A 72,089-nucleotide genomic window follows, 5' to 3' on the forward strand; every position below is an offset into this window, starting at 1 on the left:
TGCACAATCACATTTTTGTGTGAACATGTATTTTTCAATTCTCTCGGATATATACCCAGGAGTGGAAATCCTGGGTCATGTTAACTCCATCTTTAACATTATATGAACCGCTAGACTGTTTTCCAAAGTGTCTCCTCCATTTTACATTCCCACAAGCAATGTGAGTGTTTACAACTTCTCCACATTCTTGCTGACACTTGCTGTCACCATCTTTGATTATGTCCATCCTAGTGGGTGTGAAGTACTATCTTATTGTAGTTTTGATTCACATTTCCCTTATCACTAATGACATTGAGCATCTTTTTATGTGCTTATTGGCCACCTGTATTCTTCTTCAGAGAATGTTTTCAAATCTTTTGTCCCTTTTTAATGGGGTTGTCTTTATATTATTGAAACGTAGATGTTTGCATATATAGAAACAAGTCCCTTATCAGGTATGTGATGTCTACATATTTTATATCACTGTGTGTGTTGTTTTTTTCATTTTCTTGATAATGTTCTTTGAAGCACAGTTTAAAGAACTTTTTTATCAAGCTCCATTTATCTATTTTTTTCTTTTGCCACTTGTGTTTTGATATCATACCTGAGAAACGATTGCCTAATCCAAGGTCACAAAGATTGTGGCTATGTTTTCTTCTAGATCTTTGTTCCATTTTGAGTTACTTTTTATATGGTGTGATGTAGGAATCCAGATTATTCATGTGGATATCCAGTCAACACATCCATTTGTTGAAAAGACTGTCCTCTCAATAATGAATTATCTTAGTACTTGTGTCAAAAATCAATTTTGGGGGCGATACACAATCCAATCCACGACACTATCATGTTTGAATTATTTATTAATAGTGCATAGATATAAAATGGATTTTTGTACCTTGATCTTGAATCCTGAAACCTTGTTGAACTCATTAGTTCTGATCTTTGTGGCTTCCTTAGGATTTTCTATATAGAAATCATTTCATTTATAAACAGATCTAGTTTTACTTCTTCCTTTCTGATCTGGCTACCTTTTATTTTATTTTCTTGCCTAATTGGTCTGCATAAAACCTCCAGTATAATGTTGAATAAAAGTGGCAAGAGTAGGGCGCCTGGGTGGCTCAGTTGGTTAAGCGACTGCCTTCGGCTCAGGTCATGATCCTGGAGTCCCGGGATCGAGTCCCGCATCGGGCTCCCTGCTCAGCAGGGAGCCTGCTTCTGCCTCTGACCCTCCCCCCTCTCATGTGCTCTCTCTCTCTCATTCTCTCTGTCTCAAATAAATAAATAAAATCTTTAAAAAAAAAAAAAAAAAGTGGCAAGAGTATATATCCTTGTTTTGTTCCTGATCTTGAGGAGGAAGGCTTTCAGTCTTTCACCTTTAAGTATGATGCTAGCCGCAAGTATTTTGTAAATGCTCAGTACGGGCTTAAGTTTCCTTCTATTCTTAGTTTGTTGAGTGTTTTTCATCAAGAAGGTGTGTTGAATATTGTCAAATGCTTTCTTCTGTTCATAGAGCATTATGGACCGAATTGTGTCCTCCAGAAATTCCTATGTTGAAGCCCTAAACCCTCGGTGTGACTGCACTGGGAGATATGGCCTTTAAAGGGATAGTTAACAGAGCACCTCGGTGGCTCAGTTGGTTAAGCGGCTGACTCCTAATTTCAGCTCGGGTCATGATCTCAGGGCTGTGAGTTCAAGCCCTGCATCAGGCTCTGTGCGAGGCATGGAGCCTGCTTAAGATTCTCTCTCTCCCTCTCCCTCTGGCCCTCCCCCACTGCTCTCTTAAAAAAAAAAAAAGTCCTTAAAGGGATAAAGTTAAATATGGTCATAATCGTGGTACCCTAACTTGATAACTGGTGTCCTCATAAGAAGAGGCAGAGATCTCTTTCCATCTACTCACAGAAGAAAGGCCACGTGAGGACACATCAAGAAGGAGGCCATCTACAAGCCAGTAAGAGAACTCTTATCAAAACCCAAATTTGCTGGCTTCTTGATCATAAACCTCTAGCCTGTGAGAAAGTAAATCTGTTGTTTAAACCACAAATCTGTATTTTGTTACAGCAGCCCAAGCAGCCTACTATATATAGTGTATTGTATTAATTCAGATTTGTTCGTTTTTTAAAGATTTTATTGATTTATTTGACAGAGAAAGAGAGCACAGCAGGGGGAGTGGCCGGCAGAGAGAATGGGAGAAGCAGGCTCCCCATGGAGCAAGGAGCCCGACGGGGGGCTCGATCCCAGGACCCCGGGATCATGACCTGAGCCGAAGGCAGACGCTTAACGACTGAGCCACCCAGGCCCCCCTCTTTGTTTTTTTAAAAGATTTTATTTATTTGAGAGAGAGAGAGAACGTACGAGCACGAGCAGGGGAGGGGCAGAGAGAGAGGGAGAAGCAGACTCCTCACTGGGCAGGGAGCCCGACGCGGGGCTCGATCCCAGGACCCTGGGATCATGACCTGAGCCAAAGGCAGATGCTTAACGACTGAGCCACCCAGGCACCCAGCACTTTGTGTTTTATTTAAGAAATAGTTCTCTACCTTAGGTCATGATAATACTCTTCTTTTTTTTTTTTTTTTAAAGATTTTATTTATTTGACAGAAAGAGACACAGTGAGAGAGGGAACACAAGCAGGGGGAGTGGGAGAGGGAGAAGCAGGCTCTCCGCGGAGCAGGGAGCCTGATGCGGGGCTCGATCCCAGGACCCTGGGATCATGACCTGAGCCGAAGGCAGACGCTTAACGACTGAGCCACCCAGGTACCCCTACATTGATTCAGATTTTAAACCAACCTTGCATTCCTGTGATAAAGATCACTTGGTCTATGGTCCATAATCCTTTCATATTTTGCTAGATTCAGTTTGCTAGGATTTTGTTGAGGGTTTCTGCACCTACATTCATAAGGAGATGCTTTTTCCATAAAGGGTATCGGGATAACTGGCAAAATATGAATGGGATCTGAGAATTAGGTAATCTACTTTGTTGATTTCTTGTTTTTAATGGTTGCATTATGAGTATGTATGCAGGAGAACATGTTTAGCAAAAACACATTAAAATATTCAGAAATGATGGGGCATTAGCTCGGGAATTTGCTTTCAAATGGTAGAGAATAAAGAAAGGGCGAATGCAGAATTGAGAGACTAATATCTCCAGAGGAAGAAAAGGTTCAAACAGGAAGGGGGAATTCAACAGGATGCCATAGGGCTCTTTAATTTTGAGGATAGTAAATTAAAAAAGGGGGGGGAGGCTATTTTCTGTGCCACATTATAATCTAGGTGTGTACTTTTCTCACATGCCAAGATCATTCCTCCACTGCATTTTCCCAAAGCTCAGTAGGAGATAAGAACACACTTTGCTAAAATGACCTTCTTATGAACTATTCCTCAGGCAGATTTGCCCTCAGCCTTTTTTCTCTTCCAGTTCTACTCATAATAAATAAGAATTAAAGGGCAGTGAGTTACTCAATATATTTTCTTACATTTTAGAGGCTCTAAGCCACAATTATTCTAATAAGGGAAACAAATTATACTCTTAGAATGCAAATGGTTTGTATTTTAGATTAGCTCCCCCTTAGAAAATGGAAGACAAGTAATTAAGGTATGCAAAATACATATACCAAATATGAGGTCAAACTGAGAAAAACTGGTCTTCACAGGACAATTCTATTAGGACCTATAGGAAAACTGTCTAGAACGTACAGTTCTTCAAGAGTATATGAAAATGTTTAATTCACCCTTCAAGAAAAGCTTCTATTTTTTTTAATGGAAAAAAAAGTATAAAACATGATTAGCCACCGACCCCAACTACCTGGTATTCTAGTAAACGAAGTATGTCATGTAAACTAATGTTTCTGTGTTTCAATCATAAAAACATCACTTAACTCGGCTGTGACCTTTATAATCATCTTAACTTCAATCCCTAGGCTAACTTTGCACTGCACACTGCAGCCTTTCCAAGCTTTTGAGAGGACACAGGGATACAGAGACTACTAAAAGTTCTAGCGTCTTCTGCTCTTGCAGATAATGTCTCTGGAGTGCAAAGGTATCTACATATATTTTCCATCAATATTATCATACATTGGAGTACTTGTTATATCCAAGGGATATTTTTCATTCATCTGATATTTACTGAGTTCCAGCTATGTGTCCAAGGCAATGAGGAGAGATGAGAACTGTGCCCATATTCACAAAGTTTAGTCTACTGGATGACACTGTATACTTGATGTTTGTGTGTCTGTAATTCACAATGTTGATGATGAAAATGCTAGATGCCCAAATAACAGATAATGGTGAAATATAGTAAAAGACTGGAAGGGATTTTAGCAATACTCTATCAATTGTCATTCAACTTGAGGTCTGCTTTTGAGTGAGAACTACAATTGTTTACCAACTGTCTCCAGAGATTTTGAACTTGCCCCTGTGCTTTCCCCTAACCCAGTCTGTCCTGTGTTTAGAGGCCTGCATCATCACTATAGAGGAGCCTTGAACTCATTAAACATCAAGGAATATGTCCTGGGAATAAAGGCCACAAAAAAACCCCACAAAAAACGAAAAATGAAAAACCAAAAACCCAAACAATATGCCACATTAAGTGCATATCTTATTGGTTTAAAAAAAATAACAGGAATCATGATAACTTTTTAAAAAGGGAATTACAGGTACATGATTAAAAATATAACGGAAGATAATAGAACTCGGACATAAACCATCACCCAGAGGAGAAATCCCATGACAAGGGATCCTGTGGCCTTCCACTAGTGTGCCTGCTAACTCTGTGGTCCTTCTTTCTTACCCTATACCAGATCCACTAGTTCCTGCCAGGCTTAGTGATCACATATGATCTCTGTTCCATACCCTCCCTCTGTGTTGTCTCTTTTTAAGTGTGTTTTCACCTTTGTCTCTTTCCTGTGCTCAGCTTAAGTTAGATCCTGCATGGGGCATATGTCCTGTGTAATTATTGCTCCCCCCTGCCCACCTCTGAAGGGTGATTTAATCACACAGGCAACTTCTGATGTTTCTACTTTAATCGCTGGCTAAAGTGTGTGTGTGTGTGTGTTTACCTTTGCTTACAGGTTCTGTTGCTATTCTAGATCTAAGTCTTTAAGAAATATAAAATATTATATTAATCGCCTTTGTGCATCTTCGTTCTTAGAGAAGGAAAAGTGTGGACTAACTTCAGTGAGCACATGCCACACAGAAAACACACTTAGCACTACAAGGTGCTTTAGCACTGTGCTAGGTGCTATGTCAGACACAAAGAAATCACATGGCAACCTGCCACATCTTGGTTTATTTCACAAAGCCAAGACATACAAAAGGGAAATTAAGACAGTGTGTAACAAAGAACTGAATTGAATATAATCGAGTACCAAACTACAAAAGTTAGTGAGTGCCACAGATCTTCAGGAAGGGGAGAAACTATTCCTAGAGCCACTCTGAGTTTGGGTTATGGGTGTGGGAGCCTAGCGAGGTGAAAGGGCATTCGATCTAGAGGTTAAAGCACGGTGCGTAAGTAAATGCACAGAAGAGAAATGAGTTTGATTCAGGAAAGAGAAGGAGTAGCCACCTTTTAGAAGCATATGGTTAAGTTTACCTTGTGAAGGACCCTATAGACCCAGAAGTCTGACTTTTTTCTGACTTTGATCTAATGAGAAATGCAGTCATAACTGCCCTTTGGTGGAGGAAGGTGTGGCGTTGTTTTGGCAAGTTAGAACAGGACAAAGATCAAGGAGTGAAGCTCAGTGAAGTTAGAAACCAGTTCACTGACTTGTTAATTTTAGCCATTCTGACTGGTGTGAGGTGGTATCTCATTGACGTTTTGATTTGGATTTCCCTGATGCTGAGCAAAAAAAAAGAAAGAAAGAAAGAAACCAGTTCACTGACTATTTAGTGATCAAGAATAAATGTCAAAAAGGAGTCAGAACAATACTTGGTATGTCATAATCATTCAGTAAAAGTGCTAGCTATTATAAAATAATGTCAGGGACTAGTATGGTAAGGCTGGGGAAATAAACAGTAAGATCTATTTCAAAAGTATCTGTTGCACAACAGGAGGAAGATGGATGCCCATATTTTTTGAGCTTTGCTTATCTATCAAGGGCTGAACAAAGAGAATAAATCTTATCAGGTTAACTTCTAGATCTTCCACAGAAACACATTTAAATGCTTTGGGGAAATGTGGTTTGTTGTGTAATATTCTTAATTTTTGATCTATAGCCAATTTTTTGGAAGTGTTCCTAACGAGTAAATTACTCTTGAGCAGATTACTCAAAGGTCTGTTGTGGGGGTTCAATGATCATTAACACGCTCTACACTTGGGTATTACACTTGCAGGTATTCAGAAAAGGTCTTTCCCTCCCTTTTCTTTGATAAGGTAACTGTTATATTCTCTAACCAGACCCACCTGTTCATGACTTTTAGCATATAACAGAATGTAAAGCAAGAGTTGGAGAGTGAAACAGGAATGTGAAAAAATCTCTTTGAAAACAAGAACTAATAGTCTAAAAAACTACTTTCTCTTGGGATTCAGGTTGGCGGTCTTTGAGGAAAGTACATGGGAGATCTCACCTCCCACATCCACCAGTGGAAGGGTGGTCTCCAATAAGTGAACTCTTCATCTCCACTTGCAGGGAGCCATTTAAAACGGTTTGTCATACATTTCCTATCATCCAACTGGTTCTGACACTATTGAAGCATGTGAGTTTCTTGTCAGGGAAAGCAAGCTACAGACTCTTAAAGACTGAATGAGTCTTTCTAATCATTTCTAATCATTCTAAACTATCAACTCCATAGTAATGGGAGGGAAAAAAGACCAGAATTTTGTGAGAAGGCACTTCATGAAATCTGAAGGCAACAGGCCTATGAACAGTTAAAATGTACTCATTCCTAGATTCATTTAACTAATCAAATGCTTTGGGGCCTTATTCATTCATGTGAATGAAAAGGTTCATATATAGAAAATATTTACAGGGCGCCTGGGTGGCTCAGCTGGTTAAGCATCTGCCTTCGGCTCAGGTCACGATCTGAGGGTCCTGGGATCGAGCCCCACGTTGGGCTCCCTGCTCAGTGGGGAGCCCGCTTCTCCCTCTGCCTGCTGCTCCCCCTTGCTTGGGCTCGCTCTCTCTGACTCTCTGTCAAATAAATAAATAAAATCTTTCAAAAAAATGTACCTTTAAAAAAAAGAAAATATTTACTATTAGCCTAAATTAAATGTCTGTGGGAGGATATGAAGGAAGAGAATATAAATCTAACTTGTACTTATCATCCATACCATTACAACAAGAAAAATTCACTAATTTCCATATGAATTCAGAAATTTTATTTAACCCTTAAGGAAACCTTAATGTCCTACCATATAATTCAGGTTAATAGAAAACTGGGGAAAAAAAGACTGAATACAAACTATCTTAAGACATTAATCAAACTTTTAATGTATCAATTTATTGCATATGTCAGTACAGAAAAATAGAAAGTATATTCTAAAAGAAATTTATTGTAAAAAAAAAAAAACAAATGTAAATGTTTGCTTGCCATGGCTAGCACATTGTGTACGCTAACATTCAAATCTGAGTTATAAAATTGTATTACTGCTTCAAATAAAAAATGGCAAATAACAAAAATATGATTTACATGAAACTGGGTTAACTTATTTTATCCTGGATATACTTGAGTATGTTGAAAACAACTTGACTTTTCAGTATTCACTGTACTGACAGAAACTGCTAAAAATTATGTTGAACAACACACACTCATCCCTGTTACATTATGTGTATATGGCACTTTTTGTAAAAAGTGTCTCTTATACGTAGTCCTATTTTTAAACTACACTTTTAGATACAAAATATAAATGGAGGTATATTTGTGCCATTTGGCAAAAACGTGTTTACTATAACTAGGATGAATGCATTTATTTTGCTATACAAATGAATATATTATTTCTGATTAGCTAAGATGATGTGCATATATGGTAATATAAATAAACAGAAGTGCTTTTCATTTTCTACCCTACTCATTTAAAAAATAGATGTCTGTGCTCTGTCATTTCCAACTTTACCTGAGTGATATGAAAATACATAAATTTAAGTGGATTAATCCGAAAGCATTTTAACGAATATTTCTCACAGTTTTGTTTTTTTTTTTTCCTCTTCATTATTGTTGTCAAACATAATAGGAAAAAACGGAGAGGGGGGAGGTCAGTGCAAGAGTTCAGGGTATCTCAATCATGACTGATTTCAGAAGCGACTTCTGTGACATCCTATGTAAAAGTTAACCTTATTTTTATCCAACCTTAAGGAAGAAAGGGACTCAGTAATAAAAACTGCCCTTAAACTGAGATTGCAAGAAAATTTATATAAAATTCAACATGGCCTTCATTCTGTCATTTGACCAAACAAACCTATTCCTACCTCAAACTAAATCTTACAAAAATAAGAAATGAATATAAAAGCATCAGGTGGTACGAATTCTCAACAAGAGAATGTAACTGACATATTACCAAAGCTGGGACTTGAGTAATTACCAAGTGTCTACAGCTCATCATGAAAAAATAAGCTTAAGCTGCCCAGTAACAAATTTGAAAATACCACTTCAATAAAAATATCAATTCTACAGTCAATGTATTTGCCATGTCAGGTGCTCTAGTCACTTTCTTGGTTAGAGACACCTTGCATACAAATGTATTGTTTTGCACTATTAGGTATCCTTTTTGCCAATCTCTTCAGTTAATCATTTCCTGGATCTACATTCAAGAACCAGGTCACATTCCCTTTCCAGCTATTTCTATTCATTTAGTATCTTTTATCTTTCATCTGTCAAAAATTGTTTCTCCTATTTTGCAATATCCCTTTTAGTATTCTTTTTGCCACCTCCCCCAATAATCCCTTTTAAAATAATGGATTTTGATCTAAATAAACTGTATCTTGCCATACTTAAAATCATTCTAGGATTTCCAAATTTACAGTAACTTAAAAACTTAAAAATCATTCATAATCTCTTAACAGCTGCTCTTGCAAAATGCATCAGAAATTAATACACAAGACAGAAACACTTCTATTCCCACTAAGACGTGTGTCCAAATGAAGGAGTGACCCATGAAGAATTCACGTTTTATTAAGACCAATTGTTTGGGCCACAAAGTTAGACATTGTTTGAAAAAATGATGCCATGGGCTTCATGGACCACAGTTAACAAGAATTTGTTTTCTATCCTCTTCCCATCTAAGGAAGTCTCAAATATAGAAGCCAGGAAAGAAAGATGAGCTACAACCCTAAACACAGCCTCCTCCCTCTGATGCAGGAAGAAATGCCTCTTAATCCGAAGGGAATGAAGGTGGGGATGGACACAAGTACTTTACAACTTCTGAAATCCTGGCTTTAGGGAAAACAAAAACAAAAACAAAACTTTATAAACCCTAAAAAAAAAAAAAAAAAGCAGCATAAGAACAAAACACCGATGAAGAAAAAGCTTTTATACTTCATCAGCATACTATTTACAACTAAAGTTGATAAACCCCTCCACAAGCAGTAGACTAAATAATCACATGAAAACACATGAAGGTACTCTGTAAACTTTAAAGAATGATAAAAGTCTACGCTGTGCCAAGTGAGCTCATGTCTAAGGACACTACATTTGTTGTATTAACTCTTTTCTTTTTAATACATTACTATTTAGGATAGTCATTCTACATAGCAATGATTGACAAGATGGAAAGTATCTTTTAATAGTGGTGAATTTATACATAAAAATACTCCTTCCACGATATGCATTACCAACTTTTTTTAAAAAAGCATGACTTTCTAACAATAATTTATAGAAAAACAGTGTCCTTTAGAAATCATACTTGCTAGAATGTATTTTCTTCTAAATACTGACATAAAGTGAATAAGAATGTTATTTGGCAAAAGTATTTCTAGCCCTATCTCCATGGAAAGATTTTCAAAATTAAGGTCAAGAACATTGACCCATTATTTCTCTGCTCTAGCTGCTTGCAAAAAGCCAATAGATATAGCTAAAATATTCAAAATATGGTACGTTAAAGCTCACATAATGTAGAGAGCTCAATTACACCTAATTTTTGAGGATAACCTGAAACAACTTAGCACAATTATACCTCATAGCTTATATTTTTTTAAGGTAAATCCTGCAAGTTTTAAGGGGCTCTTTTTTTTTTAAGTAAGATTTTTCTTACTCTTCTGTATGTCTAAATGCTACTTCTTACTTATAGCCACTTAATTGTTAAATGTGGTAATAGGTTCTGTAAGAAAAAGCTCTAGAGTTCCTTCCCACATTCCTATATGTAGGAGAAAAATAAATAAGACTTCCTGAAACTGTCTTTCGATACTATCATTAACAACTGAAACATTAAACCAAAGAACAGCTTTTTTGCTTTTGTTTTTGTAACTTTTATTTTCAGAAAGTCCAATAAATGAGATCTTGACTTTAGTGGGCTAGATATACCTAGATATTGGACTTAAAAATCAAATGTGGGACTTTCTCTAAAATCGTATGTACAATCATGTAATGATAAGACTTGCTAATTTAATTCTTAAACAAGTTCTAATTGTCATTATGACTGCTATTAGTGGTTCAGCTGTAGACGTACAAAACTGACAGAAGCTAAAATTCTCTTTGCCACCAAAATTACAAATGTTAAAAAGTTCAAATATGCACATCAAAGCTGCAGTAAAATTCTAAATTTCTATTTTTACATGCCATGATCCAGACTGTACCTAACAAAACACGGTACATTTATATTGGAAAAGTGGGGTCCCATTTATTTGTAAGAAAAAGCTGGATCTCAGCATTCACCAGAGCAGAAGTCAGTGGCAACCTGCACACAGGCCTCAATTTCACTTCTTGCCAAGAACAAAATAGAGTTTACATAAAAATAGATATGACCCGGGTTACCATATACATCGGTATATGACCAGTAGTATTTACATTAAAAACATTGCATTGCATAATTCAAGGAATAAAATACCATCATGCATTTCATTTTAACTGTTAAGGGGAAGAATGCAGTTACAGACTACGTTTGCTTACCATGATTGTCCCGGTATTTACTAAAGGCAGAATACTCAAAGGTTTCTCGTTTACAAATCTCCTTCCACACCCCGCCATTAACCCAAGTGTCACACAGGGCACACCACTTAGGCCACAAGAAACTTTTGAATACAATATGCTATTACACTGGCATATTGAACTGAAGGTATGGATACATAACCACATTGAAAGGCTGGATGAAAATGTATGAAAGAATCCCAAGAATTCTAGTTCTTCAAATGTAAAAAACTATTTGGATCATCTCAAAGGAGCACTGAAGTCCTTTCAAAGTTTAATGTCACTCTTCAGACAGGTACAGACATAACACATTTCTAGAAAGGAACATTCTTTATCATTCTGCACAAATTAAAATACAGTGCATGAGTCAAAAGGAGCAACGTTAGATGATTGTTACGTTAGAGGAAGTTTTGGCCATTTCTCCCGGAGAACGACTTTTGAGGACCTCTCTGATGAACTGCTCGAGGGCGGGGAAGTAGTCCTGGCACTGCCATGTGTCATTGTGAGTCCCGTCAGGGAAGACGGCCAATCTCTTAGTCCGGGACGGGGAGAGCTCGTAGAGCTGCTTCATCATCACTGGCGGAATTAACTGGTCAGAGAGTCCGGAGATGAAAAGAGAAGGCATTCTGCACTGAGAGATTTTTCTGTAGGACAAGAATTTATTTTTGTAGCACCATAAAGGAAGGTAACGCATCGGAAAGAAGGAAAATAAAGTGCTGGCCATATGCGGTATGCTTAGAAATGTATTCTCCACCATAATGGCTGAAATCCTGTGTGAATTTTCAGAGGCCAAGTGAATAGCCACTGCTCCTCCCAAGGAACGGCCAAAAAGGAAAATTTTTGTCTTGTCAAGGTCAGGTCTAGTCATCACATAGTCTAGCACAGCTTCAGAGTCTAAGTAGAGTCCTTCTTCACTGGCTTCTCCTTCGCTTTTCCCATATCCTCGATAATCAACAAGCAAAAGATTAACTTTGAGGTTAACCAACATAAGCAATGCATTCGGTAACCTGTGACCTATGTTGCCTGCATTCCCATGAAAATAAATTATAGTTGGGGAATAGGGCGAATTGTCTCCAGTGTATCTTATCAAAATAAGATTTAGACGCACTCCATCTTTGGTTCTGATGAAAATGTTTTCGTGTGGAATACCAGTGGGCATGGGAACATAAAGACGTGAAGAAGATGGCTGTTCTGGAAAATAAAGCAATACATCCTGGAATTTATATAGAATACCTGCTATTGATACGAATATTAACAAAAGTAAGATAATGCCTCCATACAGATGAAAAGTCACTATTAAAGGTAAAAGAGAAATACGGCAAAGAGCCCAAGACCATGAAGCCAAGGCTATTAGCCATCTTTCAACAAAGTTCCACAGCATCCAGGACTTTTCCATGGTCGCTCTCCGTAAGTATCCTAAAGAGAGAGAGAGAGAGAGAATCAGTAATTTAACATACATTACTTTAAAAGTTAGATCCATGATATAATAAATTATGGTACTAGGAGAATCCTCGGAAGGCTACATCAATCCATCCACCGTTGCTCTAATTCCCCTTGTTCGTTCTGTTCTCAACAATCTCCTTTCTCCTTCCACTGCTGTATTTAGGAAACACAAATATTCATCAAATTATACTCATTTTTTTAAAAAGTGCTTAATTACTGCCAGGTACTTTCATTAATGCATTCTCCTTGATTTGACAGAAAAATCAGTTGATGCCATGTTCCCAAATTTTCATATAAGGGAATGGACGCTCAGGGGTATAAGTAAACTGCCGTGCTCCCAGCTCCTCAGGTAGAAGAGGCCAGAGGCCAACGAGCACGATCCCAAAGCTGCTCGTGTGCCCACAAGTGGGCTAGGCAGGCTGAGAAAAAAATTTTTTTTTTGTATTGAGGTTTGACATGTAACATTGTATTATTTTCAGGTGTACAACATAAGGATATTTATATATATTGGGAAATGATCACCACAGTAAGTCTAGTTAACATCCGTCACCATACACAGTTGCAAAAAATTTTTTTTCCTGTGATCAGAACTTCTAAGATCCACTCTCTTAAAACTTCCAAATACACAACACAGTATTAATGATAGTTGCCAAACAGTACATCATATCCCCATGGCTATTTATTTTACAACTGGAAGTTTGGACATACACCCGTTTCACCCATCCCTGACTCTGGCAACCAACAATCTGTTTTCTGTATCTATAAACTTGGGGTTTGGGGTTTTTTGGGTTTTTTTTGGGGGGGGGTTAGTTTTTGGGTTTTTTTTTTTTTGGTCTTTCTCTGACTTATCTCAGTAAGCATAATGCTCTCAGGTCCATCCATTTTGTTACAACAGCAAGATTTCATTCTTTTTTATGGCTTGGCAATATTTCATTGTCTGTATGTATCACGTTTTCTTTATCCATTCATCCATCAATGGACACTTAGGTTGTTTCCATATCTTGGCTGTTGTAAATAATGTTGCAATGAACATGGGGGTCCACATATCTTTTTGAGTCAGTGGTTTTGTTTTCTTTGGATAAACAGCCAGAAGCAGAATTGCTTGATCATATGGTAGTTATATTTTAAATTTTTTGAAGAACCTCCATACTATTTTTCATAGTGGCTGCACCATTTATATTCCCACCAACAGTGCACAAAGGTTTCCTTTTCTCCACATCATTGCCAACATTTATTTCTTGTCTTTTTGATAATAGCCATTCTGACAGGTATGAGGGGATATCTCACTACGGTTTTTTGATTTGCATTTCCCTGACAATTAGTGATGCTGAACATCTTTTCATATACCTACTGGCCATCTGTATGTCTTCTTTGGAAAAATGTCTATTCAGATCTTCTGTCCATTTCATAATCATATTGTTTGTTTTGTTGCTATTAAGTTGAGTTCTTTATATACTTTGGAGACTAACCCCTTATCAGATACATAATTTGCAAATACATTCTCCCACTCAGTAGGCTGTCTTTTCATTTTGTTGATGGTTTCCTTTGCTGTGCAGAAGCTTTTTAGTTTGATGTAGTCCCACTTAATTATTCTGTGCTTTTGTTGCCCCCTGCTTTTGGTGTCATAGATCCAAAAATCATTGCCAAGACAGATGTCAGGGGCTTACTGCCAAGTTTTCCCCTGGGAGTTTTGTGGTTTCAGGTCTTAAAGTCTTTATTCCATTTTGAGTTAATTTTTGTTTATGGTGTAAAATAGTGGTCCAGTTTCATTCTTCTACATGTGGATATCCAGTTTTCCCAGCACCATTTGTTGAAGAAACTGCATATTCTTGGCTCCTCTGCTATAAATAAACTGACCATTTGTGTGTAGGTTTATTTCTGGGCCATCTATTCTGTTCCACTGACCTACGTGTCTGTCTTTATGCCAAAATCACATTGTTTTGATAGAGCTTTGTAATATAGTTTGAATCAGGGAGTGTGATGCCTCCAGCTTTTTCTTTCTCAAAATTGTTTTGGCTATTTGGGGTCTTTTGTGGTTCCATACAAATTGCAGGATTATTGTTCTATTTCTGTAAAAAAATGCCACTGGAATTTTGATAGTGATTGCATTGTATCTGTAGACTATTCTGGGTAATATGGACATTATAACAATTCTTCTAACCCATGAACAAGGAATATCTTTCCACTTATTTCTGTCTTCTTCAATTTCTTTCATTAATGTCTTACAGTTTTCAGTGTACAGATCCTTCCACCACCTCGATTAAACTTATTCCAAGGTATTTATTTTTTTATGGAGATGTAAATAAAACTGTTTTCTTAATTTATCTTTCTGATAATTATTAGTATATAGAAAAACAACAGATTTTTGTATATTGATTTTGTATCCTACAACTTTACTGAGCTAAGGTAGGTTGAAGGCAAATTTTATGAGATGGTTAACATGTTCTAACCAATCAAGGCCAGTATGATATAATTTATTGTCAATTTTCTTTTTTTTTAAAGATTACTTATTTTATTTATTTGACAGAGAGACACAGCGAGAGAGGGAACACAAGCAGGGGGAGTGGGAGAGGGAGAAGCAGGCTTCTCGCTGAACAGGAAGCCTGATGCGGGGGGCTCGATCCCAGGACCCTGTGATCATGACCTGAGCCGAAGGCAGACGCTTAACGACTGAGCCACCCAGGCGCCCCTATCTTTTTCACATTATAAATTATAACTAAACAAACTAAAGGATAAAATATTTTCTTCTCTACCTGGAGGTTTTCACAGTTAAACAATTTACTTAAATTAACCACTCATTTCTAATACTGTATTATTTTTGAGGAAAAGTTGAATAATTTGTTGTTCACATCCGATTAAAAAGAAATTTCTGATAGCCAGTGTCATGAAATAATGCACAGTCTTTCATGGAGCCCTTAGTGCAGTGTCCTATCCGTGAGTCAGAACATGCTGCTATGATGTGTTGTACTGACAAGACCATAAACACCTGAGGAGTAAGTGTGAAATAACAGACAGCATTTCCATTTGAGAACCAGAGATAAATGAAGAAAAGGACTTATTGGAGAAAATTTTTTTTAAAGATTTCTAAAATTATAACTGATAAAATAAAAGACAGAAGAAAAGTGATTCAAGTCAAATTTTTTTGGTTACCAAATAAAAAAGTTAATGCATGCTGTCTTAAAAAGGCAAAAAAGGTGAGACGTGTTGTAAGTTTTCTTACATAGCTGTCATCTATTTACATATTTGCTAAAAAAATATTCAATTCTATTTTACTACTAACACAACTACCATAAGTTATTCTTTTTTTTTTTTTTTTTTTTTTTTAAAGATTTTATTTATTTATCTGAGAGAGAGAATGGGAGACAGAGAGCATGAGAGGGAGGAGGGTCAGAGGGAGAAGCAGACTCCCCGCCGAGCAGGGAGCCCGATGCGGGACTCGATCCCGGGACTCCAGGATCATGACCTGAGCCGAAGGCAGTCGCTTAACCAACTGAGCCACCCAGGCGCCCCTACCATAAGTTATTCTTAAATTTAATAAATGTTAGGGACTGATTTTTTAAATTTTACTGTATTCCTTAAGCTAATAAATGTGACATTTTCATTCACTGAATTAAACACTGAAAAAAATCATAAAACCACGTTAAATTAGATTGGCTACAAAGATGAGTTAGATGACTTAATAGATTTGATTTTTCATTATTATCTCACCAAACATGTCTTACTATTTCGCTAAACACAGACTTCCAAATTTGAGTTCTTGTCCAAATGACTCTCTTTGAACATAAACCAACATAGCATTTTTCTGAAGTTTCTCTGAAATCAACACTGCCACCCAGTTGTAGCAAGTTTTATTACAATGAGCACTATGGAAAGCCAGAGAAAAGCAGGTATGTGAGGTAAAACAAAAATTCAAGTCTAACAGTCACAGAAGCAATACCTGAGCAGCAGGTATCAAGAACTGGTTAAAAACCAGATTGAAAGAGGTTGCAGTACAGCAGCCAAATAAGCCAATTCATTCAATACTGAAAACTGTTCCAGATCAATAATCAATCAGTGCCTTTACAACCTATGACAGCTATTTATCAACAGAGCTTAGATAAGACAGGGCTATTCTATATTCCTTCAACACAGTATTTAAGTCTCAACAACACATCTGGCCCCCTTAAACTTTTCATCTAATGTTTACTTAATTTTATTTTTTTTTTAATTATAAGTGATATCAATGATTTTCATTTGTACCCAAAAGATATACTGGAGAAATGTGAAAACACACCAGCATTAACTTTTTACATCAAAATAAAAAAATTTTTTGTGTAATGATTAGGATTAGCGGGGTTTGGAATAAAATACAAATATACTAGAGCATTGCACTATTTGGAAAATAAGGTATCACTTAAGGTATTTCTTTAGTGAACAATTTTACTGTATTTTTCATGGTTAAAGCCAATCATTTATGACAGTTATCAGAGAGATGAGTAACTCAAACACCACTTATTTGGTGACTTAGTAGAAAAAAAACACACAGTAAAATTTCATCAACCTAAATTCTGCTCTACATTTCCTAAATAATCTTGTGTTTATCACTTATTTCCAGTCTGAATTTCCTTTTCAGTAGAATGAGAATTTTTAAAATGCCTACATATAAGGCCAGTCAGCGTTACCAAATGAAACTAATTTAAAAAGCACTTACTACATCAAAAACTAATGATGTATTGTAGGGTGACTAACATAACATAATAAAATAAAATTAAAAAAAAAAGCATTTACAAATGCTATAGAGATATGTTAACTGTATTTGCTTTTGTGACTAGTATTTCTAGCTGTACTACTATGTTCCTAACCATGTTCTGCTCAAATTAACATCAACATCAGAATGTACCAAGCAAATGTAGAAATTTGATAAGGCTCCCTATATCCTGGATAATCAAGAGTTGACCAATTTTCAAATCAAACAAAAACTACTAAAATATTTCATATGTGCATATATATCAAATATATAGAAAAAATGGTCACAATTATCAATTATTCGAACTTTGAAAAATTATCTTTTTAAAGTAGCCCCTTTGATATCTAATTTCAACATAAAATACTGAATTTAAATCTATAAGGCCAAGAACTGTCTTTCTCTTTTTCACTACTGGATCCCTACTGAGTAGTATACCACTTTACATATATTCAAGACTAAAATGTTTTTTAAATGGATAATCCAGTAATATATCTAAATTATTAGACTTCTGAGAAAACACAACTGTATTCTGAGCACTGGACATATATATATTTAGGACCAGACATCAGAAAAAAATGCATATTTTAGTCCACTTTTGCTCAGAAATAAGAGGAATTAAATTTGCAGTTTTCCACAAAGCATTCCTGAAAAGTCACCTTAACTAAATGACTTTGTGATAAACAAACATAATCTTATAATTTTAAACTGTGGAAGACAGTATCAAAGTCAATCCATTTGGAGGAATAGCAAATGGAAATCAACTTTAAGGACAGGTGAATAAAAACGGCTCTGAAGTAGGTACGCTGTCTTCTCTTTAATATGCTTTGGCATATTGGTGGTTTAGAAAGAGACCTCTACTCACAGACTGCCTTATTTTTACCTAACCCAGTTTGCTAATAATTTCTGCTCCCTAGTCTGTGTCACACTTCTATGCTCTTAAAGAACTGGAGCAAGCGAACCTAACATAGGGAAGATTTTTTTACTTACTAAACGTGCTGAAACTGTCAGGGGTGCCTGGGTGGCTCAGTCAGTTAAACCTCTGCCTTTAGGGGCGCCTGGGTGGCTCAGTCGTTAAGTGTCTGCCTTCGGCTCAGGTCATGATCCCAGGGTCCTGGGATCGAGCCCCACATCAGGCTCCCTGCTCAGTGGGGAGCCTGCTTCTCCCTCTCCCACTCCCCCCGCTTGTGTTCCCTCTCTCGCTGTCTCTCTCTGTCAAATAAATAAAATCTTAAAAAAAAGAAAAGAAAAAAAAAAAAAAAGAACCTATCAGCACAATACAATTACTGGAGCCATCTGCTGGCATGTAAAAACAATTTCGTATAGACCCAGATGTCATGAAAGGTAATGAAAATGAACAGTGCCTCTAATACAGTCCACTGCCTAGATCCTACAGCTAGTGATATGCAAGTTTTCCACAGATTTTGTCAATAACTTAGTGTGAGTAAAGGGTTAACAAAACCTTTTCTCAGGCAGGAAAAGCATGGCCTCTGGTGAACCTTCTGGTACTGTTTCCCTGGAAACCTGGTAAAGGTGGGACACCAGCTGTTTCTAAGCAACATTTTGTGGGGTAAACTTGACCCCCAGCGGTGAGCTACATCTGGACTGAGCAGACACTGAGTAGGGCTACACATGTCCGGTAGGAAGTGTAGATAAGGCCGCCTCCCAGTGGGGACAGGACTTGTAAGTGGCGTGTTCTCTGCCGAGTCCTGGATGCAATGCCCGCGTGCTATTACAGAAGATGCAGCTCAGTCAGGGCACCCGCTCCCACCACATGTCATCTTTCCACCAGCCTGCGATATTATTTGGGAACAACACACCTGATGCTGACGTGCTGGGTCTTCTATTCCCTATCTTTCAACAAAGGGGACAGAGAGAGTGCCAGGTATGGCCTATCAGGTGTTGAGAGTGCAAATATCCAGCTGAATCCAAGACCACTGCTGCTGGTCATGGACAATGAGCAAGGCAACTGATTATACCTCAGAGTGCATTTTATGGGGCAAAACACGAAATGTGTTGCCAAAAGAGATGGATTATCTGCCAGGTTCTTTTGCATGCTCAAATGCATTTCCTGACATTATCTTAGTATCCTAAACCACCAACAGAAATGATGAGTTTAATATACTCAAAGTTAAACCAAAGTTTACACTAACTGGAAGGGTTGCTTAGAGGGAAAGAGCATTAGACCTGTAGACAACAGAAACTCAGTCAACCAGTATCTTCTCATCTTCCATGCTTCTATGTTATTGTTTTAACCTTATGCCTACATCTTAAACATCTGACTTATTCCCATTTCTCAGTTCTGCTCTTACCATGCTATCACACCCGGTCTCACATGTCAAATGTCTCTAAAATCCATCTACCTGTGGCTTTAACCACTCCAGGAACTCTCTACTTAATACGTGAAAATCTGGTGCATGAGCCCTCATCACGATCTCTCATAAAAATTAAACCTCAGCTGCCAATAAATCCAGTGGATTTTTCTCCATCCACACTGTACCACCACAATCCTCAGCAACACCAAACACTGACTCCTCCTCAGCTTCCAGTATACGCAAATCCTGGTGTTCCTCCCTGAGACACCCCCAAATGTAGGTATTTTCCAAGGTCCTGTCCATTTACCTCCTCTCCCTCAATCTCATTCTTTCTCATGGCTCCAACTATCACACTTGTGTGTAACGTATTCTAACTCCCTATGTCTACTCCATTACAATCTCAATTTATCTGTTCCTTGAGTACCTGATGTTCACTGACACCTCAAACTTACCTACAAGTAACCACATCCTTCTCCTCACCTCCCATCTTGCATGCTTTATGTTAATTACAAAAAACAAAAAGCATGTGTAAACAAATTTTTTTTCAAAAACAGATGAAATTCTGGAGTTCAATATATAGTAACATGTAAACTAAAATTTAATTAATGTGTTACAGTTTCAAAAATAAACACATTATTATAACATGCACAGGTCTTGACTTTGAACGAAAAGTCAACATTAAAAATAATTTTGTGCTTTTTATTTAGATGAAGTGATCAGAGGCATCAAATTGATTCTACTAAGCACTTCTCAAGAAATAATCTATTGAGGGGCGCCTTGGTGGCTCAGTCAGTAGAGTGGCCAACTCTTGATTTTGACTCAGGTCATGATCACAGGGTCAGGAGACTGAGCCCCAAGTCAGGCTCCCAGCTCAGCAGGGAGTCTGCTTCTCTACCTCTGCCCTTGCCCCTGCTCATGCGCGCTCTCTGTCTCTGTCTCTGTCTCTCTCTCTAATCAATAAAAATCTTAAAAAAAACGATCTGTTGAAAGCATTACTAATTTCTATTATAATGTATAGACAAAGTAGATATGATAGTTTTCCTTTTAAGAGAATGGTTTTGAAGTATTAGCAACACCTTGATGTACTATAGAAGCACTTTAATCATATGACCAGAACTTACAGATCTGGTGATGATCATCTTGAGAATTTTATGGTCCTGATTAACTTGTTTTGTTCACCTTTAGTGCTCCATGTGCTTCAGGTATTTGAATATTAGACCGTTATGAGTATACAGTCACCAATTTAAGACTAAAAGTAAAAACAATTTGAAGTCATGAAGCTGTCAGAACCATCATATTGAATACAGTGTGCGCCGAGTGGTAAGTCAACCAAGTGAGTCACAGGCATGCTCACCTATCTCCATTAATCATCTCATGTGCTCCCTCATATATACGTACTTGGAGAATCGCAAATGGTTCCATTTCTAAGGAAAAGTATTTAAATAAATATTGTCTAAGCTGATATTCTAAAAAAAGAGAGACCACTAAGTCATGCCCCTCCTCAATGACACGAGTCCTCAGAACACAACCGCAAATCCCCATGGGCATTCTCAAACCCAGCCCGGGCCACTGAAGCAGTTCCACACTTGGTTTCCCAGCCTCGTCAGATTCCAGTGCATCCTACCATACTACTTAAAGATTGAAGACAATGCCACAAATATGTGCAGATCCTATTATCTGCATGATAGTGCTTGGGCACTAAGACTATTTAAATTTCTTAAATGGATAGTGCTTGTTCTCAAGTAGCTCATGATCTACTCGGTGGTAACTCTCAAGTAACTCATGATCTACTCAGGAAACAGGGGCATATATAACAGGGCATGTCTAACATAAATTGATTTAATTATAGAGGAGATGAAAAAAATCAAAGATCACAACGGCCCCTAAAACAGCAAGAGAAAAATAAAACCACAACTATGTGTCCTTTACAACATAACTTGAGTAATCTCTACATTTCATCATGCTTGGTTACTTAAAGAAACCAAGTGGAAATTTATGCAAACTTTTAAAAACAGGACAAAGCACAACTCCATGATTAAGGATTTTTCTTACTTGCTATCAAATAGCTGCCTATGCCACTTATTTTTATTCATTTAGCACAATTATTCACAGGAACTGGAAGTATTCAAGCATAATCTAAGTAAATACTTGGCAATCACAGTGTCGAGGAAATCAGAGCGGTGGAAATGGATGATCTTTAAGGTCCCTATTAAGCCTCAGATCTTTCTATGCCAGTGGTTTTCAAAAGGTGGTTGCACTGCAGACTCCTAGGGGCCACCAAGACCCTTTCGAGGTTATCTTCAAGATCCATATTATAATTATACTAAGACACTATTTGCATTAATGGTACAAAACCAATGCTGGGCAGGACTGCAGCTGCCTAGGCAACAATCAAGGCAGTGGCACCAAGAGCAGGAGTCCTATTCTTTATCCCCATGAACGCCAGGAAAGGGGGGAAAAGTCAGTTTTACTTAAGAATGTCACTGAAAAAGCTGTAAAAATTGTTAATTTAATTATATCCCAACCAATGAGTACACATCTTTAAAATTTTGTGTGACGAATGTGTGACAAAATGGGGAGGACACAAAGAGCACTAGAGCTAGGTACTGAAATTCTGAGCTGTGAGCTGAACTAGCTGCTTTTTTCAGGCGACAACATTTTTTTAAAAAGACAATTGACAAACTGTGGTTATTCAGACTTAGGTGTCTGGCAGACATTTTACGGAAAATGAATGTGAAGTTGCCAATAGCTTCCCATGACTTCAGAGACTTTTCTGATGGCATCGTAGTAGTGATGATATTAGCAAATGTGATTTTTGATAACCTTTTAAATTATCAACATTTTAAAGAATCTGCCCAACACAGCAAACAAATATTTTCCAAACGACCAATGAATGATGTCACATAATCAGGCATGAGTAAAAATTCATTATAAGATAAACCAATGGATTTTAATGTAACAAAGACAAAAGTTCTTTGATCCAAATTTCAGATTCCACAATGTAACTAACCCTTAAGAAACCACCATATTTGAGTATTGGAGTAATATCAAAGAATATCCATAATACTCCTCTCTTTACAACCACAGGTTTGTGTGAGCCTGATTTGCTTCACACCGTTCACCTAAAACAACCTACCTTCTGAGAATGAATACAGAAACATGATAATCTGCCTTCTATTAAGCACACATTAATGATATTTACAGAAATGTAAAACAATGCCATACTCCTCAAAACAGCTATTTTGGATAAAAAATATATTAACATGTAATGAATTTTTTACTGCCACTTGAAAATGTTATATATTTTATAAACTCCCAGCTTTAATTTCTAACACAGTAAATCTCTCTCTCTATAGTACACATATACAAAAACACTTTGGCATCCTTGATAGTTCTTTAAAATGTAAAGAGGTTCTGAGACCAGAAAGCGTGAAAACCACTCTTCTATACTGCCTAACTATATAACCTTCCTATCTGTTTCCTCCAGAAACTTGTCACCTTCAAATTTAAGAAAAATGTACTACGGGGGAGAACTAGATAACTATCAAATCATCCTAAATACCCCAGAAGTCGACCTGAAGACTTACAGAACAAACTCCACAACTAAAGGGAAAGCAGAGGCCACATGGAAGAAGATTCCTACAGCTGGGACTTCCAGTATTATGGCGAATAAAGTGGGGCAAGTGGACTTCCTTGTCTCGTTCCTGATCTTAGGTGAAAAGCATTCAGTCTTTCACCACTGACTAGGACGCTACTTGAGGGTTTTTTCTATATACGTATGGCCTTCACTATGTTGAAGTATATCCCCTCATACCCACTTTGTTGAAAGTTTTTATCATTAAATCAGATGTTCAAATTTTTCAAATGGTTCTTCTGAATACTGAAATGATCTTATGATTTTTATCCTTCAATTTGGTAACGTGTTGCATCATGTTGACTGAGAATATTGAACCATTTCTGCATCCCCAGAAAAAAATCCTTGAAACTAATATAACACTGTATGTTAACTATAGTGGAATTAAAATAAAAAATAAAATAAAACCAGAAAAATCTCCCCCCCCAAAGAACGATGTACTACATTAATTTAAATATTTTGTGCATTATCATATATACAGGTTGCTAAAGCTTGCTAGATTCTGGAAGAGAAATATCTTTAATAAAAACACCTAGCATTCTTCAGGCTCCCAAGGATCATAAACAGAAGACAGATGACAAACTCTGGAGAGAGAACTTTCTGCCTAGGCAAGGCTGTGTCACTCTGGGTGAGGCTTGTACTCCGTGAACGCTGCTTCACACATTCTCAGATCACTAGTCAAGTCCACATTTAAATGTGCCAACTCACTGTGAATGGGTATTCCCACATATCACTTTTTTACCTTGGGTCTCGGTTTCCAGATTTGCAGAAGAAAGCTGTTACCTGAATAATCCCTAAGGTCTCACAAAATCTATTTTATAGGTGACAGAGAAAAATTAAAGGTAGAGTTGGAAAATAATCATTAGATTATAAATAGTCTTTGCTATCTAGTACAGTAGAAGGTTGGAGAGTCCAGTTATATGACTTTAATAAGTAACTGAAAAGTTAACGAGAGAGGTAAGTATGCACCAAGATTAAAAATGAGTCTAGAAATCTCCAATGTGCAGATACAGTGATTTTATATTTCAGTTGAGGTTTGTGAAATATTTTATTCATCATACATTTTCAGTCTCCTTCCCACACCACTACTGTCAAAGTAACATATTTTTAAAGCATACACAGTTAAAGTTGTAGAAAATAACTTTGGCTGAGCAACCTTCCCATAAAACATAGCATGTTTTAGGATTGTGTAATTACTGGGAGGGGAGAAAGGAAAGCCAGGAATACACAAGGAACTATCGAGTTTTTATGAACTCTGAAAGGTCTTGTTTTTGCTTTAGTTAATGGAACTCACTTTAGTCTCTCCAATAAAAAGTAATGTACATGATGGCAAACACTACATTAAAGATTAATTTCAAGTCTAGAGTAACAACCACCATCAACGTCCTCCTTGCCAAAAATATTATCACTTCCCTCTGAAGTTGGTAACCTATTCAGATCAATTCTTTTTCCAGCTATATTTTATCCACAAATTATAAAGAAAAACAACTTAAATATATCAAGAACTAAAACTCCAAACTATGTGAATGAATACATTTTAATTATCATTGCCTCAATAACTAGCAGAGTAAATCAGACAAATACGTTATTCTTTCAATCATACTTAAAACTATATTTTAATAAAGGTTGGAATTCTCACACAAAAAAGTAAATGCTAATTAGCCTAATTATTTTTTAATCGCAGATGTTTACATTGTATTACACTGTGTATAGTGATTTACTGATTCTGCCAAAAGTACAAGGTCTTTGAAAAGTACAGAAGATCTTTACCTGTACGTGAAAGACAAATTCCCCCAAACAATGTGAATGAAGGTTCACCAACTGTATACATGCAATGGAAAAAGTCCTCAGTCATGAATGTACTATTATTTTTAAAGGCCCTTGAGTCCATCTCAAATTGGTAATTTTGGAAACAGCTTGTTTAAAAATAAAAACTGATCATTCGTTAAAAAGCATACCTCCAAGTGACAGAACCATGTGCAGGTTCAAGTGAAGGCTGTAAAACGTAGACAGCAAATTCGTGCGTCACTGCTAACAGCCAGATCATAAGGGATCTAGGAGTATCCCACGCTGCTCATCAAGAACTCTGAGGGAATTCACTTTCCAATCACATTTCAAGTAATACAGAACTCAAGTTCAACCTTCCTGCATCAACGTATCTCCTTTTCTTCTAAGCAGCGGGAAGTTAAGAAATCATGCCAGCTGCACAGCTGACGTGGAAACACAGCAGCTATCAGTGTGCTGGAGACACCACAGAATGAATTCTCTACTTCCCTAATGGGTACCCACATGTCATCAATAATGAAAAAGGGTGTATTAACAGTCCTCTGGGACAGATGAACAACAGCGGCCTATGGAAATGTTGGACGGGAACTGAATCGTTCAGAGAGCATTCTGAACTGGGATTTAAACCTGCTTCAGCAGGTATCTCGGACCTATGTACCAGGCAGCCACACAGATAGCACTTTTGTGCTTTCCCCTTTACTGGAAGCGTGGAAGACTTGGCAAATGCAGTCAACTCTGACAGAACAAAGATGACAGATCATTGTCACTATGGAAGCCAATCACAATTTGTTCTGAGATTATAAATATCTGTAAGAAAAACTGTTTAAAAAGATCCACAAAGGCTAAAAATGCAAACAGTAATGTGAGAATTAAGACTGATAATGAACTTCAGGAAGTTTCCAACTTACGAAGGGGGCACTGTTCTAGACACTTCACTATAAACTAGATGGATGAAACTTAAAAATTATTTTCTTATTATGATTCTCAGGCTAACTCACTAATGCATAGAGTTCACGTCCTAGAAATACTACACCTTTGCAACTTTAGAATGTATCACTGTAGGAGTTAAGACCTATAAGAAATAGTAACATAAAATGTAGTAATTCATTATGAAGTGTGTCATTTGAGGGGAAAAACATCTTAATTAGAAGAATTAGAAAAACTAGAACCCTTTTTGGTCTAAATCTAAGAAGGGTATCTATGGGCCTCAGGCATTCCTGAGGTGATAAAACAAGAATTAGAAAGATTTTAGAATCTGAGTTATAATTGAGTCCTAGAGTAGTGAAAAACAGAGAAACAGAAATAGATTCCCCTGAGATGAGAAACAAGAAAGGGGAGATCATAGGAAAACATTAGGCTTGACAGCTTCCTGAACCTATCACACTAAGTGATACTGTTAACCCAGAACAACTTGGTTCGTAAACCCTCTCACTCAGAGGGCCAGGGGCCGGAGGTGGGCCTGAGAAGGCAGGCGAGGCACCGGGATGGGAAGGCAGAAAAGCCAGGAGCTGGCTTAGACTCATCCTCTCAAATCAACTACCATGGGAGGCAGTGTGGTGCAGTGGAAAGAGACATGTTTTCCGGCTTGGTCTGTTATTACCTAGGTAACTTTTGCCAGCTCACTTAGTTTCTCTAAATATAGGTTTCCTCATAAGTAAAGGGGAGATGAAACATGTAATTGAAAAACTGCTGGGATCAAATGTAATAGGTAGTGTGTTAATGCAGCTGCGTCTGTAAGACAGAATTTGAAGTATTTTATGATCCACCAGAGCAGGGTAAGTGAAGTAAGTACAACTAGAAGTTCTGTTAGACTTGGACTAAATAATGGATAAGACTCACCAGAGAATACCTGAGTATTTGCAGACAGGAAATAATTAGGGCAATGCCTCATTTTTCTGTCAAAACCCAGCTCAGGTAGCAACTCCTTCAGAAAGCCTTCCCTTACTAACCATCCCATCTGTAGTTGGCACACATTTACGTGGTGGCACTTACTACTACAGTATAGTTAATTCATCCGTCTTACACAGACTGGGAGTTCCTTGATGACGGGGACTCATCTATTCGATTCTGTATTTTCAGAAGACAGTGCCCGGCACATAGTAAGTCTATCCACGATTACTGAATTGAGCAGTCTGTGTTTTAGGTCATTATGAGATGGTATGACACGGTAACAGCAAACTGTTACTTCCTGAAATGAAACTTAACTTTTCAGTAAAAGACATGTGATTAATCCAAGCATGCACACAAAGAAGTATTAACCCGTGCCAAAAGAAACCGCGAGGGGATCCATGAAAATCGAACATCAGAACTCGAAGCCCGTATCTTCTTGCGCCTTTCTACTCCGTTACCACTACCTAGCAAACCTACGCTAAACAGCTGCTGAAAAAAGATCTGGTTTTTTTTGTTTTGTTTTTTTGGTCACGACACCTTGGGCAGTAACACTACTGATGCATTTTGCAGAAAATAAACGCTGACAGAAATCCACAGCAAGATGGGCTTCGACAGTGCGGGTGCGCTCACGCTGTTTCCTAGACGCCCCAAACTTCCTGCCGTGAAACCCGCGGGTCGAAACCTGTGAGTGGCAGGTCCCCGCGCCCTAGCAGCTGGGGATTTTTGGTTCACTTTTCCTCCGGGAGAGGGAGGGTGGGGGCGGGGAGGGGCGGTCTCCCAGTACCGGTCTGTGCGCGTTACTGGGAACACCGCGGACCATTCCGACACCGGTTCCAGGTCCGGTCCCCGCACGGCACCCCGCGGGCCGTCGGTAACCGGCGCGCCTGCGTCCACGCTGGGCGCCCCTGTGGGCGCCTCCTCCCGCCCCCGTCCGGATCCCGGAGCCCCGGGAAGGCCCCGCCGGCCGCCCCCCGCGTCCCCCACCCCGCGGGAGCGCACCCGGCAGCTGGGCGGCCGCGCACCGCACTTACTTAGACCTGCTCGCAGGCTGCAGAGTCGGCCGCGGAGTCGGAACCCGGCGCTGCGCAGCAGCGTCCCCCCTCGCCGCTTCCGTCGCTCCTCATCGTCCTCCGCCAGCCGAGGGGCCGCCGCCGTCGCCACGGTCTCGCCCGGAGCTCTTGCGGCGCCGCTCTCGGCTCCTCCACTTCCGGCCCACGCTCGGTGTCGCCGGCAAATCTCCCCGCCGGCTCCCACATCACCTGCTCTCCTCTCCGCCTTCCTCCCCGAAGTGGGAACCCGACACGCCCTCCGGGGCATGCGCACAAACCGCAGTCGGGGGAGTCCCCGCGACGGTGGCCCAAAGGGACAAGATACCTTGGAGCCTGGTCCCCGGCGTACTGGAGCTCGCTGTAGGCTACCCGGTGGTTTCTGCGCCGGGAGCCCGTGGAGGCCTTCCGCCCCTCATCCGAGGTCCCCAGGGTGAGTGTTGGTAACGCACCAGATTTCCCTTCGGGACACAGTTCTAAGCGTGCACACAAATAAGTATTAATTACATAAAAAAGCGTGTCTGCCTAACAGAATTATGAGGGTATTAGAGTGTGTTCCTCTAAGTACTTAAAAGGCGTGCATAACTCATTTTGTTTCTGTTTTCTCCCAACCCTGCCCTCTCCTACTTCTATCAGAGGCCTGAACCTGGGGAGATTTAGAGAAAAAGAATGCAAAATTATCTTATTTTTAAAATTTTACAAAAGCACAAGACCAGGGGAACATTCCTAGAGCCCAGGTCCTGGGAAGTGGCCACACAAATGGGCCCTTGAAGCTGGTGTTTTATTAGCTTTACTGTCTTTTTTCTTTTTTAAGATTTTATTTATTTATTTTGAGAGAAAGCACAAGTGGGATGAGGGGCAGAGGGAGAGAGAGAGAGAAAGAATCTCAAGCAGACTCCCTGCAGAGCATGGAGCGCAACTCAGGGCTCCATCTCACCACCCTGAGGTCATGACCTGAGCTGAAATCAAGAGTCGGAGTCTTAACCAACTGAGGCACCCAGGCACCCCTCATTATCATCACTATCAACCCCCCTGGGCACCAAGTTGTACTAAATTGTTTTTCTACAGATGTCTGTCCCCCTCCCTCATTCATTCCCTATCCTCTGTACCCTATTTTATACATATACAAGGAATATTTCATATTTAAAAACAAACAAACATGTATCCTCCATCAGATGGAGAGCTCCAGGTCATAAGCTCTTGATAATAGCTTCTTGTTGTTTGTCGCCTAATAAATGCCAGGCACTAAGTAGACTACTTAAATAAGTAAACTAATAATCACAGCAATTCTAGAAGATACTTAATGAAAAACCTCTGATTATCTTTGAACCAAGCACTAGAAAAGCTAAAATATCATGGTAAATTGGAGATGAAGATTTGAATTAATTTGGAGTTTGATTTCATAATCCATGGTTCTTCTCATATCAAAAATATAAAGTACAAACTCTGACATTGTAGGAGCTCAGTAGATGCTGAACAAGGTGCAAATGTGCACAGACAAATGCCTTTCATAAGACGGGCAACTGTGGGGGGTCCTTTACCAACACTGTTGGGTGTTACTCCAAAACAAATTGGTAATTAACTTGAATAGTAGGTAGAGAAATTACCATCACAAGAGTATCATGTGACTTTAAAACTTCATAGCTAATTTCAGAGAAATATTTGGATAACTTAGGTGAATTAGACATACAAAGAAATTCACTGAATGTTGTTGTGCTAGAAGGAGCCCTAAGTCTAGCTCTACTACAAACTAATACTGTGAATTAAATAAGTGTCAGTTTTGTAAAATGAAATTTTTGTACACTAAGTGCTCCTAAGGGCACTTAACAGCTCTAAAATGTTCTCAGAGTCTGTTGCAGCAAAATACCACTTTCTTAAAATACCACCTTTTAAAGCAACAGTATTTTATGCTAAGAGGAAATAATTATAAAAGCTGTTTCCCCCATCGTCATGGATAATTTCTCAATTCTCCATGAAAGAAAACAAACCATAACAAAATATTGGTAGAAATCAACAGCTCCTGGAACAGAAGGACTATGTTTGTTTTCATCTCAATCTTGAATGCCTAGCACAATTACTGTATTGGTGCTGAATAAAGGTTTGCCAAATAATTTTATTTTGAATCCTTGAACAGACACTTAGAAGAGTCCATAGTTGATTTCTGGGCATGCAACTCTTTATGTCTGTATTAAGAATTATATATTATGTGTTTTTATGAATTATGTATTTCTATATTAAGAGATAAGAACTGACGTCAAAGTTGTAGCATTGTGAGAAACAAATAGGAAAGGACAGCCTTAGGCAATTTTGCAAAAGCCTATTTTTCCATTTAAAGTAAACAGCAGATGTTTTGGGAGGGAAGATGCCCTTTTCAGTCCTGGGCATTTTCACAACCCACCAGTGAGATGAGTGTTGGTACCACTGTTTACAGACAGAGAACAGAACTCTATGAGGCTGTCCCTTGCTAGTGAGCAGGCCTAGCACAGAGAGGACTAGGTTCATGGTCCAAGTAAGGAGCTAGTACACAAAGTACTCTCGGTTCTTGCTCAGAGAGGAAATCTACTCTCATGGGTCAACCACTAGCAAAGAGCACCTGCTGCTTTGGGAGGCTAACGGAAGTTGTGTTTGTAGTCACACTGTTACCAAGGCTCCCTGGAGTCCTCAGCCTTGGAAAGCGCGCCCCTGCTCATCCCAAGCGTCACTGCGCCTGCGCACATCATCCATATGACGTCACGGCCTGGAGCTGCGACTGCGTCCGCGCACGTCATCTTCGTGATGTCAGGGCCTCCCTGGCCTTCAGTGGCGATTGCGTATGCGCCCGGAGCAGCTGGCGGAACATCTCGGGCGCGGCTTCCGGTTTGGTGACAGCACCTGCGGCTCCGCTTCTGGTAGGACGTTCGCGTGGCGGCGCGGCTGGGGAGGGGCCTCGGAGTCCACAGGGCGAGCCGGAGGGCAAGTCCGGGCAGGCGGAGGCCGCGCCAGGGTGAGCAGGGCGGGAGGGCGCCGTCTCTCGTCTTCTCAGCCCAGCAAATGCTTATGGTCTTAAAAGTTGGTTTTTCTTGTTTCGGGACAAAAAGTCTTTCAGCCCCTCCGCCCCTCCCGGCGTCACAGGTGCAGGGCCCGGGCCACCTTGGCGACGGCGCCGCGTTAGAAGGCGGGCCTTCGGTTTGGGGTTCTTGATCTAGACCCCCACCGTTGGACTCGGGCGAGGGGACTGGAGTTCGTCCGCGTCTGCCTCGCAGAGACTGTGTTGGCTGCTGTGATGGCGTGGTCACAGACGTTCTGATTCCGGGGACCCCTCCTCCCCAAGCCGGTGGGGACCCTCGGGCTCAAGGAGGTAACGGGATCCTCCCCCGCGGCGGGGATTCACCCGGGATCCGTGGCGGGTTTCCTTGGGGTGGGGGTGGGGGGCGGAGGAGTGGTGTGGGCCCCGCGGGTGGTGGTGCGGACCCCTCCGGTGGTGGTGCGGACCCCTCCGGTGGTGGTGCGGACCCCTCCGGTGGTGGTGCAGGCGTGTTCCGGTGGAGTCGGACAGAGATACTGGAGCCTTATTTCTCTTCTTACATTCCGTCTTTTGCCAGCCTCCCGGCTCCCACCGCCTTCTGGCCTTTTCCTTCCACAAATTCCTTTCTGCTGAGATTCTCCCCGATTGTCATAAGTGCTGTGGGTGGGAGGCTACTGTAAACCCTTCGTCTCTTCGGGAAGCGCATCGTCTCGTCAGGGGATGCAGGGAGGAAACTTAAGTTGTCCCAGTCACTTTCTCTCCAATAAAATACCTCTGAATCATCATATTCACGGAGTCATCATAATCACCTTGCTAGTACGTTTTGTTGTGTCACTTGAGGACAATATAGGCAGCTGCTGATTAGACGATGAGTCATTATTCTATGCTAATTGTATTCATTCTCTTGAGTGTTTTGCTTATGTTTACCAAAGAGTAAAGCATACCCCTGCCTTATTTCCTTAATATTTTGTAATACTTATATTTTAAATATTACTTGCATCAACAAGCATTATGGTACTAAATTAACCAAGGATTTGCTAACTGCCAAGTACTGTGTTAAGCACCTTGTGTAAATATCTGATGTCATCCTCATCTTACCCTCTACAGTTATTAACCCCATTTTAGACTTATGGAAACTGACTCTTAGAGAAATTATGTGGTTGCCCCATGTCACACAGCTATTAAGTGTTGAGTCCACAGTTGAACTCACACTTATTGGACTCTAGAGCCTGAACCCTAACCACAAACTGTTTTGTTTTTTCACAAATCAAAAACATCAGCTAAATAGCTCAGAATCCAGAAAATAAAATTAGAGAATGTTTAAAAGGAAATCCTTTTATGTTTGATGTTTAAAGGAAATCCTAATATTTGACTTTTTTTATACAATTTTAATTTATTTTTATTTTCTTGTACAGTTTGACACTTGATTTTAGCCAAAAGGCCGAGAAGCGATTTTCCTGTACAATTTTAATGAGTAAAAATTTTAAGTCTATTCATTTTATACCAATTTTGGAACCCTTGTTATATTTATACCAGTTTGGGCATACATGTGTAACCTAGATTTCAGTGTTGTTATAAAGTAATTTGAATCTTTGCCTGGAACTTGTTGAGGGAAACTGAGACCAAGTGGAACATTCAGATAGATCAGAAACTGTATACCCATCTTGAACATTCCAAGAAGTATTTCTTAACATTCTTTGTTTTATGTACATACTGTATGTTATTTGTAAACATAACATTATATACCATAATGTACTGACTTGAGAGAGAGCATGTTTGGAGAGGTAGACAGTGAACATATATAACCAGGTGGTTCAGTCAGTTATGCAAATGAGGCAGAGGAAGCAGTTACTGTATTCAAAGAGAAAAGTCTTCAGGAAAGTGGTCTCTCATGGGTTTGTCTCTTGGTCTAACTGACTCCATGGAAGTTGAGTTTCCTTTGTCAGGCATTAGACTGAGAAGTGCGGCCTTTTTCCCGAAAGGCCACCGAGTGGCTGTTGTGAAACTTTCCCAGTGCAGTCATAGCTGCTAAATGTTTCTGACCAAACTGAATCCCACGAGGCTCACTGTGGCAGGGAGTGGGGGTGGTGTATGACCAGCCCCTGGCCTTTCCTAGTGTGCTTCTCCAGGAACTCAACTCTAGGTGCTCAGTAATTCATTCCACAAACAAACCTACTACATGCCAGGCGCTCCTGGCCTCCGGAGACTGCAGTGTGGAAACCGTGGTACCATGAGCAGCCGTTGGATTTCTTGTGCCAGCTATCAGGCGGTGCAGCCTTGTGCTCTTAGTGTGTACTGTCCTGTTTGCTGCCGTGGTCAATCTCATGGTCTCGGAGACTGCAGTGGATCTCCCTGCTCTCTAGGCGACATAGGGATGTGCCAGGAGGTGTCTGAAACCGCAGGATAGGACACGGTTTATATTCCTGGAACGCACATTTTTACTTGAAGTCTTTTTTGGAAAAGTTAGTTGATTTTAATGTTACATAGTTAAATCATATAAAAGCTCTGATATCTTATAGATTCTAATAGAATTTGCTGGGGCGCCTGGGTGGCTCAGTTGGTTAAGCGTCCAACTCCTGATTTTGGCTCAGGTCATGATCTCAGGGTGTGAGATGGAGCCCCATGTTGAGCTCCGCACTGGGCATGGAGCCTGTTTAAGATTCTCTCTCTCTCCCGCTCCCTCTGCCCCTCCCCCTCTAAAAAATTTGCATGAATATTTAAGACTTCGAAGAAATTTCACACTTGTGACCACTTTAGAAAACAGTCTAGACCCTAACCCAGCAAGGTACCTGTTATTTCCTCTCTGACTTTAGAAGATGCTTCAGTGAAAAGTTCTGCCTCATGACATTTTACTTTTGTTAAAACACAGCATTTTGTAATTAGTTCCTATTATATCCCGTCTCTCTTTACAGAATGTATGCTCTCTTAAGGCAGAAACACACTGTGTTTGCCCATAGTGTGGTGCCTGGCTCATATGTAGTCAGTGAATTGTTGGGAGGCAAATGGCATGTGAATATGAACAAAAAAGTGTACTAATGAGCTTCAGTTTATGAAGTTATTAAGTAACTATGATAAAATAGAGCTAAAAGAGGTAGGTCAAGTAAGGATTTCATGGGGAGGGTATTTTGAGTGGGGTTTTGAACACGAGTGATTTGGCATAGCTAGCAGTGAAATGAAAGTAAACACAGACGTGGGCTTTGTTTACCTTTTTTTTTTTTTTTTTTTTTTTTGGGTGAACTCTGACCAATGTAAGAGTTCAAACTTCCTGCAAAGCCGAGTTTCAATTCAGTGATTTGTTAAAAACGTCTGTTTCTGATGCTGTGTGGTACTCTGATAGAAAAGGAGGAGAAATGGAAGTCAGAAGCCCAGAAATGAAATGAATTGAGCCTTGTTTTTCTGTTGTTGTTATTCCTTTGCACGACGAGCTAAATAAGGAATGGAATCACTAATTCAACTGAAGTTAGAATTTAGGGAGAAAGGCAAAGTGGTCGATTTCAGTATTGTAAATGTAGCAAGAAGGGCTGGTGATACTTTTGATAATAAATACTAAATAGGATTGAAGTTTAAATGTAGAGATTGAAAAGAGACATAATTTCTAGCATTACTTCATTTTCATTTAGCGAACATTGATCATGAATGAGGCACTCTCTGTAAAAGCTTTACGTGAACTATTTAGTTGAAATTTGTGTCTTATTGAAAGTTATTCTCTTTTTGCCTTATTAGTTAAACCAGAGGATTGACCACCACCTCCATGGCTGCGTCACAGACTTCACAAACTGTTGCATCTCACGTTCCTTTTGCAGACTTGTGTTCAACTTTAGAACGAATACAGAGAAGTAAAGGACGTGCTGAAAAAACCAGACACTTCAGGGAATTTTTAGATTCTTGGAGAAGATTTCACGATGCTCTTCATAAGAACCAAAAAGATGTCAGGGACTCCTTTTATCCAGCAATGAGACTTATTCTTCCTCAGCTAGAAAGAGAGAGAATGGCCTATGGAATCAAAGAAACTATGCTTGCTAAACTTTATATCGAATTGCTTAATTTACCTAAAGAAGGAAAAGACGCCCTTAAACTTTTAAATTATAGAACGCCCACCGGGCCTCATGGAGATGCTGGAGACTTTGCAACAATTGCATATTTTGTGTTGAAACCAAGATGCTTGCAGAAAGGAAGTCTAACCGTACAGCAGGTAAATGACATTTTAGACTCAATTGCCAGCAATAATTCTGCCAGAAGAAAGGACCTAATAAAGAAGAGTGTTCTTCAGCTAATAAGTCAGAGTTCAGCGCTGGAACAAAAGTGGCTTATACGGATGATTGTAAAGGACTTAAAACTTGGTTTCAGTGAGCAGTCTGTATTTTCTGTTTTCCATAATGATGCTGCCGAATTGCATAATGTCACCACAGATCTGGAAAAAGTCTGTAGGCAACTGCATGATCCTTCCATAGGACTCAGTGATATTTCCATCACTTTATTCTCTGCCTTTAAACCAATGCTGGCTGCTATAGCAGATATTGAGCGCATCGAGAAGGACATGAAACACCAGAGTTTCTACATTGAAACCAAGCTAGACGGTGAGCGTATGCAGATGCACAAACAGGGGGATGCGTATCAGTACTTCTCCCGAAATGGTTTTAACTATACAGATCAGTTCGGCGATTCTCCCCGGGAAGGTTCTCTCACACCGTTCATTCACAGTGCATTCAAAACAGACATACAAATCTGTATCCTGGATGGAGAGATGATGGCCTTCAACCCTAACACACAGACTTTTATGCAAAAGGGGAATAAGTTTGATATCAAAAGAATGGTGGAGGATTCTGATCTGCAGACTTGTTATTGTGTGTTTGATGTACTGATGGTTAATAATAAAAAGCTAGGGCATGAAACCCTGAAAAAGAGGTATGAAATTCTCACTAGTGTTTTTACACCAGTACCAGGTAGAATAGAAATAGTGCAAAAAACACAAGCTCATACTCAGAAAGAAGTGATCGATGCTTTGAATGAAGCCATAGATAAAAGGGAAGAGGGAATCATGATAAAACAGCCTCTGTCTATTTACAAGCCAGACAAAAGAGGCGAAGGATGGTTGAAAATTAAACCAGAGTACGTGGACGGGCTGATGGATGAGCTGGACATCTTAATTGTCGGGGGCTACTGGGGTAAAGGTTCCCGAGGTGGGATGATGTCTCATTTTTTGTGTGCTATAGCAGAGAAGCCTCCTCCTGGTGAAAAACCGTCAGTGTTTCATACACTGTGTCGTGTTGGTTCGGGTTATACCATGAAAGAGCTGTACGATCTGGGTTTGAAATTGGCCCAACATTGGAAGCCTTTTCATAAAAAAGCTCCACCAAGTAGCATTTTGTGTGGAACAGAGAAGCCTGAGGTGTACATTGAGCCTTGTCATTCTGTCATTGTTCAAGTTAAGGCCACAGAGATCGTCTCCAGCGATATGTACAAAGCTGGCTGCACATTGCGTTTTCCACGAATCGAGAAGATAAGAGAAGACAAAGAGTGGCACGAATGCACTACCCTGGATGACTTAGAACAGCTTCGTGGGAAAGCATCGGGAAAGCTTGCGTCCAAACACCTTTACATAGGTGGCGATGATGAACCACAGGAAAAGAAGAGGAAAGTTGCCCCGAAGGTGAAGAAAGTTATTGGAATTATCGAGCACTTAAAAGCACCCAACCTTTCTAATGTAAACAAAGTTTCTAATGTGTTTGAAGATGTGGAGTTTTGTGTCATGAGCGGAACAGACAGCCATCCGAAGCCTGATCTGGAGAACAGAATTGCAGAATTTGGTGGTTATATAGTACAAAATCCAGGCCCAGACACATACTGTGTGATTGCAGGGTCCGAGAACATCAGAGTGAAAAACATAATTTCTTCGAATAAACATGATGTTGTCAAGCCCGAGTGGCTGTTGGAGTGTTTTAAGACCAAAAGCTGCGTGCCGTGGCAGCCTCACTTTATGATTCATATGTGCCCATCAACAAAGGAACATTTTGCCCGTGAATATGACTGTTATGGTGACAGTTATTTTGTTGATACAGATTTGAACCAACTGAAGGAAGTGTTCTCAGGAATTAAAAATTCCAGCGCACAAACTCCTGGAGAAATGGCTTCTGTGATTGCTAATTTAGAGTATCGGTATTCCTGGGACCGTTCCCCTCTCAGTATGTTTCGACACCACATTATTTATTTGGACTTGTATGTTGTTATTAATGACTTGAGTACCAAAATCGAGGGAACGAGATTAGCTGTTACAGCTCTGGAGCTTCGATTTCATGGAGCCAAAGTAGTTTCTCGTTTAGCTCAGGGAGTGTCTCATGTAATCATTGGGGAGGATCAGAGTCGTGTTGCAGATTTAAAAGCTTTTCGAAGAACTCTGAAGAGAAAGTTTAAAATCCTGCAACAAGATTGGGTAACTGATTCAATAGACAAGTGTGAGTTGCAGGAGGAAAATCTATATTTGGTTTAAAGCTAGCTTTTCTAGTGAGGAAAGCCTCATTGTAACAGGTGGTCATAATAAAATATTAAACTACATTTTATTTTTATCCCTTAAAATTTATGCTTAAACAGTATTAGATATAGAAAAACAATAATTTTAACTTTTGAGATAGATAAAACACTGAATGGACCAAGGCCAAGAAAGAAAAAATTCTTTTAGAGGTGTAGTATTTAATGACTTTTAAAACCAAGATGAAATAAATAGTTTAAAGAAGGGACATTTATATAATATCCCTATAGAAATTGAGAATTTTGACTCAAGTATTAATAAAATACATTCAGAATCTTTTAGAGTCATTAAAAGCATTGATATAAGTGGATTTTCTGAGGTCAAAATTTTAATAGTTTTTCTCTAGTAAAAGCATTGCAAGAAAGAAGCAGAATTGTTACAATTGGACTTGTAAAAAATATGTCTTTTAAATTGAAGGCTAAAATTAAAGAGTGTTTTTATGTGAACTGTACTCCAGAATAAATCGTATTCACAAAGAGTGATTTTCCTGGATGTAATCCATTGAGTACATGTCAAGATGGCATGTGTTGTAACTTCTGTTACAGAGAGGTAAATTGCTCTATTTAAAATGATTTTTATCTTTAGATTATTTAAACTCAGTATGTATAACATGTATTATGTCTGAATTAAATATTAGAAATTTAGAAATAGTCTTTAGAAATTTTAGAATAGTCTTTCATTTTGAAAAATATGTTTTCATGACACCTTTGCAATACTTGAAATATGGTACCCAAGGAATTATTATTATTATTATTTGTAAGTGATTTGAAATTTTATCAAAACAGCGCAACAAATGTTATATTTCTTTTTTTTTTTTTAAAGACTTTAGCTCTTTTTTTTTTTTTTTAAAGATTTTATTTATTTATTTGAGAGAGAGAATGAGAGACAGAGAGCATGAGAGTCAGAGGGAGAAGCAGACTCCCTGCCGAGCAGGGAGCCCGATGCGGGACTCGATCCCGGGACTCCAGGATCATGACCTGAGCCGAAGGCAGTCGCTTAACCAACTGAGCCACCCAGGCGCCCCAAATGTTATATTTCTTAATTTAAATAAAATATTTAATATACTATTAAAATTTATGATGTATTTATTTTAAAACAATAATAGTTATTTCAGTCCGATATTATTGGTATCAATATAATTTTTGACTGATTCAAATCAGTTTCCTATTTGAGGTCCTTTGTATTTCATATTGCTGAATGAACTTTATTAAAAATTCAAACTTGTGGGGCACCTAGGTGGCTCAGTCAGTGAAGCGTCTGCCTTCGGCTCAGGGTCATAATCCCAGGGTCCTGGGATCGAGCCCCGCATTGGGCTCCCTGCTCCGCGGGGAGTCTGCTTCTCCCTCTCCCTCTGCTCCTCTCCTTGCTTGTGCTCTCTCTCACACTCTCTCAAATAAATAAATAAAATCTTTAAAAAAAATTTTTAACTTACATATTTTTATAATACCTATTGAGAAAAACTACAAAACAGATACCAGTAAGGGTAATAGGGGAGAAAAGTACATAATTTTACCACCAAAGATAGTAACATTCACTGTTTTAGGTTATTGGTAGTAAGGAAAGTGCAAAATACATTATTTACAGTGTAACAGATAAGTATAAAACTGTAATGCTTTATTTGATCAGCTTTTCTCAATGGGAGAATTACAGGTCACTAAAGTAGACCTACATCACTTTAAATTGTTGTACACTATTGAATGTAGTGTAATGTGTTCAGCTAGGCCATTATTGTTTGATTTACAGATTATTTGACCTTGCCACCGTCCCTCTGCCCCACCTTTTTGTTTTCCTAGTGAGCATTATGATAAATCTGTATCATGGTCTGTGTATTCTAGTCCTGTTTGTTCCTTATACATTCTTAGAATGGAATTGCTGATTCAAAGTTATGTATTTTTTAGTAAATTGATATGCATTTATGTAAATTTGATATGCAAAAATGCCTTTCTAGATTCTTCTCATCTCTAAATGTTGGAGAGTTCAGTTTCTTAGTACTGGACCTATTCTCTATCTTAATTCACCCCTTGGCTTTAAATATGCTGATACCTCCCACATGTTTTTAGCCCTGAGTTCTTTGCTGAACTCGGGTTCATGTATCTATCCACATAACATCTCCACATGAAGTCTAATGAGCCTCTCATACTTAATATGTCTAACTATATTTATCATAGCAAAATTTTAAAATGCAAAAGAGCATAGTATAATGAACCTGCATGTGCACAGTGTGAGCAATTGTCAATGATCCATCTTTTTCATATTTACAGACCTCTGGATTATTTTGCAGTCACTTAGATTACCTAACTTAATTTACCAAGTATTCCATAGAGAACTCTGGATTTCTCGAATACACTTACGCTCTTTCCCAATGTTCCCCTCCTCACTAAATGGTGCATCTGTCCACCCCGCTGCTCAGGCTGAAAACCATGGAGCATCCTTGGCCCCCTCTGTTCTCATATTTCCAATACACAGAGAATCTTGTTGGCTAGACTTTCCAAATAGTCCAGAATATGACCCCTCAGCAGGCTCCCCAGTAACCACAGCCTGCCCCTGTTACTCACTGGACTACGATCACCTTCCTTTCTGCACTGTCATCACTGCTCTCCAGGACGCCATTTGTACTTTTAAAGATGCATCAATTCGTTTTCCTCCACTGGCCAAAACTACTGAATCACCATCACTCACAACTTCCCAAGTCTTATAAATGGCCTGTTGGACCTGGCCATGACAAGCTATCTTCCGTTAGCTCTCTGACTTGATTTCCTACCAGGGACCCCCTTGCTCACCATACCGAAGTCTCACTGGTCTCTGTGCTTTTCCTTTCCGCTTCATCCAGGTCTCTTCACAGTTTGCCCCACTCACATCCCCAACACTCACTATCCCTTCACTCTGCTTTATTTTCTCCAAGGCACTGTATCTTTGTTTCTTACCACTAGAATACAAATTCCACGAATGAAGACTTGGTGTGTTTTGTTCACTGTCATAATTGGTCACTCAATAAATATTAATGGAATAACTCCTCTGAATCAGATGGAAAATCCTACTTTGCTCTTCACCAAGGCCATGGGTTCTTGCCAGAGAGCAGGACAAGATATTTACCGTTCAAGAACTCTGCCTTTTTCTGCACCATGATGACTTCTCACCATCCTGAACGAGTTCATATCTTTAGGCTAATGGCACCTTCTTTGAAAATCAGGCGGCTACCCTAGCTGCTTCATAGTCATGCACTTTGCCTGACACTGGAGTGGACAGGGCTAATGGGGAACCTTGGAATTCCCACTTTGGGGGAAATAGGTTGAGCATAGCTTTAAAACATCTAATATGGAATTCCCGGAGCACTAGAGCTATTTTATAAACCATCTCCATTCAGTTTCAACCAATGTATATTAAGTTCTTATTCTCTTTGACAGTCACATGAGCAAAAAAAAAAAAAGAAAAAGCCTCCGCCTTCAAGGAACTCAACAGAGTACTGAAAGATAAGGATAATTGGAATACAAAAGATAAGTGCTTTCCTAGTTAAAGGAAAGATGGATTACCTGGAAAACTGTAGTGAAAAGAATACAAGCTTTTAGAATCTAGTTATCCTGGGCTTGGTTCCAGTTCTGCCACCAATTATCTGTGTTATTTGAGCAAATCACAACCTCTTTGAACCTTAGTTTCTAAACTTTCAAATGGAAACAGTATCTATCTCACCCAGAATGTTTGAGGACAGACTTACAGCACCCAACATACAGAAAGGCCCCTCCAGCTTTTATCACCTGCTCTTACCTGGGCCTTTCCAGAGGAGGTTAATTAGACCAATGGGGGTTAATAAGTGAGGGGATTCTGGAACCGTAAGTTGAATTCCCTCAGACATAGTGGTATGGAGGGTTTTTCCTGGCAGAGGGAAGATAATAAATACAGGCATGGGGAGAACAAAAATTCAGGGGAGAATGTTTGCAAAATACTCAGATTTAGGTGGGAGGGTAAGATATAGGTACCTTAGGATAGATTTTGAAAGATTTTATTTTTAAGTTTTTTTTTACTTCATTTATTTGAGAGAGCGCGAGAGCATGTGAGCAGGGGAGAGTGGCAGAGGGAGAGGCAGAAGCACACGCCTGGCTGAGGAGGAAGCCCGATTCGAGACTATATCCCAGGACCCTGGGACCATGACCTGAGCTGAAGGCAGACGCTTCACCGACTGAGCCAGCCAGGAGCCGCTTGAAAGATTTTGAATGCCACACTGCAGAGTATGAGTTGCATCTGGTGCTCAAGAAAAATGCATTGAAGAATTTTAAGCAAGATATTTCAGGCTCCCCTCTAAGGCTTATTTTTTGATTCCCCCATCTTAGTTCAAGTTCATGTAACAAAAATACCATCAACCAAGGGGCTTAAACAACAAACATTTATTTCTCACAGTTCTGGAGGCTGGAAGTCTGAGATCAAGGTGCCAGCATGGTTGGGTGAGGGGCGTCTTCCAGATTGCAGACTTCTTGTTGCATCTTACCTGGTGTAGGGCAGTAATCTCACTCATGGAGGCTCCCCTCTCATGACTGAAGCAACTCCCAAAACTCCTACCTCTGAATACCATCACCTTTTGGGGTTAGGATTTCAACGTATGGATTTGGGGGACACACAAACATTCAGACCAGCAGTCATTTCGTAGAATAAGAAAGTTTTATTTAAATGCAAATTTGTCTTCCTATCTGAGGGCCTGCAGCTCAGTATTCTTGAGCTTCTATTGCTGACCACGCTCTCTTCATATACATTGTTGTAAAGACTAAATGTATTTTAAAAGACCTGATATAGTACCTGAGCCATGATGGTCTCTAAACAAATGCAGTTTCCCACTCCTCTTCATCTCTGCTTTTTCTCTGGCAGAAACATACCAGGGAAAATCCAAATACCCAAATCAGTGTTTGGTCAAAACTGATTTTTTCCCTTGATCTGTAGTGATGACATTAAACAGTCATTTCACTATTATTCAGGGTATATGTCAGCTGTGATCTCAAGCAAATGAGGTATGTTCCCCAAACCTATCGCTTAGCCTCCTTGGAGTTCCGTGTTGGCATTTGTTGAGTGGTGTAAAGGACAGAGTGTTCTTAGGTCTCTCACGGCCCTACAATTGTTACGTGTTTGTAACCTCTCATTTAGGGTTATCATGTACTGATTGAATTTATTAAAAGCCTTTTCATGTCTATGGGAAGTTGTAGTGACGGTAGGATTATGACCTGATTCTATGTAAAATTTAACTCAATGAATGGTCTTCAATACATACTATGTCTCAAGCAATATAACAAATTTGGGGATTGAAGAACAACATAAAAATAATAGACACCATGAAACATGAAATATGGTTTAGAATATGTTATATAACTTTAAATTCTTAAAATTTAACTTTCTAGGTTAAATTAATGATCCTAAATGTGTTGGGGACATCTCTTTATTTGGAACCTATTGTTTAGATAATTAATGAAAAATAGCCAAATATGTATTCTATTAAGGCATTATTAATTCTTAACATTACCCTCTTATACTTTTAGAACTATATTATATATATATATATATATATATATATATATATATATAGAAAGATCACATTGGCTGAAGACCTCAGTAGTGTTAAGTAAAGACTATTTTTACATATTTATAAAAGACATATGCTTGCTTGTATTTCTTTAGACTATTACCCAAATGCCAACAATATTAGAAATTTTGATTTGGGCAAAATGACATAAAAAGATGTATGAATGTCATGTAAGGACAGATGGCTCGCATCCTGGAGGCTTTCATTTCTTATGTATATTTTTTAGAATTCACTAGTAACTACAAATACTGTTAAAAATCATGCAAAGAAGATTCTTTAGAAATGTGTGAAATATCTGTCTAGACCTGTATACTTACTGATTTTCAGAGCCTGATGATGCTAACCTAAAAATTTGTGTATGTTTTTTAAATAGAATTTTAATTCCAAATACATCAAGATAGACCTGGGTCAAACCAAAGCAAGGCATCCTATTATTTCTACCATGAAATGCAGTTACCCCTATAATTTTCACTCTGCTAGTAGACCTTACTGGTTTTATATGTCATGGTAATTTTATCCCATCTCTTCCTTTCTTCTTGGAATTAAATAATAATTTTTAAATAGTAGTGATATAAATAATGTCAAAGGACAAGTCAAACTTTTATGAAACTGTGGCACAACATATTAAAAATGGGATAACATGTTAAAGTATTTTTTTAAATGGATTCTTTTTGCTAGAAAAAAATATAAACTTCATGATGATAATTACAAACTTATCAGTAGGATTTTCTTTCTTTCTTTTTTTTTTTTTTTTAAAGATTTTATTTATTTATTTGACAGAGAGAGACAGCCAGAGAGAGAACACAAGCAGGGTAAGTGGGAGAGAGAGAGAAGCAGGCTTCCCGCCGAGCAGGGAGCCCGATACGGGGCTTGATCCCAGAACCCTGGGACCATGACCTGAGCTGAAGGCAGACGCTTAACGACTGAGCCACCCAGGCACCCGGGATTTTCTTTCTTTTAAAAAAAAAGATTTTATTTTTTTATTTGAGAGAGTGAGTAAGAGAGAGAGAGCACATGAGCAGGGGCAGAGGGAGAGGGAGAAGCAGGCTCCCTACTGAGCAGAAAGCCTGACGCAGGGCTCAATCCCAGGACTCTGGGATCATGACCTGAGCCAAAGGCAGATGCTTAACTGACTGAGCTACCCAGGTGCCCCAGTAGGATTTTTGATATATCTGTAGATTAACTAGTTTTGTCATTCTTGCATCTTTTCTTTCACAGGCATGATCGCAAATGTAACATTTTGAAGTAGATTAAAAAGTAATTTAAATTCCTTCTTTAAGTGAGATTCTAGCAATTTCTTTTAGAGAGCAAGAGAGTGGTGGAGGAGGGGAGGCAGGGGAAGGAGAGAAAGAATCTCAAGCAGGCTCCATGCCTAGCATGGAGGCCAATGCCGGACTTGATCTCATGACCCTGAGATCATGACCTGAGCCAAAATCAAGAGTTGTATGCTTAACTGACTGAGCCAACTAGGCACCCTGATTCTAGCAATTTATTAGTATATTTTTAGCTACATAGATTAAAAAGCTTAGAAATAGCTACAATACTTTCATTTGGCAAATGTATTTTGCACATGGGAGAGAGACAGAATCATTGAGGGTCAGAGGATGGACTTTCGTGGTCACAGTGTAAGGTGATCCCCATGATCCCTGCATAATTGTCTTCACATCCTTGTACAATCTTCTCCCCTTGATTGTGGGCAGGCCCTGTGACTTACTTCTTCTCAGGAGAAAATGACAAAGATGATAAATGGCACACATGATTACATGATATTGTGTAAGTCTCAGTCTTACTAGCAGACTCTCCCTAGCCTCTCTGTCTCCCTTCGTCCCTGCGTCCCTCTTCCTCTTCCCCCTCTCCCTCTTTCCATCTCTTGTCCCTCTTTCTGTCTTTGCTGACTTTCACAGAAGGAAGACCTCAAGGGTCCTACAGCTGCGAGGAGCTGATGCTGCCACAGCCGTGACAGCAGGGAGGCAAATCCTTTTCCATTTGAGCCTCCGGTTGGAAATGCAGCAATAGATGACTGGTACACGTCTCATCATGCACTCCTCTTCCTGAAAACCTTCGGTAATTAAGTAAGGAATTTATGTCAAAGTGCTAGCGGTGTTTAGTGCAGAAGGAGGCATTAAAGAAATACTTCCTCGTCCTCCATTTGCTCTGTAAGGCTTACTAGAAAAAAAAATCCAAATTGATTATAACACATTTAAATCCTGACTTCAATCTTGTCTTTCTCTGCTTAGCCAATTCCAGCCACACTGACTTACTACCCTTTGCCCTTTCTCCCTCCACGAATATCCTGTTTTCTCTTCCGAAATGCTCTCTTTGAGCACCTGCCATGACAATCCCCCAATTTTAGATCCTATTCATCTTTGAAGAGCTGACATGCCATTTTTATCATGTGATCTGCCCCAGTTCCCTAGTCATATGCATCTCCTCCCTACCACCCAGGAACTTACCAATTTTGTGCTCCTTATAATTTTCTGCCTTAACATCTATTTATCTGATGTTATTTTTTGAGTTAGCTCTTTGAGGATCTGAAGAATGCTGCATGAATCTCTTATGCTCTAGTGTGTCTTGTGTTTATGGAGGGTCATAAATATATTTGGAGTACAACAACACAGTGTTGCTTCACTACTTTCTTTTTTTTTTTGAAACTTTCTTCCTTCCTTATGCGTAGTATCACTGTTGTTTTGAAGAGACCTTATACCGACACTTAGGACATCAGTGGTGTTCACTGCTTAAAGAGTCTCTGCTGGAAAAAAAAAAAAACAACAAAAAACATACAGGTATAATTTAGCGGTTGAGAGCACAGACTCTGGACACAAGGGGCCCGAGTCTGAATTCAGACTTCTGTACTTGGGAGAGCAATGCAACTTTTCTGTGCCTTCGTTTCCTCTTGTATAAAACAGGGTAAGAACAGCACCTAATTTATCGGGTTGTCTTGAGGACTAAGTGTATGTGTGTGTGTGCACGTATGTGCATGCCCGTGTGCATGGATGTGTCTTAGAACAATGCTTGGAACACTGCATCATATAGGGTATTATTTTGTCTGTAAGGTAGGAAGGGAAATAACAGGTGCAGGGGTTCTGTGATAAATGGTAATAACAGAATGTGAATTGGAGAAAAGAACTGTTCTTGGAAGCGAAAACCTTCCAACAAGCAGTCAGTCATTCTTTGCCCTTTCTTCTACATAGTGGATCACAACTGAGGATGATTTTTACACACCCTCCTGCCCCCAGCCCCGGGGTTGGGCAGCATCTGGAGACGATTTGATTGTCAAGACTGAGGAAGCGCAACTGCCATATGGTGGGGCCAAGGGTGCTGTTACATAGCCCACAGTGAACAGGAAAGTCCCCCACAGCAATTAACCAGATGAAAGGTTCCATCGTGTTGAAGTGGCGAAAGTTGTTCCAGAATCATGTGAAATGTGATGGGAGAAGACATTATATTTTTCGTGAGTAATGCCTTCAGACCAGCCATAATCACAGCTTTATTGCGAGTCAGTTTTTCATTCATAAAACGAATGCTCATTCCTGCTTATTTCTTTTAAAGGGGTTAGTATGCGGGTTAATTAGGGTTTGCAAAGCCCTTCGAAGATGTAAAGTCCTACATAAATGCTATTTATTATTAATTACCATTCCGGAAGACCTTTGCTGTGACCCTGCTCCTTCACTAGCCCAGGCAAACCTCAAAGACCTGAGCGATACTGAATGATTTTTGATAAGTTGGAACATTTATAATGAGAAAGATAGGCATCAGGGACGTAAGCCAACTTTAGATGGCTGGGATATGACTGTATATAAATTGGCTCATTAAAATCAAGAAAACTATAGGTTTTGCTTTGGGGTCTGTTTGCTAAATTGGAGTAAATTTCTTCCAACCTTGCAACACTATATATAGCAAGGGAGGGTGGTGGCCAGAATACATAATACAACTTTAATGATTATGAAGAAACAAAAATAATTCATAGGCAAAATTATATTATTATATTTATAAACATTTTCTCTGACCCATGAGTCACTGTGTAATTTAGACTGTCTGATAAAATGAAAGCAATAAAACAGTTTGCAAAAACCTCAAGAAACCAGGACATTGGGTATAATACAATATGCTTTTTTCTGTAGGTATGAAGTATAAATGTCATAAATACAGTTTTACACTTCCACTGAATAAATGTTTTTAAATTTCAAAATAGCTCTTAATCTCACCTAATGTGACATTCTCCTGTTAGAGCAGAGTCTAAACCTGCACATTTACATAACAATGTTATCTTTAACTCAGCATCAATCTGAATAAAAGTATTTGTTGGTGACCTACTGGGGTAAATCTGGGGTGGCTAGCCTTGAAAAGGCATAAACCTGAACTGTGGGTTTTAGCTTTGTCGAATTCTGATGGAGACCATTTGTGAACTTCAGTGTAAAATAAAGGGGACATTGCATGTCAATGGGGGAAAGCATGCATTTTTTTAAAAAGATTTATTTATTTATTTTAGAGAGAGAGTGTATGGGGTGGGGGGAAGGGACAGAAGGACCAAGGGAGAGACAGAATTTCCAGCAGACTCCCTGCCCAGTGTGGAGCCAGATGTGGGGCTCGATTCCAGGACCCTGAGATCATGACCTGAGCTGAAATCAAGAGTGGGAGGCTCAACCGACTAAGCCACCCAGGCACCCCAAAACATGGATTATTTAATAAATAGTTTGGAGACAACTATGTAGTCATCTAGAGAAAAATAGTCAATTTGGAAACCTCACTGCTTAAACCAAATATATTTCATACAAACCAGATATTTAAAAGTAAAAACCAGGGGCACCTGGATGACTCAGTCAGCTAAGTGCTGGTTCTTGATTTTGGCTCAGGTCATGATCTCAGGGTCCTGGGATCAAGCCCCGAGTTAGGGCTGTGCCCTCAGCGGGGAGACTGCTTGAGATTCTTTCCCTCTGCACCCTCCCTCTGTTCACGCTCACTCTTTCTCTCTCTTTCTCAAATGAATAAACATTTAAAAAAATAAAAATTTAAAAATAAAATAAAAGTAAGAAAATAAAGCCATACAAATAATACAAATTTAGGAGAAGGGTGTCTTACGTATTGAAAACAAAAACAAAATAGAAACCAGAGAAGAAAAGATTGCTGAATTTAATTTACAGAATTTATAAAAATACTCTGCAGTAAATACCATAAATAAGTCAAAGAGGGGGCCTAGTAGGGAAAATATTTGTGATGAAATAGTAGAAAAATGACTTTTTTCTTTATGATATGAAGAGCTTCTGTAAGAAAGGCTATCATCTACATAAGAAATAACAAATATGACTTTATATAAAAAGTTCAAAAACACAAAAATATAGGTGAAAGAAAACAGCTATTAAACTTATAAAAAGATAGATTGCTCATCCATAACAAAGACATACTAAAATGTATTTTTCTTTTTGCTATAAAATTTATAAACCAAAACTTTGATATCTTGTTTTGATAAGAATGTGAGAAAACATATTCTTATGCTTTTTAATGCAAATATTTATTTATATCATGTATATATTAATCCTCTATGGGGGCAAGTGACAGTACCTACCAAAATTTAAAATGCATTTATGTTCTGCCCAAGTTATTCAGTTTCCAGGGATTTACCTTACAGATGTTGTTACACATATACAAAAGACACATTTACAAGGATAGTTACTGTAAAATTACTATGATGAAGGAGAAGAAATAAATGTTAACAGAAGTTTGATTACTAAGTGATGGTATATCAGCCCATGAGAATATGAAACTCTGATATGCATAGAAATGCCTTTTCAGGGCACCTGGGTGGCTCAGTCTGTTAAGTGTCCAACCCTTGATCTCAGCTCAGGTCTTGATCTCAGGGTTGTGAGTTCAAGCCCCACACTGGGCTCCACACTCCGCATGGAACCTACTAAAAAAAAATGTGTTTTCTTTTCTAAGAGTTTCCCCCCTCCATTTTTCCCCTTCTGATTATATCTCAGAGAATTGCAGGGCACTGAGGAAATTCTTTTAACATTTGTATTTTTTTAAGGGACATAGAGACTAGTGAACTCATACAGGTTTCCCCCAATATCCAAAAGTAGAGTGTTCCTATGAAAACTTCTCTAAGCTCCACGTAAAGTGAAGAAACTGTTACCATTAATTGATACAGAAACATTTTTGAACAGTCCCAGGCCCCCAAAACTCACCTCTCTTAGGCTTTTCTGAGACCTTAGGACACCTCTTGCTAATACAAGCACAAAATAAATAAAGATAAAGCCCAGATGCTCACAGATAGATGTCAGAACTCTGGTGGTGGGATAGGGAGATGCTGAGTGTGTTTTCTGGGGAAGGACTGGGCAGGCATACAATTTTACTCATATGTGAAATTTAAGAAACAAACAAACAAAGGAAAAAGAGAGAGACAAAGCAAGAAACAGACTCTCAACTGTAGAGAACAACCTGATGGTTATCGGGGGGAGGTGGGCGGGAGATGGGGATTAAGGAGCGCAATTGTTGTGATGAGCACCACGTGATGTGTGAAAGTGATGCATCATAATATTGTGTACCTAAAATTAATATTACACTGTATATCAACAAACTGAAATTTAAGTAAAAACTTAAAAAAAGAAAGGAAAACCTTGTCTAACCACAAGAAACCTACCACTTTCTTTCCTTGTTATTATTGCCATGACAGTGACCACATTTGGATATTGGTCCATTTATTGTAAATATAGATTAAAAGATAAGATCTCGCTCATCCAAAATGGATGCTCCAGATTAAGCATGAGATGGAAACTTAAAGCGCACAGTCAGTGCTGCCTTTCTCTGCCCCACCAAACCGAGGACACACTTGGAGAAGATACCAGTTTCCTTCTCCGCAGCATGTCTCAGAATGCCTGTTCTCCAGCGCACCCTGGGCCGTAATGTACATTTATTAACTGAAGGAGCTTCCCCTTTTGTTTCAGAAATCCCAATGCAAAATCAGTTTAAACTTCTCTCAGTGGAGAAACTTGGTCCTGTACTTCTTACAACATCGTCTCCTAAGAATAAGTTCATTAGGAGATAATCAGCAAAATACTTTTTCAGACAATCTGTTAACACCCGGGTGTTAATGCTTGCCTCGGTCATAGCAGCTGCCAGACTCACGATTCACTGAATAGGACAATAAATTTCAACCTTATCTGATTCTGTTAATTAGAGTAAATGAGATCACTGTAGGAGCACTTGCTAATTATCAGTTACCATCAAATACCTGATGGGAGAGGTGGAGATGATATGCATAATTTTAATCATATTCCTTTCTTTGAACATAGTGAGAATGATCCAGTTCTCGGTTAGCGTCCCTCTTCAAAGTGAAATCCCATATATATGGCTGGATGGATGTGCAAGGATGTTCATCATATTATTATTTGCAACAGAAAAAAATTGGAAACAATCTGGGAGGTTAGGTAAATAGAGTGCTTCGTATGAGGATATGGTAGGCAACTGTTAAATTAACGAGGGAGGAAATTTCATGGCATGCAATGTATGAAATATATATACAGTATGCAATTTTTTTAAAGTATATTTTAAATGCATAGAAAAAAATATAACCTTATAGATCTTGTATCAAAATAGGACCACCAAATATATGTAAGTGCCGTCCTTATGACTCCTATTTTTTCTTTGTGTTTTTCTGAGTTCTCCAGTACTTTTGTACTGAGGGAAAAGTTCCAGTGAAATGAAATTAGTATGGACTTATAAATGAAACACTGAACACTGTGTTCAATGAAAACTGAACACTGAAATCAGAGATCTTATTTTTTTCTCCTATTGGCATTCATAAGATATGTCCATTTTTTTTCCCTCCTGGCTAATTTAAATTTTCAGACATTTATTCCTTTCTAATGATTCTTGCATTCAATTCACAAGTTTTTACTTAGTGGGAAGACAGGAGTTATGTTTGATTCGAATCCTAACTTGGTGGGTCCAATCCAGCTCTGACTGACATGGCAGTGTTGCTGACTCCACGTGGGGATGGCGGGATCGGGAGCCTAGCAGCTGGGCCCAGGCCACCCAAGGCGGACTGTGAGAATGAGCCTCACGGACACATTTTTTTCCTGCTTTCTTTAGACAAAGAATCGATTTTGTAGCACAATATATTAGAGTAAAGATAAGAAGTAGAAATTCACCAGGTGCCCTTTGTGTTGGTGACAGGAGCCATAAATTAGGAAGCTGGGGATGTATATCAAACGCACGATGGACATCTGGGTGGCTCAGTCGGTTCGGTGACTGACTCTCGGCTCAGGTCATGGTCTCAGGGTCCTGAGATCAAGCCCCACAACAGGCTCCATGCTGAGTGTGGAGCCTGCTTGAGATTCTCTCTCTCTCTCTCTCTCTCCCCCCCTCTGCCCCACCCCTGGCTTGCACACGGGCAATAAATAAATAAATAAATAAATAAATAAAATCTTTTTTTTTTTAAAGATTTTATTTATTTATTCATGAGAGACAGAGAGAGAGACAGAGGCAGAGGGAGAAGCAGGCTCCCCGCAGAGCAGGGAGCCCGATGCGGGACTCGATGCCAGGACCCTGGGATCATGACCTGAGCTGAAGGCAGACGCTTAACCGACTGAGCCACCCAGGCGTCCCAATAAATAAAATCTTTAAAAAAATGCATTATAAGTGAATCACAAGATTCTTGATTTCTTCAGGTCTGTCTCCAGAAATTTTAGGATGAGCTTAATGGCTGGGTGCAGTTTAGCACTCCTCTGTGAATAAAACATCAGCTCACATGTTGTGCCTATGAAGGACCACAAATAAAAGGAGAGAGAGAACAAGTAGAAAACATCACAGCCTGGTCCTGAGACACCGTAGGACGTTACTTCCTGATCTCGGGAGATGCCCTGGGCTTGTCAACACTCACACTGTGCTTCTGTTTCTCAACAGGAAACCTTTGTTCTAGTTAACAAGCTTTCCACTGCCCATCAATCTTTAATAAATGATTTCTACACAAAAGACAGGAAAGATATATGCATTATTGTTATTTATAGCCTAGCCTGTGCTCACAGAGATCTTGGAGCACCCCTGGCCCCCTCTCTGCCTCTGCATGTCCATCCTATTTTCATGGTTCATTCCTACCCTTACCTGCCCTGCACCTTCCTCTAACCCCTCCCTCTCTGAAATCCTCCTGTGTTTTTAGCCCAAACCAAACAAATTGGTACTTGATCCCCCTGTTTTACTATAGTTATAGCAGTCTTTAGTAGAGCTTTCAGGGAAATGCAAAATTTTACCTACATTTTCAGGGGATTTTTCCTGCTTCAGTTATAAGTCATAGAGATACATAGCAAACACCTGCTGGTTAGCTGATTAGATATTATTGTACTATTTTACTTTTATACTTATATTTTTATCCAAGTAGTGTAAAATAAATAGAAAATAAAAATAAAACAAAAAAAGAAATAGTTACAGTGTTGAAAAGTTGGTAAATAAATATTATTTCATAGGATTGCTGATGAGTAATTTATGAAACTGATACTTTTTAATAGAGATTTAGAAAAATAAAAACAAACTCCCTGGTGGGACAATGATGTCTAATTTCAAAGGCAAAAAAATAGATCGATAGATGGATCGATCGATAGATAGATAGATATCTAAGCTAACAAGGAATCAGCAGAGGGAAGCATCGAAGTTAACTCTAGAACATATTCAAAAACCAACCACAGAAAGGAGATGGTTTGTATGTGATTGGAGGGGGGCTTGGGGATTGTGGAAGACAGGAAGCACCTGCTACCAATTTTAAGGTGTATTCGTGCAGTGGTTTCATGCTGGACTCTGAGTCTAGTATTGCTGGCAGGATGACTCTGGGCTGCTCACTCTGCTAGCTCTGAGCTGAACTCCACTTCTAGGTAGAATCGTGATGATAACGGGCTTCCCTCAAGGGATTGTGGTGAAGATTAGATTAATACCTGTAAAGGACTTAAAACAGCTGCTTGGCACCAGGGACAGATTCATTTTTGTGGAGGCTTAAAGCTTATACAATTTTTTAAAAGATTATATTTACTTGTCAGAGAGAAAGAGCAGGGGGAGTGGCAGGCAGAGGGAGAAGCAGACTCCCCGCCGAGCAAGGAGCCCCATGTGGGACTCAATCCCAAGACCCTGGGATCATGACCTGAGCCAAAGGCAGACACTTAACTGACTGAGCCACCCAGGTGTCCCAAGCTTATACAATTTTCCAGCTCTTCTATAAGAAAATTTTTTAAAATTTATTTATTTATCCAAGCAATTTCTACATCCAACGTGGGGCTCAAACTCATTACCCCAAGATCAAGAGTCACATGCCCTTCCGAATGAGCCAGCCAGGTGCCCCTTTAAAAAATTAATACAAAATTAGATATGACATCAAGTGATATCACTGAGAAGGGCAGAGTAACTTGCTTCAGAAGCCTCTCCTCCATAAAAGCAATAAGAAAACTGGCAAAACTTGTCAAAGCCAAATTTTTTTTTTTAAAGCACTCTGGTAATTAATTTGCACTCAGGCTTATAAAAATCTAGGGGACGTTTATTTAAGAAAAACAGTTTGATTTTGTTAAGATTGGTGAGCTCTGTGGTGTCTTAACTTGCCCTATTCCCATTACCCTCTCCCTAATTCCACGGCAACCCTAAAAACCAGCATCCACAGTTACAGTGGAAACCAGTGGCCACCAGAGGGTCCAGGGCAAAACCTTTGTCAGAGACTTGTCATGATTCGGCCTATCTGGCAGCTCCCTGGAAAACCCAGCTGTAAGGCTGATTGTAATTTTACTAGACTCAGAGAGGGCCCAGGTAAAAAGCTTTTCCCTGGGGGCCTTGACAGGAAACAGTCTGGGCAACTGTTCGATGTTACATCTGTTCGAGCTGGGATGACTTTGGGACAAACTGCAAGCTAACCAAAAACCTAAAAGGAAGGGAAAACACTAAATAGCAAGGAAAGTGGATGTCCACAGGGGACTTTGAAAAACTCCCACATATTCTAGGGAGTCTAGAATCCATACCCGGGGGGGCATGTCCTCAGAAACAACCTGGAAAGGCCCCAAGCTCTCCCCGTGGCTGACCTCAAGGCTCTGAACCAGCAGAAAGTGAAGCCTAGGGCAGCGTTGTCAAGGCCTGGCTGAGTGTTGAAGACACATTCCAACACACACACAGATCCCTCACTCCTGAGAGACCTCTTGTAAAATAAAGCCTTCTCGACTCCGGCTTCATCGTCCAGGCTCTTGGTGTCTCTGAAAGCTTCTCCTCCCCTAGGTGCATCAACGGAAACTGGCTTGCGCAGATGTGTCAGTAAAAGGCCAATATCAAGGAAAACAAGAGAACCACCTGTATTAGGTATCACCCTATGTTCAAGGGATGCTACATTTTTTAAAATTAATTAATTAATTAATTTTTTGATGCAGTGTTCCATGATTCATTGTTTGCGTATAACACCCAGTGCTCCATGCAGAACGTGCCCTCCTTAATGCCCATCACCAGGCTAACCCATCCCCCCAACCCCCTCCCCTCTAGAACCCTCAGTTTGTTTCTCTGAGTCCATAGTCTCTCATGGTTCGTCTCCAAGGGATGCTACATTTTAAACAGGTGAGATAAGAAAGCAGGTATGATAGGAAATTATTTGTTACTTACTATTTTCCAATCTTTTAAATAGAAATGGCTGTAAGATTTACTGGGGAGAGCATAGTAGACTTTGTACCCTATATTGGTTTTCCAGGCTGCCATCACAAAATCCCACAAATTTGGGGGCTTAAACAACAGAAATGTATTTTCTCACAGTTCCAGAGGCTAGGAGTCCAATGTCAAGGTGTGGGCAGGTTTGGTTTCTCCTGGGGCTTCTCTCTTTGGCTGGTGGTTGCTGTGTCCTCATGTGGTCTTTCCTCAGCACACGCATCCCTGGTGTCCTCTGTGTCCCAAGTTTTCTTCCTAGAAGGACATCAGTCAGATTGAATTAGGGCCCGCCCAAACAGCCTCATTTTATCTAAGTCACATTTTTAAAGGTCCTGTCTCAAATATAGTCACGTCCTGAGGTACTGGGGGTTAGGGCTTCAAAATAGGAATTTGGGGGGTGGGACACAATTCAGCCCATACAGGTACTGTTCATCTGGGGGGATGAAACCATGTATATTTAAGAACTATCTTAAGTAGGTTTCCATTTTACATTTAGGACATTTACTCTGGGCAGACGTACTGTGTGAAAATCTGGGCTGGAGCTGCAAGTCCCTGCTTTCCATGAGGGTTTGTCCCAAATCTACAGACCCTGCTATTTTCTCCCTTCCTTCTGCTGGCCTGTCCTCTCTCGCTTTGTATTCTATTCTCATCCAGCATCTCTCCTCACCTGTCCCTAACATACCTGAGGATATACTTGTCTCCTGACTGAGTCCTCTTCTTTTGGAGGCCTGTGTTACAAAAAAAATTTTTTTAACTCCCTGGAAAAATCAACATGTACCAGCACTTTCAAAGAAATGTCTAGAAAGTTCCGTGACATTTTTATGATAAAGTAAACCTTTTCCCTCCCTCTTCTAGGTCTGAATGCCAACCCCAAGATTCACAATCTTTCATCTTTAGAGCTGTCTAGAGGTAATAGATGGATGGATTTTTTTTTCTGCTCTAACTCTTTGAAAATTATAGCTAGTTGAGAATGTTTTATAGGAAATATAAAAAGGTCAGAAGATTTAACATTGCCAACAATAACTTGGACTGAGGAATGTTTTGATTAAGCTTTTAAATTATATTATATAAATAAATTATATAGGTTCGAATGAGCTGTAAGATTTCCCTAAACAGCTAAAGAATTTTCAAAGAGAGAGGATGTCTATAATTAAAGTAGTAAATCTTTAAATAAGCAATAAATTATGCAGAAGGTCTGGAAGCACTTACTGGAAATAAAGACAAGGCAGAGAGTTAGAGTGTAAATAGGTAAATGTATATATGTATAATTATATACATATACATCTATATGTGCGTTTTTGGTTTGGATTGGTGTGCTTCTGAAACATTGACTATTAAATATTCTTTTTTTTTTAAGATTTTATTTATTTATTTGACGAGAGAGACAGGGCGAGAGAGGGAACACAAGCAGTGGGAGTGGGAGAGGGAGAAGCAGGCTTCCCGCTGAGCAGGGAGCCCGATGTGGGACTCGATCCCAGGACCCTGGGACCTGAGCCGAAGGCAGATGCTTAACCACTGAGCCACCCAGGCATCCCACAATTAAATATTCTTAATTTTATTTTATTTTTTTTATTTTTATTTTTTTTAAGATTTTACCTATTTATTTGAGAGAGAGAGAGAGAGCACAAGAGGGGGGAGCGGGAGAAGGAGAAGCAGACTCCCTGTTGAGCAGGGAGCCCGACGTGGGACTCGATCCCGGGACTTCAGGATCATGACCTGAGCCGAAGGCAGTTGCTTAACCAACTGAGCCACCCAGGCGCCCTAAATATTCTTAATACTGCAAGTATATTACACGACGTGACAAAATAGATTAATATGTTAGAATTCTAAGGAGGCTTAGCAATCATTTAAGTTCTTACTCTTAATTTAGTAATAAGAAAATTGAAACCTAGAGACATCGTGTACATTTCTCAGTACTAACAAACATATCAGCAAACCTGTGTTCCATCTCATGAATGCAATAGTCCAGTTGTGGTCGAAAACTGACCTCTGGGCTCCGGAGCCAAACTACAACACAGAGACAGAACTTGGGGATAAAGAGGAACAGGAAGGACAGTTTTATGACTTTGCCAAGCAAAGGAGGCTGTGGGGTAAGAGACTGAGGGTTTTATAGGAAAATGCAGGACCTGGGCAGTTTCGAGAGTGCTGCCAGCCGCGGTCCTCACGTCTTCAAGGTGGTCTCATGACCGTCACTGGTGCGGCTGACAATCCGAGTCTTGCTAGTAAGTGTGGAGACCGAGTTCCTAGAACACAGGATTCTACAGAAAAACAGGTGAAGTGGAAGGGGAGGCGTAAAGAAGGAGGAAGAGAAAAATGTGTTCAAAGTCAAGGCTTGTGGGAGCATTAGCGTGTCCATCTTAATCTCCATCCATCTTTACCTTTCTATAGTGGTTTCCAAGTGAAAGGAAGAGAGATGCAAAGAAAGCCTAGTTGAAAATATGACCAATTTTATGGGGGAAAGAAGTCAATAGAAGTATTCCAGTCCTGCCTACCCCTTCACACAAATACACAGACATGTCCTGATTCCATGGTGTTGATTTGCTTGCTGATATAGTTTTTAAGATTTTATTTATTTATTTATTTGCTTATTTATTTATTTTAGAGAGAGTGTGCACAAGCAGGGGAAGGAGCAGAGGGAGAGGGACAAGCAGACTCCTGCTGATCAGGGAGCCCAACGCCGGCTAGCTCCCGAGACCCTGAGATCATGACCTGAGCCGAAATCAAAAGTCAGACGCTTGACTGAGCCGCCCAGGCGCCCCTGCTCGCTGATATTAACTAACTGTGGGAGACTCCTGATGGCTGCAAGTTCCTCGACATTCTCCCTGTGGCGAGGGAGGGGCTATTGCTCCTTCCTTGGAGCCCGGGCGGGCCTCTAATGGTCTGGACTGAGAGACTTTGGTAGAAGCGATGCCACCCTAGTTTCATGGCTCTTTCTTACGAGGGCTGGCCGCTTCTACCCTGATCCTGAATCCTGAACCAGTCTGGAAGACGTGCAGTTGCCCTACTGAAGAGACCATCCAGAGGGACCCTGAGACCCAGGAACGGGAGAGCGACCCAGCTGAGCTCAGCCCTACAGACACGTGAGTGCAGACCCCTGGTGACCCCAGGCAGCGCCTGTCTGAACTCTTGGCCCACAAAACCCCAAGACAGAGTGACATGACTGCCGTCTAAAGGCACCAATTTCTGGGAGGGTTTGTCATGCGATCAGAGAGAACTAAAATAGTACACTTTGATTTAAATTGAGGAACAGCTACAACATTAATTTCAGGAAATGACTGTATTTATCATAAATATTCAATATAATAACTTAGCTAAGTATATTAAGATAAGTCAAAACATACTTAAGAAATATTCATGCCTTGAGGATTTGATCGGAGGCCATCGCGTACCTATTAATGAGCACAGACACGGGTCATTCTTGTCTTTAAAGTCCTGGAAATAACTGTACTCCAGATCCTGCTGAAATGGGGGTCCAGAGGCAGCGCCACCAGCCTCCCCTGGGAGCTTGCTGGAAATGCAGGGTTTCTGGACCTGCCCAGACCCCAGCATCAGAAGCTGCATGTTAATAGGCTCCCAGCTCCCTGGGTGATTTGCATATAACTCTGTAACACTAAACACTAAGAAGCACCAGTCTAAATAGTTTTATTAGAAGGAATGGGAGTTTATGCAAATAAATGTGGGAGGAACATTCTTAATTATACTGCAGAGCACCCCCTTCTCTGGAATGTTTTGATGGTGGTTAAATCTAAAGGGAAGATTGTCCTCATTCAACAGCAATGGTTGCTAGTTTCGGTCAGTCTTCTCCTCTAACATCTTGTTGCTCATATAGGCACAATTTCTTCAAACCACAAATATTCCAGAATAGGAACGTATACTTTCAAATTGGGGAATGTGTCATATATATATTTAAGCTATAGCTTAATTATAGGAATAAAACCTATAAAACCTTTTATCTGTTCTTTGAACATAAATATTTACAGGGTAGGCTAGTGAAGAAATAGATCCAGCAGAAGTGGTATTATAAATGGAATAATTAAACCCGTTCTGATTTTATGGTGCTGGGAAGAAATGCAGCAAATCTGGAAGGCATCTAGAGAAGAGTAACAGTAACTGTTTATTAATGCAATAAGATGACTTCCTCTGGCAAAACTGGTAGCCCAGCTGAACACCCCTCAGGAAAGGACCTGGGCAGGTTGCCTGGGTCATTCCTTTGATATCGGCCCACTGTTGCCACCCACTGGTCAGGAGTGAATTTTCCTCTGTTGGCCTTGTTTTGTTTTTTGGTTTTGGTTTTTTGTGGAGCCCAATGGTGGGATTTGAACCCAATGCTGAGATCAAGACCTGAGCCAAGATCAAGGGTCGGCGTTCCTCCTGGCCTTGCTGTTTCAATATTCACTGGTTTAAATGTCTGTCTTTCAGTAATTAAGGAAATATAAATGAAGGCCTGTTGTAGGATAGCACTGATAATACAGTAGTCAGCACCGTGCTTGCCTCAGAGTTCCTAGTTTGGTTCAGCAAAATGTCAGGGCCAGGCCATGACATCAAAGGAGGATGGAGTGACTCAGGATGAGAAGGAGCCCACAGGAGAGACATCGAACCCAGTCTTGGAGATCAGGGAAGGATTTTCAAAAAGAAGTACAAAGAAATGGTTCAAATTTGGGGTTCTGGAGTCAGAATGCCTGGTAGGGAAGTCCTACTTGTTACTTTGGGGACGATGCTTCGCCTCTCACCGTCTCAACTTTCTTACCCGGGAATAGGGACACCAACCTCAATGAGCTGTGGGGGGAGAAGAAAGAAAGGACAAGTAAAGGTCCCGTCAGTAGGAAGTGACCAAAAATATTAAATGTTAGCCTTGTTCCATAGCATTCTTCCCGGGCTCAGGGCATACAGCAGCAGCAGTTTAAAAGTATCCCCACGAGTTTCACCACACTGAGAGTCCTGTGTGGGCAGGTGCTGTTTGCCCGAGATAAACAGGGCAGCGGGGTTGGAGGTTTTAGCTCATTTGAGCAGCAGATGAGCTGGTCTTACCACCATCAGGCCAGCTGATTCCTCTTTTAGATCAGGGTTTTTTTTGTTTGTTTGGAGAACAAGTTTTTGTTTCGTTTTGTCTTTCGCCATATTTTTCTCACTGTTGTGCACAGACTAAATATTTCTGTTTCTTTTCTTCCAAACTTACTCTGATTTCACATCATGCCATCTGGATTCTAGGTCACTTATCAGCTGGATGCTGTCCCGAGTCACTGACATTGAAAAATCTATATCTACACATGGCCCATTTTAGACCTTGCAGTTCAGAACCCGCTTTATCATCATAGCAGTGCCTAGCTTGTGCGTGCTCTAAATTGATTCCAGTCTCTTTAGTGTTTCAGATTCGCTCATCACACAGCAGTTCACCCACTACTCTGTGTGGCCACAGAATACCATTTAGCTGGGACTTGGTAGCCTGTCTAAAATAGCCATTTGTTTATTGCATAGACCCCACCTTGTAGCTTATTGGGTTATTATACATTCCTGGGTAGACTACTGGACATAAGGAGCAACCTTTCTTCATTTTACTGATTTTTCCCCCCAAATACCAGAAGGAGTAGGAATGACTATTCCTGTTTGCCACATGTTTTGTGGGCTTTTTTCCCCCTTTGGAAACAAGAGTATTGAAACTTTGAGTGTTTCTGCTACTGGATTTCAGACCTGGGGGTGAGGTCAGAATTGCCAGGTGGGGAGTTATTAGAAACCCCACCTTAAGTTAGTTTTCTCTGTGGAAGTCACATGTCTGTCCTTTAAAACTGACGCAGAAAAATGGCTGCATCTTCATACCTAGGGAGCACCGTACATTGTAGGGGAGAGCTTCTGCATTTTCTTTTTTTGTGAGTATTTGATGTGCCCAATGAGAAGAGATGAGACCCCTGAGAAATAATAGCAAGGCCCCAGAGTTAAATCTCTCAGACAGTTTCCCGGCGGGCAATAAACTCACCCCAGGGAGGCAGGAGAGAGTTGGATGAACCCAGGGTATAGGCTGGTCTTCAGCTCTGGGGAGATGCTTCTGGCAAGCACACTGGGAGGTCACCCAGCCCCAGGCCCATCACCACTCTTTGTGGGAGGGACGGTAGAGAGGGAATAATTCGGGCTACCTCACTAGCCCATCTGAAGAGCTCTCCCTGCCGCAGTGAGAACAGTGTGCTCTCTCTGCTGCTTTCCGGCTCCCGTGGGAACAGGTCGCAGACTCACTTCCTCACAGGACTGTCCCAGCAGCCGGCCTGGTGACTGGCACAGAGCTCAACACATGTTTGGTGACTGACTAACTAACAGGAGGAACGGCCTCACCAGACGATAAGGACAGGGAGACGTGGAGCAATGTCACAGGCTAGTCGGGGAGTCAGGCTGAAAGGTGGGGGCGGCAGCAGCCCCAGTAACACCAGGCGGCACCAGGAAGGCTGTCCGTGGCTGAGAGAGACTGGGAGCCACAGAGGGTCCCAAAATCAAGAATCCATTGGCCACCTCAGATTGTTTGTTCTGCACCGGGAAGGTCTCTGGGCACAAAGGAGTAGTATTTGCCTTACCAGTTTTTACTGTTGTCTCATGATTGGTACAGCCCGGGGAAGTGCAAGTTACAGTTCACCTTGTATTTCTGCCATGTCATGTGATAAAATATCGTTTCTGGTAACACCTGTATCTAGTGCATCTTATGTTTTATCTCTTTCTCCAAGCCAAACTGAAGTGCCCGTTACTCTATACTTAGTAACTATAAGGAGTAGATTTGCTACTTGTTACATTTCTGTGTATTGATGACCGATATAATCAGTTCTTATTTGTACGTAAAAAAGGAACTCAGGGAGGAAAGATAACTGAACTCTGTATGGCTTATATAAATTGTATAAATTGAGGTATAAATCTATTGATCAAGCAATATTGCCATTTGTAGAAAATACACAAAGGAAGTGGCTTTCGTACAATTCACAGAAAGAATTAAAAGAAAGATTTTTTTCACAACAGTTGATTAAAAGTAAACAATATGTATCCCTCAACAAATATTTATTTATTTGTTTATTTACTTATAAATTGAGGTATAATCGACATAAACATGATACTAGTTTCAGATGTACAACATAATGATTGGCTATCTGTATATATTGCAAAATGACCACCGCAGGAAGTCTCGTTAGCATCTGTCAGCACACAGAGTCATAGAATTTTATTCCTTGTGATAAGAACTTTTACGTTTTACTCTTTTAACAGCTTTCAAAATAGGCAGTACATTATTATTAATTATAGTCACCATGCTGTACATCACATCCCCATGACTACTTATTTTATAACTGGATGTTTGTACCTTTTGACCGCCCCTCCGGCCCCCCACCCTCAGCTCTTACACACAACAATCACTGTTACATTCTCTGTATCTGTGGGCTTGGTTTTTGGTTTGTTTTAGATTCCACATGTGAATGAGATCATACAGAATTTGTCTTTCTCTAACTCATTTCACTTAGCATGATGTCCCAAATGGCAGTATTAAATTCTTTTTACGGCTGAGTAATATTCCATTGTGTACATATACTGCATCATATTTATCAACCCGTCACTGATGGAACGAATATTTATTATACATCAACTGTATACTGAGCACGGTGTGGCTCCTGGGAATTGAACAGTGATCAAGACAATGAAAATGTTCGCTTTCCTTGTTTTTTCAGACTTGCAAACGGGGAATAGGATGACCTGTTTGAAGGCTGTTTGTCATTTATCTTTCATAATTACGATTGGCTCGCCCCAGAAGTGCGAAGCCTTTGGTATACAGCACCACCTGACTTTTAATCAGCGCTTCTTTCCCTGCGTGTTAGCCCTCATTTTCTTTCCATTTTATTCCAGTCGTTGAACGTTTTTCCTTTTTTCTAACTCTTCATTAGCCTTTAGTGAAGACAATCCCATCTACTGTTGGCTAAGGCTTACAATGTGCAAAGTCCTGCGTGTTCTTATGTGGTGTTTGCAACAATCCTTTGAAGCAGGTGATTCGCACACCCGAGAAAGTTTGAGGAGTGCTGTTCTAAATCTTTCAAAACCCTTATCAGTGATCCACTGATCTCTGACCCAGCTACATCGCAATTGCCTGATGTGTTAGTTAAATAAAATTCAAATTCTCAAGCTCCACAAACACCACACTGAATGAGAAACTCTGGACATAAGACCTCGGCTCTACAGTTTCAGAAATTCCCCATATAGGGGCGCTTGGGAGGCTCAGTTGGTTGGGCGTTGGGCTCTTGGTTTCACCTCAGGTCGAGATCTCAGTGTCGTGAGATGTAGCCCTGTGTCAGGTTCTGCACTCAGCGGGGAATCTGCTTGAGATTCTCTCCCTCTGCCCCTCCTCCCACTCACTCGCTCTCTCTAACATAAATAAATAAATCTTTAAAAAAAATTCACCATATAATTCTGACGCACAGACATATTTTAACCCCTGATATAAGGCAAGGGAAACCTCCAATATCTGCATGAGTTTCTCTATTATTTACATACTGACAAAATTATTCGTTTTGCAGAATATTTGGAGCAAAAACATTGCATAATTAGGTCCCATTTATGAATATATTTAAACTGTCATTCAGTTATGATGTTCAGGACATTTTGTAAGTATTTAAGAGTATTCTAAAATTTCTCCAGGAGAACATGTTGCATAGGTTCTGTTGTGTGATAAATACCTGTCTTTCGACTATTGGCTTTGTCTTCAGAACTTGTAGCTATTCCTAGAAAAATCAGGGGAAGCTCTGATGCCCATTCAAATTCACAGTGGGCCTGACCTTTTAAGGCATTTAATCACAGAGTTTCATAACATGCAGATACTAAGTTCAAATTGTGGAAACTTCAGTGTTTTGAAATTTCCCATTTCTATTAAATCATCACATTTGAGGTTTTTCATATCAACAAGTGAAAGTAAGTGAAAAATGCACAAAAGCAAATGAAATGTGTTCCTGTTTGTTATTAGCTTCAAAGCTGAATATTTCACCGTGAGGCCATTATTCTGTCACCTTTTGTGTGATACAGGCCAGGATGCTTAGATCGCCCACCCTGGGGTATTTGCACGGGGTGCTGGGCGACAGCGCCCCCCGGGGGCCATGGGGCTTGCAATGCTCGAATCTCAGAGAATCACATGCCCATTAGAACTGGGGCCACAACTGTAATGAAAGATGCATTTTCTTTGGTCTGTGAAGTGTCTGTGCTAATATTCTAAGCTTTAATATCCTATTGTGGGTAGACTAGTCATTCACGTAGGAAATTAAAGCAATTCCACCACAGGGAGTTATTTAGATGGGGATAATGTTAGGTTTTATTAGCATGTTCAGTCTCTTAGGCTCACACTTGCAGTGGGGATATGTTTCAAATGCTTCGGACACAGTTTCGAGAATCTTCTATTTCAACCAAGATGATTTGGTACCCAACTAGAAGTCAGCTGCTTGTCCTGCATTGTTTTGGAAGGTTTTCTGACTTTCCCACCACCACACCTTCTGTTTAGTAATAGATCTAATTCCATTTCGGGCTTGTGTTCTGATTTCAGATAAAAATGAGACCACCACTAGGTAGGAAGAGCAGTGAGCTTCAGTGAGCTGTTGTAGCTTATTGGAAATGAAACCTCTGGATTAATTCTTCCTCAGTGGTAAGCGTGCAAAGTGGGGCAGTTCATGTTGTCCATCCATGGGTGGGTGCTGGAGCTGAGAGGGTCTATACTTCCCTGCCCCTCGGCATGAGGTGTGGCCATGTTCACTAGTTCTCCAATAGAATGTGAGCACAAGTGGTGTGTAGTATTGCAGAACCCGGGGTTTCTAGAAGCAGACACTCCACCTCCCCTCCCTTCCCTCCCCCTCCCTAGAGGAGCCACAGAAGGAAGGAACCCGGATCCTGAATGAACACAGGCAGGAAAGCTGCCTGGTGACGGGGATGACCCATCCTACACTGTTTTTCTGATTGAGAAATAAGCTGCCATTGTGCTGAGCCATTATCCTTTGGGGACTATTATCATAGTAAGTGTCTCTGTACAAATGGACAGATTGGCTTGGGGAGGGATGGAAGGACTGCCAGCCAGTGGCCCCACCTGGAAGGAAGGCACCCACGGCGATGGCCAAGATGGACTCCCGCAACCCACACATCTACCCGGGGCTGGTCCTCACTTTCGGGAAGTGCTATAGTGTTTAGTTTTGATGTTATGCCATTTTTTTGGTCCAAAATATAAATAGTAAATAAATTTTCTTATTTACCATTTGTTCAGTAATAAAATATTTCCTGAGTACCGACTGTATGCCAGACCAGTATATGCTGAGGGATGGGTAGAACACCAACAAAGGACCAGCTCCAGCCCACAGGCCTTGATGAGCAAGGCTTAGGCCAAAGGGGTTGAAGAAGGCAAGAGAGATAGAGTAGAACATGATCACAACAGAGTATCACAACTGCTCTGATGGAAATATGCCCAGAGTATCGTGAGAGCCTCTGGTTCTACATGAAGGTCATTGGGAATGATTTGCCAATGTCCAACTTTCAGTGCTTAGGATGAATAAATCCGCTAGCTTTAGATTGAGGACATTTTTAGTAAACAAGAAAAATTAAAAATAATCACAACAGGTGGATAAAATTAGAATACCTCACTTAAAGTACTTGGAAATATTTATAAACTGGAAAGTAGAGAATGCATTGGACAGAAGCAGACAGCATCCACTGCGTGTGGATTAATGATTAGGCTTCAGCAGGATGCTGAAGAAGGACCTCCCATGTTGTGGGGTTTCTTTCCTCTACTGGCCAGTAGACTGACCACAGATGAATAACAACAATGCACAGAAATGAAATTCTTTATCTTTGATGTCATGGGCTTTATTAGCACACTTCTTCTATTATCTTCATGACTTTACTGTCTAAACATCTGTTTGTCATGTTCCATACTAGATTTTGAGAATCAAACAAGGTGTCGTGCATGGGTGGAAGTCAGCTCCCCAATTTGCACAATTTCTAAAAGTTCGCTGACATTCCAGTTACTATTTAAGGAATTATTATCTAGTGAAAATTCTATCTAAATATCTATTCAATGACATAATCAGATTTTTTTTTAAAGATTGAACTTTCCCAGTTAAAATTCTTTAGTGCAACCATCACATAAAACTGGATATCTCCCCACTAAATTATATGAATCCAATATTAATCAAATGAAGGTACTGATAAACAGTCAAGATTTTGTAAAAATATTATTTACTAACTCAAATTTTTTAAAAGATTTTATTTATTTATTTTAGAGAGAGAAAGAGAATGCGGAGGAGCAGAGGGAGAAGGACAAGGCAGACTCCCCACGGAGTGCAGAGCCTGACATGGGGCTGGATCTCACGACCCTGAGATCATGACCTGAGCTGAAATCAAAAGTTGGACACCTAACCCACTGAGCCACCCAGGCACCTCTTAACTCAATTTTTTCTATCCATCTTTGCTTATCTACATGTACATGAGAATGTAAACCACTAATTAATGCTTATAAAAAAGGAAGCCAGGGAAACAAAAAAAAGGGGGGGAAATATAAAGTAGTTACATAGGTGCAAATGAAAGCTTTATTTTATGTTATTAATTCTGAATTTAGAAGAGGTTTTATTAAAAGGCCATTGCAAGGCTGACACTTTACAAATGAATCTGATCTATGTAAGATGAATCAGGTAATAAAGACCTGAAATTTCCAACTAAGAGAACTTTCCAACTAAGGTTGCTTTCATTTTAGCCCCCAAATAAGGGTCACCTCTCTGCAAAGTGATTTTTCAACCCAGCTCCAGTTAAGTACAAATATGCAGGGTAAAAAGAGCAAGGAGAAAGTACATGGTTGTGGAAATCTTGAGGGTGGAGTCGGAGAACACGCAACGAAGGTGGACATCCCGGAGCGCCTGGGTGGCTCAGTTGGTTAAGTGTTTGCCTTCGACTCAGGTCATGATCCCAGGGTCCTGGGATCGAGTCCTGCATCAGGCTCCCTGCTCAGTGGGGCTTCTGCTTCTCCCTCTCGCTCTGCGCTCTCTCTCTCAAGTAAATAAATAAAAAAATATATTAAAAAAAAGGAAGGTGGACATCCCATGGCTGGGTAAGAGAGAGGAAAGAATGCCCCTGCAGAGGGCAAGTAACTTAGGGAAGAAGTATTTTTCTTGAGTCCCTATGCCGTAGTGTGTGGTATTCAGGGATTTTCGCACACTGTCTCATTTCATTCCGTGGCCCTGCAGGGTAGACGGCACCACCCACTCCAACTCAAACCCACGTTCTCTGACCCTGAGGGCACGCCGTTTCTACCATGTGCGTGCATTGCAAGGAGGCGACTCCCAGAAGCCATAGAATTAATGGTACAGGACACAATATCTGCATTTTGTAGGGCTATGAAGCTAAAGGACAATTTAGAGATTTTTTAATTCAGTAGTGTCACCTTACATTTATTTATCCGTTAGAAAATCATGTCAGCAATACCTTAAAATTCTATCCTAACCACCCCTCCAACACACCTCCGTAGAGATTGCTATTTCAAGCCACCATCATTTCCTTGACTTACTGAAATAGCATCTAATTAGTTTCCCTCTTCCAGTCTTGGCCCCTTAATGTCTACTCTTCACACACCATCCGTGATGACATTTGTCAAAAGTAAAACCGATCACTCTCCTCCTCTGAACAAAATTGTCCAAAGATTTCACATTACATGCAGAGCAAAATAGAAAATAAAATACAAATTCTTACCACGACCATTAAGGCCCTATATTAAAAAGCATCAAGACATCTCTCTGATTCCACTTCTTACATGCCTTACGCATGCTGCTTCAATCTTTCTGCTGCTGCACAGACCTGCCAAGAACACTCCAAACCTAGGTCCTTTGCAAATGTGAGAAATACGGGGGGAAGAAAGATAAGGCAGAGATGATTCAAAGACTTTTGTTCACAGCAACTGAGTTAATGGTGATGCCTTTTATCCGGATGGTGAAGAGGTAGTTTCTTTTAAGATTTTTATTAGGGAAAAATGTAAACATAACCCCAAATTAGAAGGACAATAATATAAAAACCCACATACTCATCTGTGATGAGACAAACAACTCTTCCAAGTGGGTGCCTAGGCATTTCACAGAATGGTGGCTCTGCTCACGTCCCGAGTCTGGACACTTAGGGATCTGAACGTAGGATTCCCGCCCCCAGTCCCCACCTTGTTTTTCCTGGTACACCTTTTAAAATAACCACTCAGGGTTGAGCTCCTGAAAAGTTAGTGACCTTTGGCCACAACCACCTTGTACGTAACAGGTGCTGCCACCCTGCTCTCTGTCTCCTGCTCATTCATGACCTGGGATAGAGGACCGCCCTTCCCCTGGCTCGAAGCCCACCCCCAGACCCCCACCCCCATTTGGGGGATTTGCAAGTAACACATCTTGTGACGTTACTTCCTTTGTGTGGGTGTACTGAAACTGTGCCTTCAGTCAAGATGACCCAGGGTTTTCACTTCCCCAAAATGGGACCTCGGATGCCGAGAGGGCTACCTGCCCACCCCATTTGGCCTGTGCCTCTTCCTGCAGCAGGTCATGATCTGCACGTTTGTAATTTAATACTCCAGCTCTGGCTTCTTGGCACATCATCACCCAGCTGAAGCAATGAGCTCACTGAGATCCTTGTTCTATCCGTACTTTAATTAGATTCTTCTCCCGCTACCTCCCACCCCCATGAGCCTACACGAGCAAATCCCAGACCTCACATCGTGTATTCTTATCACTTATTTCAATCAATTCATTATTAAATTCATTATGCATCTCACAAGGAATCGTTTTTTAAGCAACCACAATTCTGTTATCATCCCTAAGAAATGAGCAGTAATTTCCTAAAGTATCAAATATTTATTACTGTTCAAATTCAGAGAAGTCATGATGAGGCATGAGAATCAAAAGCTCTCCTTTAGCTATATTAAGTTTTAGATGCTTATTGGGGACGTTTTTAAGATGCCAAGTAAGGAGTCTGGGGGGTACCGTGGTGGGAGATGTGAATTTTGGAATCAGTAACATATAAACAGTATTTAAAATGACAATTTTGAAGGAGATTCCAAAGAGAGTGAGTGTTCAGGAACTAGGCCTGGAGGCATGCTAACCCTTAGAGGATGGGAAGAGAAAAGAAAAAGTAAATTTTCAGATAAAAACGTGAAGCCCAGAAAAGATAAGTGATTTGGCCAAGGCCCACATAGCAATTTTCTTCAAGGCTAGAACTTGAAGTTGGAGCTTTTTATTCTTTTTTGAGTCATTTTATGATAGAAATTAAGGGACATATATTTCACTTTTCAAGTATCTGTTGACTTTGAAGTCAGTTATTCCATATACTGACCTGTTTCCATATTGTTATTAATTTATTATTGCATGCATTGTCACAGGCAAGAAAACTTGTTGCATCACAGAGAAAGCATTTCTTGTCTAGAGGCTTTGCTCGCAAAAGGATCAATTTCTGAGTGGGAAATATGGTAACATTGTGAAGCTATCATTGTCTGAGACTGTGAGCCTCCAGACAGGGAGGAGTGATTTCTCAATGATGGTTCAGTGAAAGGAGATCATGAAGCCTGTTGAACCTCTTGAGAAATCATAGTAACATCTCCATGATACCCCAAACTTAGGACTGACCTAGAAAATCATCAAGTGCCCTCCTTCTGGTCTTCTCCCTTGGAAAAGTGACACTATTAATGTTTATGTAACCAATTTAAAGCAAGATTTTATTCACAAGTAGAAGCTCGTTATTTATAATTTAAACTTCAAGGGCAAGAGGGCCTCAAAACAATACAATATCGGCTCTCTGCTCCTCCCCATTCAACAGACAGCCACATCTTCTGGTGCAGGCCCAGCCGTGACCCTGAGACATGGTGGTGAAGGTCAGAGTACATGGATCTGGCAGTATTGGGCACCTGGTCACCAGGGTTGCTTGTAACTCTGGCAAAGTAGATACTGTCACCATCAACGACCCTTTCGTTGACCTCAACTACATGGTCTACATATTCCAGCATGATTCCATCCATAGCAAATTCCATGGCACAGTCAAGGCTGAGAATGGCTTGTCATCAGTGGAAAGCCTAGCTCCATCTTCCAGGAGTGAGGTCCCACCAACATCAAATTGAGTGATGCTGATGTTGAGTATGTTGTGGAGTCTGCTGCTGTCTTCACCACCATGGAGAAGGCTGGGGCTCACTTGAAGGGTGGGGCCAAGAGGGTCATCATCTCTGCTCCTTCTGCTGATGCCCCTATGTTTGTAATGGGCATGAACCATGAAAAGTGTGACAGCTCCCTCAAGATTGTCAGCAATGCCTCCTGCCCCTCTGGCAAAGGTCATCCACAAAACTCTAGCATCGTGGAGGGACTCATGACCATAGTCCATGTCATCACTGCCACCCAGAAGACCGTGGATGACCCCTCTGGGGATGCTGTGGTGTGACAGGTGAGGGGCTGCCCAAAGCATCATCCCCCCACTTCTACTGGCACTAAGGCCATAGGCAAGGTCACCCCTAAGCTGAATGGGAAGCTCACTGGCATGGCCTTCCATGTCCCCATCCCCAATGTGTCAGTCATGGATCTGACCTGTCACTTGGAAAAAGCTGCCAAATATGATGACATCAAGAAAGTGGTGAAGCAGGCTTTGGAGGCCCCCTCAAAGGCATCCTGGGCTACACTGAGAATGGGGTTGTCTCCTGCAAATTCAACAGTGACACCCACTCTTCCACCTTCAATGCTGGGGCTGACATTACTCTCAATAACCACTTTGTTGAGCTCATCTCCTGGCATGAAAATGAATTTGGCTACAGCAGCTTGGTGATGGACCTCATGGTCCACATGGCCTCCAAGGAGTAAGAGCCCCCTGGACCACCAGCCCCAGTGAGAGCAAGAGGAAGAGAGGCCCTCAACTGCTGGGGAGTCCTTGCCCCAACTCATCCCCCAACACATTGAGAACCTCCTGGCCTCCACAATTTCCATCTCAGACCAACTGAAGAAGGGGAGGGGCTTGCGGAGCCCTATCTTGTCATGTATCAATGAAATATACTGTACCCAGTGAAAAAAAGAAAAAAAAAAAAGAACAATACAATGTCAGGTGTGCTAGCATGGAGACACTCGGTATCTCACAATTTCTTTATTAACTTAAATTTTCAAGTTGTGTCATCTCTTGGATTACATCTTTTGAAGCAAGAAACTTTGGTTTGAACTTATGGTTCTGTTTGGATTTGTAGCCATAATGGTAAAAGACAGAAGACTGGCCACTATGACCGTTATGTGGGCCCTTTTGTCCGAGGAATGGGAAGCTAATGGATATAGAGAAAGACCACAAGGAAATGACAACCTTCTTTATTATCAAATCTTATTCCAGTAAAGTCATTGAAAGTGTTAATTACTCAGGAATTATGAACCTGGAAATTAGCTATGATATTGTAGTTGGTATGAACGTTGATTATTAGCATGAACAAGTTAGACAAAGAAATGAAGTTATTTGGTATTTTAGCAGATGTTTTTCTGAAAATGTGTACCAAGAAGTGGAAGTAAGCTCGGGGATATGGTGTCGGACAGAACAAATCAGTCAAATTTATTGGAAGAAAGCACCCCATTTGGCATGTATATAACACCTTTCTTCCGACAATTTGAAATCAGTTGGCTAGCAATATTAGATCTTGTCTTCAGTGAAGTTAAAATATTAATTTATAAAAAGGGGAAAGAGCCTGATCCCATCTGAACAGGTTTCAGACATGCAGCAGTGAGGATGAACATAGTCAAGGACGTTGGCACCACACATACCTAGACAACTGGCCAGCCTTTGAATAGGATATTGAAACCTGTGAGCCCCAGTTTCCTTGTCAGCAATATTGCTCTTGCCATACTGTTGCTGTCAGATTTAAAATGGAAATGTATGCAAATGCATATATACCTCACACAAGTATCTGACCTACTGAAGGTGATCCAGTTATTAAAATTGTAAGTGGGCCACATTTTGCACTCATTTGTCAGCTATGCCTCCTGAATGCTCAGAATAACTGCCCACCCAGAAGTGCAGCCCCTGCCCATCCCGCCATTCCTCGGCATTCAGGTCACGCTTCTTCACGATGAGCTGAGTCACCTGAGAACGAACATAAGTCTGTGCTTCCTCGAGTGGCCAAAGACAAGGAAAGCAAAATGCATTTGTAGGGTAGGATTGGGGAGTCAGGCTCTCACTTCATGGTCTAGAAATAGACTGCAAAGGGCCATAAACACACGATCATTGTGGATTCACAGCAGACCACTAACAGGGCATTAGGAGTATAATAATTCCACTTCTTTTAGTGTAAGGCTGTGGAGGATATGAAACACACACCATTACTTGATGATTCAGACAAAATTGGAACGTGAGAGGGACAAGCCTGCTTCTGACCAACATGTGTCTTCTCTATTGCAATCCACCACCAGGACACGTGGGCACAGGTGCCCCTCCCATGCCTCAGTTAGAAGTTCTGGGACTTCCTGATGGGACAAGGA

General features: G+C 40.2%; 2 protein-coding genes across 2 annotated transcripts; one reads left to right on the forward strand and one right to left on the reverse strand.

Moving 5' to 3' along the window:
- Positions 1–7,376: 7,376 nt before the first annotated feature.
- On the reverse strand, positions 7,377–28,080 carry ABHD13 (abhydrolase domain containing 13). The gene is made up of 2 exons (XM_021695969.2): positions 27,850–28,080; positions 7,377–12,444 (listed from the first exon to the last, which is right to left on the reverse strand). Exon 2 carries the CDS (start codon positions 12,422–12,424, stop codon positions 11,411–11,413), a length of 1,014 nt encoding a protein of 337 aa, XP_021551644.1. The 5' UTR covers positions 12,425–12,444; positions 27,850–28,080; the 3' UTR covers positions 7,377–11,410.
- Positions 28,081–31,178: 3,098 nt separating this feature from the next.
- Positions 31,179–37,367, forward strand: LIG4 (DNA ligase 4). The gene is made up of 2 exons (XM_021696023.1): positions 31,179–31,201; positions 34,592–37,367. Exon 2 carries the CDS (start codon positions 34,620–34,622, stop codon positions 37,353–37,355), a length of 2,736 nt encoding a protein of 911 aa, XP_021551698.1. The 5' UTR covers positions 31,179–31,201; positions 34,592–34,619; the 3' UTR covers positions 37,356–37,367.
- The last annotated feature ends 34,722 nt before the right edge of the window (positions 37,368–72,089 follow it).

The sequence above is a fragment of the Neomonachus schauinslandi genome, chromosome 3, assembly GCF_002201575.2.
Source record: "Neomonachus schauinslandi chromosome 3, ASM220157v2, whole genome shotgun sequence".
NCBI lineage: Eukaryota > Metazoa > Chordata > Mammalia > Carnivora > Phocidae > Neomonachus > Neomonachus schauinslandi.

Excerpts from the sequence above, each read along its gene's own strand:
- ABHD13 (XM_021695969.2), bottom strand. The coding sequence starts at position 12,424 with ATGGAAAAGTCCTGGATGCTGTGGAACTTTGTTGAAAGATGGCTAATA.
- LIG4 (XM_021696023.1), top strand. The coding sequence starts at position 34,620 with ATGGCTGCGTCACAGACTTCACAAACTGTTGCATCTCACGTTCCTTTT.